The sequence below is a fragment of the Vicugna pacos genome, chromosome 23, assembly GCF_048564905.1.
Source record: "Vicugna pacos chromosome 23, VicPac4, whole genome shotgun sequence".
NCBI classification, from domain to species: Eukaryota; Metazoa; Chordata; class Mammalia; order Artiodactyla; family Camelidae; genus Vicugna; species Vicugna pacos.
Genome location: NC_133009.1, coordinates 5,054,543 through 5,124,213, shown reverse-complemented (window position 1 = coordinate 5,124,213; position 69,671 = coordinate 5,054,543). Strand labels below are relative to the sequence as shown.

The 69,671-nt window shown below is 49.5% G+C and overlaps 2 protein-coding genes across 2 annotated transcripts; both read right to left on the bottom strand.

The window, feature by feature from the left end:
* Positions 1-13,320: 13,320 nt before the first annotated feature.
* Positions 13,321-32,806, bottom strand: PM20D1 (peptidase M20 domain containing 1). Its single transcript, XM_006215474.4, has 13 exons — positions 32,517-32,806; positions 30,556-30,642; positions 28,705-28,937; positions 28,167-28,253; positions 27,006-27,139; positions 26,594-26,713; positions 25,711-25,786; positions 25,270-25,331; positions 24,949-25,027; positions 22,927-22,998; positions 17,023-17,191; positions 14,863-14,962; positions 13,321-13,667 (listed from the first exon to the last, which is right to left on the bottom strand). The coding sequence occupies exons 1-13, from the start codon at positions 32,677-32,679 to the stop codon at positions 13,544-13,546; spliced, it is 1,506 nt and encodes a 501-aa protein (XP_006215536.1). The 5' UTR covers positions 32,680-32,806; the 3' UTR covers positions 13,321-13,543.
* A 6,378-nt stretch (positions 32,807-39,184) lies between these two features.
* On the bottom strand, positions 39,185-60,360 carry SLC26A9 (solute carrier family 26 member 9). Its single transcript, XM_006215473.4, has 20 exons — positions 60,114-60,360; positions 57,299-57,438; positions 57,081-57,191; positions 56,269-56,444; positions 54,415-54,579; positions 53,699-53,851; positions 53,282-53,364; positions 52,371-52,518; positions 51,972-52,085; positions 51,701-51,778; positions 51,065-51,160; positions 49,274-49,380; positions 48,473-48,542; positions 48,259-48,351; positions 48,007-48,120; positions 47,092-47,373; positions 45,968-46,022; positions 44,489-44,634; positions 42,919-42,990; positions 39,185-41,469 (listed from the first exon to the last, which is right to left on the bottom strand). The coding sequence occupies exons 1-20, from the start codon at positions 60,236-60,238 to the stop codon at positions 41,422-41,424; spliced, it is 2,376 nt and encodes a 791-aa protein (XP_006215535.1). The 5' UTR covers positions 60,239-60,360; the 3' UTR covers positions 39,185-41,421.
* Positions 60,361-69,671: the final 9,311 nt, after the last annotated feature.

Sequence of the window (69,671 nt, the reverse complement as noted above, 5' to 3'; positions counted from 1 at the left end):
CTGTCCTGTGGTTCTTTCAAATACCCTCACTAGAGATCCAGAAGCAAACCTCTGAGCAGGAGAGAGTTCACTGCCCTTGTGCCAGAAAAGTTTCTGAGTCCGCGAAAACTTGACCCTCCCTCCTTCTCCAGTCTTCCTGGCAGGTCACCTAACCTGGAAGGGGGCTCGAAGGGAGAGAAGCCAGTCCCTCACCCCACTCCTTCCTGTAAAGAGACTTCAGAAGGGCCTAAGGCCCTGGGATGAAAGAAGCAAAAGTGACCCAGGATGCCCTGAGGAGTGGACGAAAAAAAGACCGTTTTAGTATCCCCAAACCCGGGGCGGGTGGGTGGGGGGGTAGTAACTGGGTGTCCTCCCGCCTCTCTCCGATCAGATTCAGCAAATGCGCTGCGCGCCAGGTCTCCCGCCCTCCGCCACCCACCCCCTCAACAGGACTGACCTGCCCCTCGCTTGGGAGGAAGGGGGGCGCCTGGCGAGTGGCAGCAGGGACCCGTGGTCTCGGGGGGTGCAAGGTTCCCCCTCTTCTCATCACTTCTCCTCCTCGGCAGTCCTCCTCGGCCCCCGGCGTGCACCCCACACCCCCAGGCAAGGCGAGCGTCCAGCCGCGACACCCGGCTGGCTACATTTCGCCTCTGCGTTACTGCGAGGCCGCCGCACCGCTTCCACGAGGGGGAGGTGGCCGGGGAGGGCAGAATATACCGCCCCGGGCTCGGGCGGGGGGCACCCAGTCGGGGGACCGCGGGGCCGAGCTCACTCGCCCCAATCGCTTCTTGCCCGCGGACTTGGGCCCGACTGGTTGGCTGCTAGTGGCAAACGTGATCTGGGGCAGACTGGGTGGCACCCCCACTCCATCAAAAATAGATTCTAGATGGACAACAGCATTAGCCAATCGGGTCGAGGCGGGGGCGGGCTCAGCCTCGGCCCGGCCCCTTTCCTTCGCTTCGTGCCCCGGAGGCGGGGCGCCGGGGAAACGCAGTGCGAGGAGTGACGGGAACGCGGAGCTCACTGTCGGTGCCGCGAGCTCGCGGGTCCCAGCGCCCATCCGCCGGCGGCCGGAGGTTCCCGCTTCCCTGCCCTCCAGGCGCTGTGCCATCTCCCTCAGGTCGGCTCCGCCGCGTCGGGCCCATTCCCTCGTCCTTCAGAGGCGTGTGCGCCTGTGCGCGTCTACTCCTGCGTCTTGAATGTTTCCTTGAGCCTCTGGCCGTCAGCAAGCCCGGGCAGCCTCTCTGGGGAGCCAGCCAGCTCTGACCACCTCCCGGGGCTCAAGCAGCCACCGTCGCGCTCTTTCCCCGCGCTCGGTACCCGGAGAGAACCGTCCTTACCTTGTTCCTGGATACAGCTCCTGTCCTGCTGGCTTGTCACCTCGCGCTTCCGCCGGATTCCGCGTTCCTCCAAGCGCATGGCTCAGCCTGATAGAACTGGCCTTAATAAAGTCCCGGCCTAGAAAGGGGTGGAGATGGGCGGGCGGGAGGGAAAAGAGGTCAGACTCACCGCTGGGGTTCCACGCGCACCACCTGAGGCAGGGGCGGAGGGGAGCCTGGCTTCCTCTGACCCACCGATCCTGGTGGCAGCATGGGAAGAGCTGTCTCCATCCCAGGCTAAACGAAGTCCAACTTTCCCTGACGCACCTTAGGGGATCAAAGAGGGGTGTTCCCATTTCGCCTTTGCCACTTCCTCCCTGGGGTATCTCCACCTCTCCAATGCAAACTCGGTACCAGTTCTTTTGGGGGATGTTTTTATGCAGGGGGTGTGACCTCCTCCATAAAGGAACCGCCACCCCTAGGTTTTCCCCTCTTGTCAGTGGAACCTGTGACCAGTGGTTCCTTCCTGTCATTTTCCTCCCGAAAGTGGCTCAGGGGGCATTCGAGCATGACTCCAGACCCCTGGATGGGGTTTGGAGTAGCAGTGTGCCTCGGAAGAGAACACAGTACTGGTATGAAGCTTTTGGCTGTCCCTGCCTCTTGCACACACACACACACACGCACACACGCACACACACACATCAGCATACACAACCACAGGAGCAGGTAATTCCCTTGAGCAAGGATGACAAACATACAACCTAGCCTCCTACCTCCCACTCTAGTAATCAGAATTATTCCAGTTTGGCTGCTGGGACATTTGCCTGCAGTCTTACAGCACCCACTAGAGGAAATGTTAGTGTCAAAATTGGGGTTCTAATTTTGGCTACCAACACTGAGTCTCTCTGCCTGGAGACAGAAGTAACTGCTAAACTAGGAAATCTTGGGCTTCGTCCAAAAAGATCCATTTTTTAACGGGTGATGTAGGGTCGGGTGGGAAATTAAGACTGATCTATCTGGAGACTTCGGTTAGGGGCTGGAAACAGTTCCTGCCCTGCTTCATTCAACAGTCATCCGTGCTTCCTTTTCATCTTGCCACAACTCAGCCACCTGTATGTAAAATCTTAATCTACCTTCTATTCTCTTCCCACCTTCTCCTTTTTTAAAACTCTTTGAAAGCATTTCTCCTCTCCTGTGAGTTTCTTTTTTTTAAAAAATTGAAGCAGATGAGATCTATGGGAAAGTGCACAAATCCTAAGAGTGCAGGTCAGCAAATTATGACACAGTAAATATACCTGTATAACCACTATCCAGATCAAGAATCAGATCATTACCAGTACCCCAGAAGCCCTCCTGATGTCTCTTCCCAGTCACTACCCCACACACCTTCCCAAATTAACCTCTGTCTAATCCAATATGTTAGTTTTACCTGCTTTTGAACTTTATATAAATGAAACCATTCAGTAGGTCTTATTTTGTGCCTGGCTTCTCTCACTCACTATTATGTTTGTGAAACTGATGCATAACGATGTGGTGGCAGTAGCTCATTCATTTTCATTGCTGCATGGTATGCCATTGCAAATATTGATGAAAAATTAATCAATAGTCGATATAAGAAAGAAACAGACAATTTTATTCATGCCATCCTGAGGATTATAACCTGGGGGTCAGTCTTTCAGAAAGCTCTGTGGACTGTTCCACCCATTGCAGGTCAAAGCACAGTTATATATGTTTTTGAGACAAAGGGTTATACATCAAATGATGTATTGACAGTTTGTACAATCCAGAGTTGCAGTACAAAGCAAGTTGTGGGTCCTTGTAACCCCTTACAAGATCAAGAAGGACTGTTACCTCCTACGGAGGTCTGGTTAAGGCAGATGCACCATACACACCAAAGGGAAAGGAGGCCCAAAAGGCAGAGAAAAATTGTATGTTTAAATTTTTCTTGTCTTGCCATGAAATATGAATTATATTTCATCACCATTAAATGCATATACCACAATCTATTTTTCAATTATTCTGTTGATGGACGTTTGGCTTGTTCCCAGTTTGAAGTTATTCTGAATAATGCTTCTGTAACAGTTTGATTTGTGTCCTTTGGTACACTTAAGTTTATATTTCTGTTGGATATATACCTAGGAACAGACTTACTAGGTCATAGAATAGACCTATGTTTAGTGTCAGTAAATGCTACTAAATGATTTCCAAAGTGCTCGAAAGTGTTGGTTTACACTCCTTCTGGGAGTGTCTTCGCATTCCAGTTACTCCACATCCTCATCAGCACTTTATAGTGTCAATCTAAAAAGATTTAAAAATTTTAGCCATTCTGATGGGTGTGTAATGGTATCTCATTGTGGTTTAAACTTGCGTTTCCCTGATAACCAATGAGGTTAAGCACCTTTTCATACATTTATTTGCTATTTGGATATCTGTTCAAGTACTTTGTCCATTTCTTTTGTCCATTTTCTACTAGGCTTTCTGTCTTATTGCTTTATAGGCGTTCTTTATACATTTCAGATATGAGTTCTTCACTGGCTATAGGTACTGAAAATATTTCTGTGAGTATTAAGCACAGAAGACGTCAGTTTTGGGAGCTTCTGAAGCCTCAAGGCCACTATATTGAGAAGACTATAAGCTCTATGTCTATTTTGTGTGTTCCCAGCTCCTAGCACTTAGTAGGTAGTAAATAAGTATGTTGACTGGATGATGGATGAGATGGATGAGACCCATCCAGGTAGTTTGCCCTGTATTGTGCTGATCCCTAGGGCCAAACACTGAAAGGGGCTGCGGGGAGCTGATTTCCTTCTAGCCCTGCCCGCTGTGACCCTGGCAAGGGGAAGACACCCAGTCTTCCCCTACTGAAAAAGCAGAAATAGCTACAGTCTGTGAAGAGAGAAGGGGGATGTAGGAAGCAGAGGTCACAGATGAAAAGACAGGAACTAGCAGCAGGTAGCAAGCCAGCCAGATGCTTCAGAAAGAGAGACTCAGTTGGGGGTGGAGGGGGTGGTGGTGTCAAGGAGACAGTGAGGGTCTCTGGCATGACAGCAGATCTTTATGTAGGTCATGTAGGAGCTCCTCTGGCTTCAAGATATGCTTACTCTTAAAGCTTGTCAGCCCAGAAAGTTCTTCTACTCTTTGCTTCTCCAAAGGATATGCCCTGAGACTTTGGTTGCAGAGTCTCACCCCTACTTCCCCATTAAAAAAATCTCTTTTTTTCAGATATGGCTTTAACTTCCTCATGGCCTGTAATGTCCATCATGAAGATGGAAGACCACTGCCAGTCTCTTCGTCTCCAGGAAGCCTTTCTCCAGGCCTGCTGAGTTCCCTTCTGTCTTCTGTCACTGTCTTTCTCTCCAGCATCCTCTCCTTCTCCTCTTTCAGCTATAACTGATACCAGTTCAGGTCAGACGTCTCTGACCCACGCCCATTACTATAGGAGAGAGATTTCCCCCTTGCAACACGGTCACAAACTCACTGCATCCCCACCCAAGGTCCTCCAGAAGACAGTGAGGCTAGCAGCAGCTCCAGGATTTTCTATACAGGATAAGCTTAGGGTAGCAGTCTAGTTGGAGAGGGCGATGATTTGTCATGAAATGGCATTTGTATAGCAAGCACAGTGTTTCACTTAGCATATGAGATTTTTGGTGGGGGTGGAGAATTCTGGAGAAGGAGGAGGTGTTGATCACTGCCAGGGGCCAGTGGAGGAGCCTATGAGAGAAGGACCTCTGTGAGCAGCCTTCTTCAGTCTTGCTTGGTGCTTTTCCTACCATGTGGTTCATTTAGCCGCTATCCTGGGGTCCTTCGGGTCCCATGACTTTCCTTCATGGATAGTTGCTGTCTACCAAAGGCTTCTCCACGGATGACCTGGATACTTATCCTGCAACATCATAAAATTCCAGAACCCTGTAAATCCTGGATCCCCCAACGAGCATGGCATAGTCACAAGACTAGCCTGACACGGCTGGAAACTTTTCTGTGTTTTGTTTCTGCCAGGGAAAGGGTGCCTCCTCCCATTTTTCCCCTTGCTATAACCCCTCCCTTGCTGTCTCCCTCGCAGAGGTCAACTTCTTTCCTGCTGCGCAGAGCTAAGGTGATATCCCCTTCCGGCTTCATTCAGTTCTAGGAGGATGTAGTGATGGGGGTGGGATGGGGAAGTATGGCCATCTGTGCTCACAGCTAGTTGCTTTCACCATCCCCTTTGCTTCTCTCTAATTGAGCTCCCTTTTCCCAAAGCCCCCTGGAGACTCTCCCTGGGTTCCTCTAGGCTGAATGGTTCCAGGTATTTTGGAACTGCAGTTCTGAAATCACTGGGTATAACTGGAAAGACGTAGCAGCAAGCAAAATAGTCTGGTGAGCTATAACTGGGGAGATGAAGTAATCTTTGAGAGGCAGGGCTGCAGAGTGGAATGTGCCAAGGCTTTGTAATCACATGGGTTTGAATCCATGCTCAGTCACATATTAGGTATGTGACCTTGAGCAAACTCCTTTATGTCTCTGGGCCATATCTAAAAAATGGAGACACTATTCTTTTATAGAGATGCTGTGAGAATTGGTGACATCATGGCATTTGGAACATTTCCCGCACATAGTAGGAACAGTATGATCTCACCAAAGAGGAAGGAAGAGCCACAAATAATAATAGGCATCTGGAAGGGGCAGCTCAGGCTCTTTCTGGGAATCACGCTGAAGTCTAGACTTCACAGAGTTAAAGGGTTAAAGATGGCCAGTCTCTGTCACACGGATGTGGGTGGGGCGATAGTCCAGGGAGGTATCACTCCTGCAGTAAGTCATCAGCCAAAGATGAGTAAGCTTTACCTTTCCAGGGACAGGATGCAAGAAGATCGCATTTTGCAAACCAGATTATCTGGTTTCAAATTGCCCTCAATGTTTATTGCCCTTTGATTATCCGCTAGCCCAGGGTTTCCTAAATAGGCCTCGTCATAGGAATCACCTGTGGGCACTTCTTTTAAAATATAGATTTCCAGGCCTCTCTCCTGGAAATTCTGTTTCCAGAGATCTGGTGTCAGGCCAGGAAATCACCCTTTTAATTAGTGCCCCAGATGACTCCTATGATATGACCTGTTTGGGGAACATTGCCCCAGTCTGATGGTTCTCAATCATGGCTGCATATTAGAGACTTTCTGGAGGGCTTTAATAACAATATGCCTTTGTCATAGGAGGAAACACTGAATGCTAGGAAGGCTCTGAAAGTCTTCAAAGACATGGAGATGCTTCAACTGAGTCTTCCTGTGTGGATTTATACATTAACTCATTTAATCCGAATAATTACTCTGTGAAGTAGGCTTTTGCAGTATACTAGGTCAAAATCAAGTCAGTGGATTGGAGGAAAGTAGGTATGTTTAAAAGTTATTGAGGTCAGTCATTAGGGAAATGCAAAGCCACAATAGCATACCACTTCACACAAACTAGGTTGGCCATAAAAAATAAAGAGCAAAAAACAGAAAACCTAACAAGTATTGGTGAGGGTGTGGAAAAATTGGAACCCTTGTGCATTTGCCGGTGGGAATGTAAAATGATGTAGCTACTGTGGAAATACTTCAGCGTTTCCTTAAAAAGTTTAACGTAGAATTAGCATATCACCCAGCAATTCCACTCTGAATTATAGGCCTGAAAGCACTGAAAACAAAGGAGAAAAGCATTCTAGTTAGAGAAAACAGAGTGAAATGGTAGGCAGGCAAGGGAGAATGTGGCGTTTTCAGGGAACAGCAGGGTGTTGTTCAACAAGTGGCCTCATGCACGTAGAGAAATGGAGGGTGAAAGATGAAAGGGGAGCTTTGACGATATAAGTTATACAACTTGAGACTCATTTCACATGGACCTATTGTTTTATGTGTTGGTTTTGTTTTCCCACCCAGACTACAAATTCCTTGAACGTGGAGACGTTATATTTTTACATTTATATTAATTTTTTAATGCCTTACGTTTTAAGATTTCTGTGGTGTTTGGTAATGCATGCTACTTTTTAAAAAGACTATTTTTTAAAAGAGCAGTTTTAGGTTTATAATAAAATTGAGAGAAAGGTACAGAGATTTCCTATATATCCCTTGCCCATGCATAGCTTCCCCCATTATCAACATCGCTTACCAGAGTGGTACATTTTTCACCAAGGATAAACCAATTTGACACATCACAATAACCCAAGTCCATAGTTCACCTTAGGGTTCACTCTTTGTGTTGTATATCCTATGGGTTTGGACAAATGTATAATGATATCGCTCTACTATTATAATACCATACGGAGTATTTTCACTGCCCTAAAAATCCTCTGTGCTGTTCGTGTTCATAACTTTCTTCCTCCCCAACTACTGATCTTTTTATTGTCTCCAGAGTTTTGCCTTTTCCATAATGTCATAGAGTTAGAATCATACACTACATAGCTTTCTCAGATTGGCTTCTTTCACTTAGTAATATGAATTTAAAATTCCTCCATGTCTTTTTCATGTCTTGATAGCCATTTTATTATTTCTATTTACTTAAATTTTTTTTCATAGTTTCTTTTCAGTGCTAAATAGTATTCCATTGTCTGGATTTACCACAGCTGTTTATCCATTCACCTACTGAAAGATATCTTGCTTGCTTCCAAGCTTTGACAATTATGAATAAAGCTGTTATAAATGAACATGTGCAGCTTTTTGTGTAGATGTAATTTCCAGCTCCTTTGGGTAAATACTAAGGGACAGGATGGTTGGATCGTATGATGAGTATGTTTAGTTTTGTGTGAAACCACCAAACTGTCTTCCAAAGTGATTGTACCACTTTGTATTTCCATCAGCATTGAAAGACAGTTCCTGTTGCTTCGCATCCCCACCACCATTTGATGTTATCAGTGTTCTGACTGTAATTGGTGTGTAGCGGTATCTCATTGCTTTAGTTTGCATTTCCCTGAAAACATATGATGTGGAACATCTTTTTGTATGCTTATTTGCCATCTATATATTTTTGATGACTAAAGGTCTTTGGTCCATTTTTAAATTGGATTGTTTAGACTTGTATTGTTCAGTTTTAAGAGTTCTTTGTATGTTTTGGATGAAAATCTCTTATCAGACATGTCTTTAACATCCTAATTTAAACTTACAAACTTGGTTCTTCTTCCTCGATCGGACCCTTAGATATTGAGTATCATTTATGGTGCTCTGTTGGTGACTCCTGAATATGACTTTTCTTCTGAGCTCCAGACTTGGATGGATCAGCACTTCCCACTTGTCACATCCTGGAGCTCATCATCTCCCGGATATCTCCTCCTCCTCCAAATTCCCATGTCAGCGAATGTAGTCACTCTCCCATTGGCTCAGATCAGCTAGCTGGAAGTCCGTCTTGTCTCCTTCCTCTACTTTTCCATCTCCCTACCATCCATCAGTCACCATGTGCCATCCATTGACTCCCCCTCCTGAAGACTTTTTTTTTGGATTTTATTTTTTGAGGTAAAATTCACATAACATAAAATTAGCCATTTAAAAGCATACAATCCATTAGCATTTAGTGTATTTACAGTGTTGTGTAACTATTACTTCTTAGTTATGAAACATTTCATCACCCCTAAAGGAAATCTCTTAACCATTAAGCAGTCACTCCCCATTCCCCATACGCCCCCCACCCCAGCCCCAGCTCCTGGCAACCATTAGTCTGCTTCTGTCTCTATGGATTTCCCTATTCTGGACATTTCATAAAAATGGAACCATGCAATATGTGAATTTTTGTGTCTGGCTTCTTTCACTCAGCATAATGATTTCAAGTTTCATCCAAGTTGCAGGATGTGTCATTTCTTTTTATGGCTAACAGTCTATAAAATGGATACAATGTATTTATTTTGTTTATCTATTCATCTATTGATGGACCTTTGGGTTGTTTCCATGTTTTGGCTATTGTGACTAGTGCTGCTCTGAGCTTTTGTATACACACATTTGTTTGAATACCTGTTTTCAATTTGAGTATATACTTAGGAGTGGAATTGCTGGGGAATAATGGTTATTCTATGTTTAACTTTTTGAGGAAACAACCAACTGTTTTCCAGAGCAGCTGCACCATTTAACACTCCCACCAGCAAATGTACAAGGCTTCTAATTGCCCCACAACTGCCTCACTAACACTTGTTTTTTTCCTTTTTTTTTTTTGATTATGGCTAACCTAGTGAATATGAAGTGGTGTCCCATTGTGGTTTTGATTTGCATTTCTCTAATGACTAACCTAAATAACTTTTTAATACGCCTACTTTTCTCCAATCCACTGACTCGATTTTTCAACTGTCACATTGCAGTAGACTACTTCATAGGGTAATTAGGATTAAATGATTATCCATTCACACAAATATATATAGACAGATGTAATTATTTAGAACAGTGCCTAGCATATAGTAATCACTGAGTAAGTGTTAGAAAGAAGGAATAAAAGGGAGAAGAGAAGGATGAGAGGATGGAAGGAAGGAAAAAATAACCTGTTAACTGTTCTTCCCTTTCCCATTGTCCTTAAGTCAAGTTCCAGAATTCCTCCCTTGACTTACACGGCCCAAACAGGCCTCCTTTCAGTTTCCTGAAGACATCGTGCTCTCATTTTCACACTTGATTTTGTCTGGTGCAACATCCCCACCCATCCTCCCGGCCCCGCCCCAACTTTTTTACTTTGTTAACTCTTATTCTCAGCTTACTCATAACCTCTTCACCACAGAAGCCTTCCTGATTTCCCCCGACCAGGCACCATGGAGTGTTTAAAATAAGACATTATCTGTTAGACATGGGCAAGAGAATGCCTTGCCCTGGGCTTCATGTTTTAGAAGGTACCATAGATGAAAACCACAAAAGACCTAAATCTATTAAAAACATAGGGGTGTTTCTGTCCTGTGGGGTTCAGCATTCGGTGCTGGCACGCATACCTGGTCAGATTAACACTTGTTTCTGAGACTCAGGCTCCGGAGAAACACTTCTCAATATAAATTGCCCTATGTCTTCAGAAAAGAAAAAAAAATTGCATCTGAAATGCCCTGAAGGTTTGTGGGGTGTGTCACTGTGGACCTGGGAGACAGACATAACTTTGGAGTGAAGGGTGGAACTGAGCTGTCAAAGTGCTTAGCTAAGTGAAAAGAAAATTGACGTGTCAGATCCTTCCTCTCAGATAGTATGACTGCAGTGGATTCCTGCATGACACGTCATTTCCCAGCAGTGCTGGGCAACCATTTTCTTGCTCCTCTTTGAGTTTCAATTTCTGGTTCTGGAGGCACTCGTGAATGTATAGGATGTGCTGCACTGCACATGGTGGCTGAGGAACGTTTTGTAGTATTAAATAAGTCATAACATTCTTACCTTTGTAGCTCTGGATGTAACATACATGAAACACGATACCTACCCGTTTTATTGATAGCCACATGGACACTGAACACAAATGTTGCAAATAGTTTCATTTTTATCAATATATTTAATTAGGTTTAAATTTTCAAAAAAAAATGAATGAAGTGTCCAGCTCTTCAATGGGAACTTTTTGTCTCTTTCTATTATTTCCTCTGGAAGAAAAGAATATTGGATCTTGAAGTTTTCAGAAACCCAGGTTCAAAATCAAGGGACTTCAGCCCACATTTACTACTTTCCCTTCCCACTCTCCTTGCTTATGAATAAATTGTCTTCCTTCCAGTCTTAGGGAGTGAGGTCTGAGTTAAAAGCTTGAGCTAAGTCCTTGATGGGGGTGTGCGGTGTCCTTGTGATTCCCTGCTGTAGCTCCTTCAAGGTGGATTTGAGGAGTGGTATGATGGATGTAGGTAAGGGTGGAGGAAAGTCACAGATTCATTGTCCCATCCTGCCCAGAATCTTAGGGCTCATGTTGTTCTGGCCTGACCAGTACTTTCAGCTGCTCTTTCCAGAAGCCTTCAGAGGCCATAGGCTGGTATGTCTGTATTCTTAGAGCCAGGATTTGGAGCAATTCCCTCTCAAGGCCTTCCTTCCCCCTCAGAAGACTATCCTTTCTGATGCTACAAGAGAGTGGTGAGGCCAGAGGGAGAGAGGGTCCCCTGCTCATCCTTCTCCCAGTCATCCCACAGATCTTTAGAGACCTGGCTGTCCCCAGAGTCAAGAAGGGAAAAGAGCTGAACCCAGAAGCTGGGGTGGGGGTGGTAAGGAATGTTGGCAGATAGAGGGAGAGGGGTGAATAGGGAGAGGTCAGGTAGGGGAACCCAGAGAGCTTGAGCTAAGTACCAAACCCAACAGCAAAACAGCCCTTGTCCTTGAGATCTCCCTGGATCAGAGTGAACGAGCCACACACCACGGGCTCCTGGGGCAGGCAGTGTGCTGTAACTGACAAAGCACAGGACTTGGGAATGTTTGAGCTGCGTTTGACTTCTAAGGCTGCCCCTTAAGAACGGTGTGATCTTGGGCAAAAGACTTCTCTGAGCTTCAGTATCTTCTTTAGGACTATTAGCACGGGCTTTGGCTTCTGCCCCGATACCTGCACGACCTTGGGCAAATTGCTTAAACTCTGAGCCTCAGCTGTCTCAACGGTAAAAACTGGGGGAGTGACACTTTTGGTGTTGGCAGCACTAAATAAGATAATCAATCGACGGGAAGGAGATTTCCTCAGTACCGTAGGATCATGGAAGAACAATGAGCTTGGGGTCAGGTGACATGGGTTTGAATCTGCCCCCTGTTAGATGTATAACCTCTCTGAGAACCAACTCCTCCTTGGTAAGAAGAAGGGCTCCTTCTTAGCGGGGCTCTGATGAGATAAGGTGTATGAAAGCACTTTGCACAGCTCTGTACGAATGTGAAGAATCCTTTTTGTTCTTCAGCTCACCCTCTAACAAAGGCTGAATAAGTACTGAATTGGCCAAAAAGGGAGGGTGAGGGAAGGAATGTGAAATCTTAGGGGGAGTAGCAAAAACCCTCAAATAATCCCTGCACTGTGTTTCTAACTTTCCATTAGGCCCAAGCTCCTAAAAAACAGCTCACATCCCCAGGCAGGTAGATGGGATGGGGCAGGGGGCTGTGAAGAGGGAAAAGGAGCCCACTGCTGTCAAACCCCAGGAAGGCATGGAAGGTCCTTGCCTGGAGAAAAAAAAAGGGAGTTTTTCAAGTCCCAGCTCCCTCTGTGTCTCCCTCCATGACCTCAACTCCCTTGTGATCCACAAAGCACAGCTCCCAGCCTTGAGCCAAGAAATGCTGCCTTTCAATGCCCCCCACCTGACAGCTACTGAGCAGATTCAAATATGCTCAGGCTTGGATTCCAGAGAAAAAAGGCAGGAGTTCCATAGCCCCCAAAGGGAGGGCAGTTCGATCCCCTCTCCTGCCTGATCAGCCAGGGCAGAGCCCCTCAAGCCAGTCCCCCACCCCATGCCCTCCAATTCCCTGGACATGATGCCAGGGCCAGAGCCCTGCTGGTCCTGCACTCCACCGAGAGGCTGGGTCATGAGTGCCCTTCTCTTGGGAGCCCAGCCTGCAGGATGTGCCAGGGAAATGTTTCCACAGATTAGTGCCTCCTGGGGCGGGACAGCAGCAGCAGGTGGCAGGAGTAGGACAGGGGAGGGAGCAAAGCCCCAGGAACGCTTGGGAGGAGCCCAAGGACAGAGGCTTCCTTCTCAGAACCAGGAGGTCTGGGGTTCCTCCAAAGCCCTGTGCCTCTGTTTCACCCCTCAGTGACCAGTTGATGTTGCATAGATCATTTTATTTGACCAACTGTTTGGGTAATTATGGTAGCCGAGTTTGACTAAGTCCTGCTCCAGGGGTAGAACAAATTAGAGGGTAGGGGGAAGGATGTAGGGGCAGGAGAGAAGAGATGAAAAGTCAGCTAAATAACCCAAGGAGAGTGGGGGCAGAAAAGGGAAAGGAAGTTACAGTAAGAAGAAATATATAATTGATGAAGACAGCCTAACAAGTATGTCCTAAATTAAACACTTGTGAAAGGTAAAACCTGGTTGATATTTTAAAAATCTGCATTTAAGTCAGCCCTTAACAAGGGGCAGTTAAATCACCAGTGTAAGACAGACAAGTCAGGTACCTTCTAAGATCGGGCCAAGAGGGCAGTAAATGCCAGTCAGTGGATGGCTGTAGTCCTTGGGTGGAAAGGAGAAACCAGATTCCTGCTGGCCCTCCCCTTCCCCCTGGCCTTGTTCTTGGGTGAGTCTGAGGAGTGAGCAAGGCAGGTGGGCGAGATTATTATAATGACCCAAGGTTTCATCAACACTGGCTTTCCGCCTTGGGTTAGTCCTGGCCCCAGCCTCAGGCATCCCTGACCCAGCTGGCTCCCCAACCTCATAGTTCGTGCAGGTGAGGAGCTGGCATCCGGTCTGTGTCAGCATTCTGGATCAGCTCAAAGATGAATTTCACCTGGGTCTCATAGGCTTGGACTGAGATCTTCTCATTGATTCCGTGGATGCTGAGGGAAAGAGATGCGGGGGGCAGAGTCCACTGCTGTAGTACAAGTGTTATTACAGAGCACCCCCTCACCCTACATCCCCGGAGGCAGCCATTTGTAAGAAGTGAGGGCTCATATGACATGTTGGTCATCACTCCAGGGTCCCTGACCATGGCAAAGAACCGTGCGGGGAGATAGTAAACTGGGGAGTTCAGAATTCTCTCCTGCTCTGGAATCCATTCGATAATTTCTCCTTTGAGAGGAAATGATCTCTGTAATTCTCTCTTTTAGGCCAGAGTCCCAGCTAGACTTATCTCTAAGCCAGCAACCCCGCCCTCACATTACTAGGGACACAAATGGAAAGGGAGGGCAGCTCCCCAGGGTACCCACGGGGTTCCCTATTTCACTGGGAACTTCACCACCAGACCCGATGCCCACAACCTGCCTCCCCAACACAGTTCCAACACCTGACCAAACCTCAAAGATGAGAGAACATAAAGAAGAGTTATCCCCTTGCTACTCCCACCTCCATTAAAAAATGAACCAAAGAACACCCCCCCATGAAATCTGTACTTTAGCTTATATTCAAATATTTTTGTTCTGTTGGCAACTGACTTATGATGAGGAAATCAGGGCTGGATATGCTAAGGAGCAGAGGGCTAAATGAACCCCCCCACACACACACACCCCGGGACTAACAAGTTGCTGAAGAACCCACAAAGCAGTAATTCACACGCAGTAGTTGAAACTGGTGAACATGTCTTCGGTTCCTACAGTGGGTGTTTCTTTTGAGGATTCAAAGCACGAGCCCACCTTTGACCTCGTCCATGTTTGCATTTCACTGAGTGGTAACTGAGAACTCTAGAGTCTCTCCTTTTTGGGGAGAAAATGAGGTCCAGAGGGGAAGCACTCTCTCAAAAGGAGGCAGAGCTGGGATTAGCACCCAAGGGTCCCAATTCTTACAGGCTCTCTCCAATCATCTGATTATCCCCATCCCTGAAAAATAGTCACCAATTCCCACAAACTCTGGGGAGTGACAAGACTCTGGTACTGAGGGAATTTGGCCAGTTGGGTTCTACAATGTCTTAATTTTAGTTTGTGCAACCCCAGGTTTCCCCCATTCTGTGGACTGTCAGGAGAATGGGGTGGGAAACAGATAGGTCAGTGTATCTCCCCTCTCCCCACCAAGCTGTCCAAACCTGTTGCACTCACACACCTGCGGAAGCCCTGAGGCTGCAGGTAGATGGGGTTGAACCGGTAGATGCCAGTGGTGAGGTTCGTAAAGTGTCTGCTGTCTGTGTTGCCGATGCAAATACCTAGAAAGAGAGAATCAAGAGGAATGGGGCTTTATGAGAGCAGCCAAGCCAAGACAGTGGTGGCAGGTGGGCTATCTGGAAAATCAGGACCCCTGAGTCACCCCCAAAAATATCTGGCCCCTCTTTGGGAGCCTGCAGCTATGAATTTTTATCCTCAGGCTACTAATTCTCAAAACCTTTCTAAGATACCATTTTAGCCAGGACCATGGGATCTCCTCTCAAGGGCATTAGTGAGACACCTCTTGAATGGTCCAAAGCTAAATACCCTTCTCCATGATGACCAGGGAGGCCAATAGGTTCATTTCATACCCATTGCCAGGTTATCCTAGAAATCTAGACATCCAGAAATCTAAGTATCACTTCTTTATTGCCTGAGCTTTCTTGTGTATCACCCAGGCCAGAAATAAACACTCTCGGGGGTAAATTTCCTGTTATTCTTGTCCTCTGAAGGAGGACTCTGTTTTCTGAGAGTCAGACTTCAGGTCTGGAAAGCCCCAGGACACTCCTGGTGTCCTGCGCTCTTCGTGTCATGGCACTCCCCAGCTGGGGCTGGGACTTGTCCCTAGTATAGGAGGGGACTTTGAAAAAAGGCGCCCTGGAGCATGAGTTAAGGATGATACGTGTTTTGTTCTATTTTCCACTCCTGATTTCAAATGGGTAATCAGCCCCTTCACAATTCCTTGCTTTGGGGATTTCTACCAGTTGATGCCTGCCTATCTTTGTTCTGTGAAAAATCAAACTCTGTTGATGGGATTATGGCAGGTGCCCCATAAGGCAGAGGGGAGGGGAGGGAGCCTTTGAGGGCCCAGAAAGGAGAATCAGGGAGTGTGAAAGCCAGGGTTCCTAGATGGTGGGGACCCAGTTCCTGTTCTGTGGCAGGAGTCCAAGGAGGTGGCAAACCTCAGAGGGTATGTTCAGGGAGGATGTTGGGTCTAAAGTCAAAGATCCCACTCCCCAGACGGGCCAGGAAATCAGAGGAAATCTGCAACCTGCAGCGACCCTGTGGCTGAAACAACGGATGTCTCCGAGGTAACCCTGAGGACCCATGACCTCAGGCTAAGGGACCCTGATGCCATGTTGCCGCATAAGACCCTGAGGCCTGATTCAAAGTAGGGGTGGTGAGGGTGCTTGGAGTAATGTCTGAGGTTGAATTTCTGAGGAGTGAGTCAGATTTAAGTTGATTTTTAAAAAGTCCGCTTTTTTCACACCTGAAGAGTTTATGGATGCAGAATTTCACTGCACTCTCCTTAAAAGCCCATACCTAGCATGGGGGCAGGTCCTAAGAATTGGCTTGGAAAATGAGGGAATCCATGACTAAACCCAGAAAAAAGGCAAGTGGACACAGGGCCTCACATTAGAGCATCTCTTCCTCACATCACAGACCAGAGATTCTCAAACTGTGGTCAGCCATCATCTGGTGTCAGAATCCCCTGGGGCATTTGTTAAAACGGCAGATTCCAGGGTCCTCTGCAGAGCTGGCTAACCCGAATCTTTAGGAGTGGGTCCAGGTAATCTGCATTTTAATAAGTTCCCTAGGCGATCCTCTTCTACTCTGGAAACTGAGAAGCTCTGTCTATGCGGTCTGTAGATCTGGAAGGTATGTTGCAAGACTGGGGAAGGGGCCGAGAGGCACTGCTGCCGGGAGAGGTCAGGGGGTTCATGCAAATGATACAGTCAGGAGGACTTTCTGGGCTGCAGATTCCGAGCTCTGTTGCTGAGCTGTTATTCTAGAGTGGATCAGAACCCACCTGGGGGGGAACCTGGGCCCCTCTGTGTCTCCTCTGGAGGAGGGGGAGGCTAGGCTGAATCCTCTCAGAGTGACTGGCCTAGGTTAAACAAGGACCCAGGCTTGGCTGACCTAATTGATTGTTTCTGCTCCTTTCCTGTTTGCGTTCTCACTTCCACTTGGAGGGGAAAATACAGTTCCAGTCCCATCAGGAGAGGAAGCAGCCAGCTGTTTCCAGGCTGAACAGCTGGGGTGGGGGTGGGGCAGTGAACACTGGATAGGAAACAGTCCCAGCCCCCACCGCCCCCCCAGCCACCCCTGATGAAGTCATTACCTGGGACAACAATGTTGACTTCCGGGAAGACAGAGTGTACGGTCTGGCGGAGCAGCTGGTAGCCCAGGGCCTGATCGTCAGAGGGGCTGACCGGCAGGGGGTCAAAGGCACCCAGCACCTGGAACTGGACCCGGTCATCAGCCACAATGTCCTTGGCTAGTTTTAGGACCTGGAGGGAGGAAACAAAGAGAGTTCAATTTCTTATCCATCTGCCATCCAAGTGCCCGGTGAACTGACACAGTCCTGCTTTCTCTCCAGCAAGGCAGAGCCCTGCGGTTTACAGAGGGGACTCATTTTAGCACTGGGACCTCAATTTCAGCTGACTGGTGGTAGGAGCTAGAAGAGCTGGGTCTTTCTGGAAATCTCCAGCAGGGGAGATTTAGGTTAAGTGTTTGCGAGCCTTGCCTTACAGCCACGAAGCAGGCGGGGGATTGGACAATCAGGAAACTGTGTCCTTCCCCTTGGGTTGTGAGCTATGGGCCGGATGAAACTAGAGAAGAGACAGCACAGTAGAAACCATCTCGAGGCAGGAGGAAAAGATGTGATGACCTCACTTCAACCTGGGAAAGCCTCAGACAGGTGGTGAAAGGGTCACACACTTTTCTTTCTTTCCCCTCTCTGGGCATCCCTGCTTCCTGTTTGTAACCAACTGCACCGGAGCCAGGAAGATGAGCTCAACAGACAAAAAGTCAGGAGTTGGGGGACTGGTATTCAAGTTCTCTCTCTTTGCCTCCTTTCCTCAGGAAGGAACCTGAGGAAGCTTCTAGAAAATTTGGTCTGAAATGACTAGGGCAGGACTCAGCAAAAGTCCTGGTCCTAGGCAGGATGTAGACCAGACCCTGAGGATCAGATCACACAGAGCCATGTGGGAATGGACCAGGGGGCTGGTTTAGGGTGGCCCCCCGAAACCCACCTAGCTACCCAGAGAGAGCCCCAGCACTGGTCTCAACCCATCTGATTGGCAGTTGCTTTAGAATTGTCTCTGGCAAAAGGAGCACGTATAGCTCAGTGGTAGGTGGGGTGTGTCGAGTTCAACCCCCAGTACCTCCATTAAAAAAAATTAAATAAATAAATAAACCTAATCACTCCCCCAAAAGCAAAGAAAGAAAGAAAGAGAAGAGAAGAGAAGAGAAGAAGAAAAGAAAAGAAAAGAAAAAGCTGTCTCTGCTGTACAAGGGTGAGTGTCTCATGGCTGGAGGGCATTGTCTCATGCGCACCCCTTTTGGGTCGGTGTCCCCTAGCAGCATGCTACGAGCCGAGTCTGGAAAGGAAACGAAGGTTTCTACTTCTGGCTTAGAAATCACCATTTTTTCTGCCATTGGATTGGGGGAGAGGTCAACTCACTCACCAGTGCTTATTTTCACTCTAGTCCGTATCTCCAAAACACTCTAATACAAGAACATAAAGTCTTGATGTATACTTGACCCACCGGGAGGTTCCCAAAGTCATCCTCTATAAGGTGGGTTGGGACTGTGCCCGCTGCCCCCCGCCAGGATGGCACACTGACTGGACCTCCTTCAGTGAGAATCGTAAGAGTCCAGGTTTCCCACAAGGTGCTCGGCTAGGTCCTGACTCAAAGTCAGGGGCTGTGCCCACCTCATTCCTCTATTTCCAGTGCCAAGAACATAAAAGGCATGCAGTGAACCTTGGGTATACAAAATTGAAAGATGTGAACCAATAAAAATAACAGTGGGGACTGTCTCATTAAGTAACTTGCCCGAGGTTTATAACAGTCAGTGTTGTGGGCTGCGTGCCCGAGCCTGGTCTGTCTAACATCACAAGGACGACGCTTTACTGCTTCCACAGTACAGACAGGCTGGGGTGGAGTGGAGAAGAGACAGAAAGAGGGTGGTCTTCATTCAAGACGGAATCCTTAGTGGTATGAACTTTGAGCCAGAATTTGAAGTATATGAAACTGATGGAGAAGAGGCAAGGGGTAGCCTGAGCATGGAGAGAAGCACGCACAGAAATTGAGCAGAAGCACCGAACTTTGTCGCTCAGACGGCCACTTGCAGTTGTGTGACTTCGGGCAAGCTCCGTAAGCTCTATGTCTTGGCTTGCTCATCTGTTAGCACAGGATACTAGTAGCACCTGCCTGGTAAGGCGGTTGTTACCATTACCAGGATATATGCCATGTGCTTAGCTGGTTCCTGGCACACAGTACACACACACTCCAATATATTTTAGCTGTTATTTGCCTTTTTAGAATAGAGGGACCACCCTGGGTGATAACCAGAGACAGAAGGATAGGACCAAGGGGAGGGACTCATCAGTGGTAAGAGGACCTCAAAGGTTACTTTAGAGCAGACTGATCCTTCATTTCTTTGAGCTCCCAGTCCTTACAGCCTATTCCCACACTGTGCTGACTTCTGTTTTGAGCAAACTCTTTTTTCCCAAATCCCTCTCAAGTGAATGATAGATTCGTCTAAGGAAAGGAATGAATGCTTAAAAACTGGTAAGGTGTTTAGAGTTAGCAAGAGCAGCTTCGTCCTGCTGTAAGGCTGCTCATTAGAGCATCCATGACAGGTTGTCATTAGCTTGTGCTTGAATAATTCCAGTGGCAGAAAGGTCACCATCATGTGTTTTTAATCTATTTCACATTTGAACAACTCTGTTATGAACTTCTTCCTAATAATGAACTGAGATAAGGCTTCCTGTAGCATCTAACTTCCCTCCATCTCTCTCTCTTTTTTCTTTTTTGATATTCTATGTAGACCACAGATACAGGTACTGGACACATCAGCCGCATTTCACCTCTGTTGAGATGAGAGGCCTGAGTTCTTGCTGCCTGGGTGCTGTTCCCAGGCCGTTGCTCCTTCTTGGGTCTCAGGGTAAGTACGCCTCAGAGAGGGCTGACTACTATATTTAAAGCTGCTCACCGCCCCACTCCCTCCTCCACAACCACTTTGTGACACTTCAACCTACAATCGTCTTTATGGTACCCACTTCTTAAAAAACCACCTGGTTCATTCATTTGATTACTTGCTTACTGCTGCCTCTTCTCCATTAGTATGTAAGCCCCAGTGGGATGGGGATCTTGGCTGTCTTGTTCAGCATTTTCCCAAGTGCTTGGAAGGATGGCTAGCCCATAGTAGCCACTCAGTAAACCCTTGGCAAATGAATAAATGGAGGAAGAAAGGAATTTTCTGTAAAACACTTCAAACAGGTGGACATCCATCCTCTGAGAAGCTCATTACCATCCAAGGTGCCATACTCGAACATATTTAAGTGGGTGCTCCTTGAAGCATTTTCCAGTGGCCTTATTTCTACTACCTGAGGCCCACTGAGAATAAGCTTTCCTTTTACTTGGTGGTCTGTTACATGTCTGAAGGCTCTTGTTCCTATAAGATGGCTGCCAGAGACCTATCTGGCATCTGTCTTTGGGACAGACCACTTAAAGATGGAGTGAAAGGGTTCTTGGAGCCATTTAAGTTCGCACTGGATCCAGCCCAAGGCTCTGCACCTTCGGCCCTCAGACCAGCAGGGAGTGTCCCTGACGCATGGAATCGGAGCACGAGGAGTGAAGTGACCAGGACAAAGCTGTGTGCTTTTGGGACGATGGGGTCTTTCCGTTCCTCACTGGGGCAGGTGAGCAGGATGGGCCTAGGGATTCCAGGGAACTCATCAGATAGGTGGGGAAGGAAGGCCACGGTGGCAGGGGACTGGAGGGGAGGGAAGAGTGCCAGAACCTGGGGAGATGAAAGCCCCAGCTGGGGGCAAACGGCCCTTGGAAAGGGCATGGAGTTGGAATGAGGCTGGAAAAAAACTGGTGGAAAGAAACTCAGTGAGGGGAATTCAGTGATTTCCTGGCCCCATGAGCCCCTGGGGAGAGGACAAAGGTTGGCACTGGATGAAAAGCAGCAGAGCCCAGGGCTCACATTGTCCCAGCTCCCCCTCAATGCTGGGTGATGCTGGGCAGGCTGTCAACCTGTCCCCCCAATTCCTGCGGCCAGGGGTGTGCCTCCCACCCTCTGTGAGGACACACAAAATCCTCCACCGGGAAGGCTCTAGGGAGAAAGGACAACAGAAGTCTAAGCGTGGTGGACCCTGGATGATTTGTGCCAGGGACTCCGGAAACACCACGTGCCCCTCACCCTGCTTAATTCTGGAACATATTACTTATCTGACAGTTGTTACGTTGCTTCTTTTGATCACTTTTTTTTTTTTAATGGAGGTACTCGGGATTGAACCTGGGACCCCGTGCATGCTAAGCATGCACTCCACTACTGAGCTGTACCCTCCCTTTTTTTTGGATCATTTTTTAAAAAAAATTTTCTGGGGGGTGTAGGTACTTAGGTTGGCTTACTTATTTTTAGAGCATACCTTATGTATGCTGAGCATGCACTCCACCACTCGAGCTATACCCTGCCCCCCTAGGTTTACCTTTTGAATTCTTTTTAGCTCAACCTGGTGTTTCAGTGACCTGGCCTTTCTTACCAGTGTCATATATTCTGTGTATTTCCTGTCATTCCTTATCTTTCAGCTCAAATGTCACAACCTTAGGGAAGCCTTGCCTGACCTCCAGACAAAGTCTGTTTCCTTGTTATGTTCGGTTTATAGCCCCCATTCCTTTTCATCACAGCACTCATCATGGTTTGCAATTATACACTCATTTTTATAATTTTTAGATTGATGTTTATAGCAGACCAACGCAAGGCTCTGTCCGCAACCCTTTTCTTTCCAAAATGTACACATCCTTCCCATAGGATTTTATTGGCTCTAGAGGCTTCAATTAATAATACTCCAGCCTCTCTTTCTAGTTCATTCTCTCTCTACACATGAGGTGTTTATAATTGCTTATTAATATATTATCAGCTTCTCAAATTTCTAAACCATGATATTTCTTGGTGAACTTGCTCTTGTTCCCGAATTCCTAATCTTGGTTAAAGGCAGCAGCACTTGGCCAACTACCTAGGTTTAAAATCTTGGAGCTGCCCTGCCTTTCACTCCCCCACATCCATTACACGCCACATCCTACTGAACCCATCTCTCACACCCGTGGCCCATGTCCTCTTCACCCCATGACTTTGCAACAGCTTCTTAGCTGTCTCTTCTCACTCCAGGGCTTTCTCAGCATTGCCACTAGCACTGTCTCCCTAAAAGAGAATCTGAGTTCAACACAGTCCTGTGATATACAAGACCCCTGATGGTTCCCTTTTGTCCACAGACGAGAGCCCAAACTCCACGGTGTGGTGCACAAAGCCTGGATCCCCAAACTACAGCTCCGTCTTCATCTCCCATCACTTCTCCCCATTTAACTTACTCTTTAGACTTTATTTTAGCCTTTCTCTGAATGTCTTACTTCTAGCACAGCCCTGCTTGTCCTTTAAGCCCCAGTTCAAATTTCTAGTGATCAGAAAAGACTTTCTAGATCCTCAGAGGCAGCATCCGTCCCCTTCTCTGCACTGGCCCTGTGGGAATTTGTTTGTTCTTAATTGTTACAAGTGCAGTATAGTTTGGGGGCTAAGAGACAGACGCTGGAGCCAGCGCTAGGTGTGTAATCCTGGGCATGTTACTCCCCTGCTCTATGGATCGGTGCCTCCGTTTTCCCTCTTAAATGAGGAGAATACATTTCCTACCTCATAGCGTGGGTAGGGGTGAAATGAGTGTGTGAACATGTTAGAACAGGGCCAGACACATAGCAAGCCCACTGTGTTTGCTACAAGTTCTTTCCTTTGCTGTTTGTCATTTACTGTTGCTATCCTTCGTCTCCCACTCCTAGACTCCAAGTTCCCCCAAGCCACAGATTGCCCATCCTAGTCAAGCACCTGGCGCATAGGAAGCCTTCGAAAAAGGCTGAACAAATCAGAGACTGGGCCAGCCCTGGGACTGCAGCCAAACCCCAGTCCTGGGAGCCATGCCTCACTGACGCCGACCCAGTTGTTGGGAACAGGGGGTACTTACCTCCTGGACTGTCTGTGCGGGGTCGATTCGTAAGTTGACTATGGCCTGGGCCACCGGGGGGATGACATTCACCTAGAGAGAGAACCACAAACTGGCCTGAGCCGACCTCAAGAACCCCACACCTGATCCCTGCCCAGGAAATGCCAACTACCACCAGCAGGGGGGAGAGGAAGCTGATTTGACTTAAAAATCCAGGGCCTCATTTTCTCAGTCAGCCCCTGTCTTCTCTGCACCCTTGACATGTGGTTATGTTCGAAGCTAGAGGTATGTCTTCGTGCCAGGCCAGAGCTTCATCCTTCTTGGCCCTGGAAGTGGTCACAGAGAGCTGCTCAGAGCAAGGCTGCTTCCTCTGTGACTGCCCAGACATCTCTGTTTTGGCCACTGGCAGTCTCCCGTGCATGCTCTTTCTTGGGGCGCCCGGGACCTTTCTGCAGCGGTCCACATTAGTGCTCACTCAGGACAGCACACCCAGAGCCTCTCCAGGCCTCGCCATGGCGTGTGGGATCCCCGATGGGGGTGATCACGATGATGGTGGTTGTGGTCTCGCACATCCAACTGCAAAATTTGACTCTGTTCTCCATCTGGCCAGGAAGACCCCGGGACCAGCTGGAGAAGAGAGTTAAGCTACAGAGGGACTTTTCCCTCAGAGACCAGATTCCCCAACCGCATGTCTTTCTTTTAACTGGCATGATGCAAAAAAATGCCTGGCTAGGGATGGGAGAACTGGGCTGTTACAAATTTAGCCATGTGATTTTAAATAATTATGACCTCTTTGTGCCTCTGTCTCTCAACTGGCAATTGGAGCAATAATCCTCTAAGAGCTGTTAGGAGGATCAAATGGAGCCACAAATGTGAAAAGGAGTCTGGACAGATAGAAACACCATTCAAATGCAAGGACACAGTACTACTGTTTTGGTGAACACTCAAGGCAGCTGGTGAAGACAGCTCGGGTCTGCCTGACACACTGGACACTCTAGTCAGTTATGCCAGCAATTAATTCTGAGGCACCATTCACTTCTACTCAACCTGGGCTCCAGATGACCAGAGCGCCACAAGGCCACATTGTATTCTAGGTGAGTGGTGCTCCCTGAAGCCGTGCTGGTGGTACTGGAAGAGCTTGGAATGATCTACCTCCTTTCAAGATTTTGAAGGGCCTCGGTGCAGGCAAACTAGTGTGGCTGTGCACGTTCCTTTAAAGAGAGAAGCCCCTTAGTGGCCAGTCCAGCTCGAAGTACACCAGTCTGCTGAAAAGTAATTCTTAGAAAAAAATGTATCGAAGTATTGGTTCACCTGGAACTTCTTTCTATAAAAGTAAACCTCATATAGAATTTATGTTTGCTAAGGCCCCACAATATTTAGTGTATTTTGGGGAAAGACAATGTGTACATGTATATGTGTGTGTGTGTATATATACATATATTTTTTTCCTTTCAGCATTTTGTTTTTAGACAATGTATATATTTTAAGTGTTGTATGTATCACAAATGTTATAGATTTTTAAAATGGCAGGTAAGTTTCTCTCATTCAACTTAAGGTAACAGGGGAAAATAGATGAACCATTCCTTAAATTTGTTAGGTGAATAAATCTTTCAAAATACAAGGAAGAATAATAAAAAGGCAGTGGAGAGGCTGTGAATCTTTAGCTTACATGATCGAAATGCTAGGTAGATATGTTACTGTTGAATGAGTACTGGTCACCAGAGTTAACTCTCAAACAACGCCTCTTCACATCCGTGTGATGTTTGTGTCTTTGAAGGGGGCAGGCGCAAAGAGCCTGAGGGGGGCCCCTGAAACACATGGAACTGGGTCAGGGATTTCAGAGAGTTTGTAGACATTAGCTAGAACCCTGCTCTGGAGACTTATCCATCTGATGACACAGGACAGTTCAGCACTGGGCCTTCCAATTATTATTCAAATTGTAACCAGAGGAAGAAGGAGGAGCCAGGAAATAAAGGGAAGGAGGGGTGTGTGGGTGGTGGGGGGTGGGGAGGAAGGTGTGTAAGAGGAGCCAGGTGGTGTTACCTTGACCCCCGCGTTGAACATGGTGAGTGCTGTGGTGGTCCTAACCAGCGCATTGGTTATGTAATTTCTCTCCATCCACCTAAAGCGAAAGGACTAAGTCAGGCATTGTCCAATGGAAAGAAAGAATGGACTGTAGGTCTACCCACTTTCCTGAACCTCAGAGACCTTTAAGACTAGGAGGCATGTCCTCTATACAAATTAGATGTAGGGTCTGGTGGCTGAGGAGATGGTTGGTCAGGCGGAGCTAAGCCAAGGGAAGGGAACCGGGAAGTGCGTAGATTTGGCGGGGGAGATGTAAAGGATGGGACAATAGAACTTTACCTGCTTACAAGGGGCCGAAATAGCCACAGGTTGCTCAAAATTATATTGGCGGGGAAGGGAAACTGAAAGGGAAAGAAGCAGGTTTTCAGCAGAATTTCAGAGGGGTCAGCAAAGCAGGGTCACTCTTCCTGGGCCCGGGTCTCTCCTGACTTTAGATCTGCCTTAAGGGCCCTTGGCAGTGGCCTCAAGGATGACTGGGAAAACCAGCTCTCCCCAGGGCTCCCAGCGTATTAGGTTTCAGGTTCTTGGCCTGAGCATCATCAGCCCCAAGGAACAAGCCAGGTGCTTGCATCTTGGCTCAGCCACTGGCTGGGAACAGATGAGAAAGGGCAGAGCACTGGTCAGCAGTTGGGACATTTCATTACTCTAAAGGCAACTTCTCTGCCACTCTTCCTTCCTCTTCCACAGCCAAGCAGGAACGTGTGAGACCCCTTCTCACACCTCATTTGCCAGTTGCTGCAAAGCCATCTTCATCGGCCCGTCTCCAAACATGTTGGGCATCGGTGTCTGCTCCAGTCTGGAAGAGAAATGCAGTTCTCAAGACTTAACCGAACTCAGTCGAGACCATCGGCCTGAAGAGGAGGAGGGAGACAGGACATTTCAACAGACCTGGCCAGGAGGTCTCCCATTCACCGCCCCATCACCTCCACCAGTCCAACCATTCCAAGATCTCAAAGCATAAGTAGGACCACCTCTACCCCACCAGCAGGGGCTGTTCCTGTCTACCGAGTCCACAGGGCATCGCCCACTCTCAGAGCACCTACCACACGGTAGCAAAATTGTCAGTCTCTTTTGCTAACTATTGAGTTCCCGGAGGAAAGGGACTGTCTGGTTTTTCCACCACTGTATGCCCATCACTGGGCACAAAGTCTTGAACATGGTAGACTTAAATATTTAACTGAATGAATAGGATTCCTCTCGCTCTGCAAGAAAACTGGCCAGAGATGAGGTCTGTTGTCACAGACCCTGCTGTCCTCGCCCACAGCCAGCAGCCTTTACTGGTCTTGGTCCTCTTGCCAGGGCAAGGGGAGCATTTAGATGGTCCTTTTCCAGCTTGTGAGCTCTAACTTCAGGCCTGGACTTTGGCCTGTTCCAGCTTCTATCTAACCAAGCTTTCGTCTGCTGGCTTTTGCTTGTCACATGCATAGATCTTCTTGTGACCTTTGGCCCTTGCCTGGATACTGGTAGCTCTGCCCTCCCGGCAGCCCCCAAGGCGGTTTCTCAGCCTCGGGACAGGAAGCTTAGCCTCCTCAAACTCAAAGTGGGCAAGTGCCAGGTCTTCCAGCCTGAGTCTGACAGGCGAGCAGGGCCCGGAGTCGCCTACCGGCTGACAGCGGCGGAGAGGATGCCAATGCTTGTCTCCTTGGGAGGAGCTGAAGAGTGGCCTGGAGTCATGTTCACTTGCAGCAGGAGGTTCATCGCACCCTTCTCAGAGACGGAAATCCTGTAGGACAGGACCAGAAAGGGCCCCCCTGACCTCCACCCTGAACCAGCCCGTCAGCCCACAGGCCCATCTGTGCAGTGGTCTGGTGGGCCAGAATCTCAGCTTCACGCTGCTTAAAAAACTTACACTAGAGGAGGAAGGGAAAGGGGAGCCCAGACCTGGCCCAGGGCGACTAAAGCCAAGAGGAGTAAAATAAAGAGCTGTCTCAGCGTGACTTACAGATAACAGGCTGAGGTCACCTCTCGTGGGGTGAGAACACCTTCCAAGGTCGGGGATGGGATACTGTACTCACATGGCAAAGGGCTTCTTGAGATTGGGAATGAAACCATCCAAGATGAAGCTCCCCTCATCCACGATGAAGGCCAGCTGGACGCCCCTTGCCTGCAGCAGGGCTGAGATCTTCTGAGCCCCGTTTACCCCTGACACCTGCAGGCATTGAACCCAGAGCCACTGTCCTTTTCAGCCAGCCCTCCAGAGATGACTCATTTAGCTTAGCTAGGGGCTCCAGAACCTCCCGCCCAGACTCCTTCCTGGGGAGCAGGGCCCTCAATAATCCTGCCTCACACAATCCTGCAATGTCAGGTTCAGAAGGGCCCAACCGCCCTCACTTCACAAATGAAGAACCTGCGATCCTGAGTGTGAAGTGATTGGCCCAGGGTCAAAGTAAGTGGCACCGCTGGAAAGAAAACACATTCACTGATCTCTCTTTGGGTCTTTTTCCATCACACCAATGTTTCTCAAGGTGTAGTTGGACTTTGTTAAAAATTCAGATCTGTGACTATCACTAAGTGAAAGAAGCCAGTCTGAAAAGACTACATACTATATGATTCCAACTATATAGCATTTTAAAAAAAGACGAAACTATGGGGTCATTAAAAAGATCAGTGGTTGCCAGGGTCTGGGGGAAAGAGAGGGATGAATAGGCAGAACATAGAGGCTTTTTAGGGCAGTAAAAATACTCTGATACCATAATGCTACCATATACGTCATTAGACATCTGTCCAAACCCAAAGAACATACAACACCAAGAACGTACCCTAATGTGTACAATAGCTCTGGGTGATTATGATGTGGCAATGCAGATTCACCTGTTGTAACAAATGTACACTCTGGTGGGGGATGTTGATATTAGGGGAGACTATGTATGTGTGTGGGTTGGAGGAATAAGGGAAATGCCGTCTCATTTTTGCTATGAACCTAAAACTGCTCTTAAAAGGAATAGTCGTAAAAGAAAAAAAAACCAAATTCAGATCTATGGCACAGGGCCCAGGGATCTGCATTTTGGTCAAAGTCCTTAGATATTTCTGGCAACAGATACACAGAGAAGTTGGCAAACCACCACGCCGTATCCTGGAGACTGTGCCGCTGGGGAGCTACTAACCAGGCTAGGATGAAGTGCGCTCCCTCCCCTAGTAGGGGACCAAGAGGTAGGTACAGGGTGAGGGGGCTCTACCTCTTCATCATGGCCCAGAGCAATGAAGAAAGGTCTTCGGGGTATGTAGTTTCTGATCAGCAGAAGCTCCAACGCCTGCATGATTGCCTGGCGGACAGGACAATAGAAGAGGAGAAAGGCTTTTTTTTTATCTAAGTGGGAGCACCGAGGCATCAGAGACATTCAGCTGCCTGTAACAGGGCTGATGGGATCAGGACGTAATAGACTCTCTTTAGAGAGAACAAATTCAAATGGTCCCCGGGAATGGGATGTAGGGAAGCAGAGCTCCACATAAAACCTTTTGTGCCTGGAGAAAAGCATAAACTTATCAGCATCAGAGCAGAAAGGGTGCCTGGGGGTTATCTCTTCTAATCCCTATTTCACAGCTGAGAACTCAGGGCCCAGAAAAGGGAAGTGACAAACTGATGGCTGGAACCCAGGTCTCCCAGAGCCAAGGCTCTTTCTCCCATAACCTCCTGCCTCCCAGGGGTCAGCCAAGCTCCCCCATCCTGAGTTGATCTTCAGGGCCCCACGGCAGAGGGAACATAGCATTTCAGACCATAAGAGAGTTTTTGTTGTCCAGTGTGCCTCGACCATAGATGAAGCCATCACGCTCCAACCCAGAGAACGGGGGCACGTCCCAGCCTTCATCAGGGGCAGGCACCACGTCAATGTGAGCGAGGAGCATGTAGGGCTGCAAGCTGGGGTCCGAGCCTTGGACTGTGAACAGGTGGCTGTACTCTCCCACAACTTCGTGCTGGATAAAGCTGGTCTGGAACACAGTAGGAAAGACTAGAAGCAAATGAGAGAAAGCCAGATTCAACAGTTGCCTTTGGTTTTCCTACCATCTGGTGCTCCCTGTCCTTATTTTTTTTTTCTTTAAAACATGCAGTCTCCTTTAGGAAGCCTTCTGGGACAAAGCCAGTCTGATTTCTGATTTGCCCAGACCATCCCTAAAATACCTCCTCCACATAGTTTGATGTGCTATTACTATGCCCATCAAGACACACCATTATGACAGTTAAAACCTCAAGATCTGGCTCGGTCTGGCCTATAATGTTGTCACAAATACGTGTCTGTAACAGAACAGGCTATGCAGACTAGGACTATGTTAGGTTTTTTGGTTGGGGAGGTAATTAAGTTTATTTATTTCATTAGTTTTTTAATGGAGGTAATGGGACTTGAACCCAGGACCTTGTGCATGCTAAGCATACACTCTACCACTTGAGCTATACCCTCCCCCTTGAGTTTTTGGTTTTTTTGTTAAGTTTTAAATATAGTAGCCACAGTATCCAAATCACTTGGAACCAAACATGACACATAAATATCTCAGAGATATCATATATATATATATATATATATATATAAAAATCAGGGATTTTTTTCTCTTTTACAAAACAGTTCTCCTACTGTTTGCATTCTGTGTAGGTAAAAGATTGTTCTGTCTAGCACATGGCCACACTTTTGTTTGCAGGTGTGGGTGTTCCCAGGGTCAACTGTTCAGGTTACAGACAGATCTTAGCACAGGTGGCCTTCAATACATGGGAGAAAGAACTTTGACCTCCCTCTGTGCATACCTGGAAATAAACAAATAAAAAAAAAAGAAGAAGAATATGCTTTTATCTTGTCAGCCAGATTATCTAGTTTACCGTTACTGTACATTTCTTTCCTGATTTTTATCTCCTATTTAGTGAAGACTTCCAGCCTGGCTGCTGGGGATTGATCCTGGGCTCACCTGCTCCAGAATGTTAGCGAGGGGGCTACTTGCTGTGTCTACGCCAGCCTCTCACCCCTGCTGACTTTAGAGGGGCTATTTTTCATTTGATTTAGGAAGGTGGCTTTACTATTCTCCAAGAGCTTTTTATATGGGGAAGGGGAGCTCCAAGTCTCCTTTTTACCCCAACCCATCCTTCTTTAGCTCATGGACAGTAGGGTGATGGGAGAGGACTGATGTGACAGTTCAGAGTTGTTGATGCCTAGAAGCTCAGAAATGTGCTAGTAATGAATCTGGAGTGGGGTCTGGGTGGGTAAGTGTGTGTGTATATGTTGTAGGTGTGCATGGAGGTAGGAGTGGGAGGAGCATGAGGCATAGTTCTGGAAACTTGCAAAGGAAGAAGGAATTCCTAGTCTGAATCTTTTGATTATATCATATTTACTCACTGACACATATTGAGGGCAAAGATTGGGAGAGTTCAAACTACAACCCAGCAGCTGTGTTCTTCAAAGGGCAAATCTATAGTCCCCACTCTGTGTCTACTCCCACTCCTGGACTTTCCCTTTATCCCTCCCCACCATGTACAAACTTTTGTCAAGAGAGGCTCATGGAAATTAGGTTGCCCTTTTATCATCTTGTAAAAGAACTGTCTTCAACGCTACCTTTCCTACCCCCTTTCCCCAGTCTGTGGCTGACCTTTACGAATGTATCTTCCAAATTCAGTCAGGGCTGTCGTGTTGAGCTCCTTGGAGCTGAAGGACACTGTTGGAATCTGGATGGCACCTGTCAGAGTCAGAGACGGAAGATAACAGATGATAACAACCATTGGTTTTTCCACAGCCCTTTGTACATGAAAAGTTCTGTTGCATGTATTATTTTATTGCAGAGGGAAAAACAATTCTTTGAGGTAGGCACTGCCGTTTTCCCTGATTCAGAGGTGAGGAAACAAGCTGAGACAGGTTAGGTGAGCTGCTCAAGGTTGTCCGGAAACAAGCAGTAGAACTAGGGTTTAAACCCACACCCTTCGGATTCATTTAGGCTAATATGGTTCTTAAAGGAAGGTAAAGCCCAAGATGGGGTCGGGGGGGGGGGCACTGGACAGGAGTAGATTTTGCACCCTGACCCAAAGTCCGAAGCTTCTATGAATTACTTCTAAGGCCTCCCTCTGCTCTGAAGCCACCATTTCTTTGATGAACCCAAGCAGCCCACTGTTCTTGGTCCCTACACCAATGATGCTTCATGTGCTTTTCTGTACAGAGAGCAGCCTTATTCCCCGTGGCCTGGCTCATCCAGTGTCTCACTGATCTCTCAGCCAAGTCCAGCTTTGGGGTCACATGATGCCTGAGAAGGTGTGAATTTAAAAGTTCCCAAACAAGCTCCTCAGCCATAAATAATTTCATTCACTCTACACAGATGTCTTGGTTCCTGGATTGCCACCAAGCTCATCCCTTGGTGAAGGCTTGATTATTTGAGTAGATGGCTATCTAAAAACAGTGGGAACAAACGCTCCTGGGGGAGCTTGACGTCAGGGGAGGGCCTCTGACTTCTGTACTCAGTTTTGCTAAGGATCAACATCATAGCTCACCACACAGATGGGGGAAGCCGAGGTTCAAAAAGACAAAATCAGCTGTCTATATGAGACTGAGTTCAGACTCAAGATCTAAACTCAGGTGTTTTGCCCCCTCTAAGCCACGTTGCTATAAGGCCCCTATTTTAAGTTCTTACCTAGCTTTTGCTTTCTCTCTTGCAAAGAGACTCTGGTGAGTGGCTACCCAATGCCTTTCAGAGAACAATTTATACTATGATGCTTTGGGAAAGCCCTGCTCTGCTTCCCAGGCTGATCACTCCAGCACAAGCCCAGTTTATATTTAACAACAAGGGTTAGCTTTTGGTCCCTGAATCTATCTGCCTGAACATTTTTCTATAGGCAGTTTCTTTTTATCCATTACTTAATGGAAGGGAAAAGACTGGCGCTAAGACCAAAGGTGAATAAGGATCTCATTATACTACTGGATCTAGAACTCAACAAAAACTTTTCCCTTTTCTCTTGGAAAATGCAGATTGAGAGGGTAAATAAGTTTTTAACCTTGGTTTTAGGTCTGGGGAGGAGATGTCCTTCAATTAGGAGAGGGAATTAGGGACATCCCACACACCTGTAACACCCCCACACCTCTTTTCAGAGCCATCTAGAACCCAGAGGATCCTACAGGCACTAGATGTTCCCATCCCGTGGACACCCCTTGACGGGGAAGATCATTTAACTGACCTAAACTTTCATTTCCCTCATTTGTAGAAAAGATTAAGATTATTCAGTATTGGCTTAAGAGATTTAACAACTGCAAACTATCAAAGGTTAAATAGCTGTTGTAATGCTCCAGGCAAGTAGGGTGGGGTAGGACGGGTGATAGTCACACCAACACGGGCGAAGTTGAAGCTTCCAGGCTAGGCAGGGAACACCGGAGTCGTAGGAAGCCAGGTTTAGAAGAGTGAGGTCCCCAAGGCAGGCAGGAGGTGCCAGGAATGGGGCTAGGGCTCCTCCAGGGGGTTACGGAAGTCGAACAGTGGACCTCTGAGGCTGGAGATGGGAGTCACGGGTTAGCTCGAGGAGACAGGGAACTACATCTGAGAATAAGTGGGCGAAGGGAACCCAGGTTCACCTTTCAGCGCCTCCCTCATCGTGACACGCTCCTTTTGGCTGAAATGAGAAGTGATTCGCGGCGTCCTCTCATGCTCCTTGCCCCGCAGGCCCTTCGACCTGGAGACGGCGGCGATACCTAGCAGCAGCACAGCCGCTAGCAGGCAAACGTACGGCCGAGGCATGCTTCTCTCAAGTCCCCGCTGCCAGTCGGCGGCTGGAGTTTGGACCTAACCGCCCAGCCAGCCCGCATTCCTCTCCCTGTCACAGATAGAACTCTTTCGACTTCCTTAGCCCCGCCCCATCCCCAGAGCTGGCCAGTCATTGCCTGCCTGGGGATGCGGAGCAACCAATCCACGGGAAGGCCCCGCCCCAGGCCCGCAGGGCCTTTTGTGGGTTGTGGTGTCTTGCCGCTACCGAGCAAAGGTGAGGTTGGGCTCCGGGCAATTCGCAGGTTTTGCCTGCACTTGTGTTTTGCTTTGAGATACCCATAAATCTCTTTCTGTATGTCAGCAGATCAAATTAGGGGCGGGGAGGGAAAGGCAAAATAAATGAACAGAGTTTATCAGACCTTCATCAACGTCTCACTTCTGAAGCTTAGGGCTTGCCTACCATTTCCCCAGATTCCACTGGGGAAGCTCTCCCGGCCCCTGGCTCGATTTCATTTGAAATTGAAACAGTACTGCTCAATCTGTAGACATTGTTTTGAAGAATTAGATCAGAGGGTTTGCCTCTGTTTGGGAATTCGCTGAAAGTGGTTTTTTTTTTTTTTCCCTCTTTTCAAAATTTTATTTTAGGGGCATAAATAAATTTTATTTATTTGTTTTAATGGAGGTATTAGAGATTGAATCCAACCTTTTACATGCTGGATAAGCACTCTACCCCTGAGCTGTACCCTCACACCTGACAGTGTTTTTTATATCAGTGTTAACACTACATTTTTGCAACTCTAGACAAATAAATTAAGACTGAAAATGTTTTTAGAAAGATTATGTATTTGTAATTTCAGTTTATCCAACAAATGGAAATTTGACAACTATCCAGAGTAGAGGATCACTTAAAAAAAATCTCTTAGGATAGAAATTTAAAATTGGATTTCTTGGAGCCAGAAGAAACCTATCCTTCCAGATCCCTTGATGCAATTTAATATAGTACCACATTAACATTTTAGAATTCTCTAGAGAAATTCATAATTGCTATACAGCCAGTAGGGCCGTGTACTAGTCATGACCAAAGCTGCAAATTCACACTTCTGGTGTTTGCCACAGCTCAGAGAAGGAGTGGTTTGCTCCGACTTTTTCATTTCTCCTACTTAAAAAAATAAATAAGCAAGCCCTTCCCCTGCAATCATGTAGTTATTTTTCAATAGCAGTTTAAAAACAATATTACAAAACACTTCACACACTTAGAAAGATGTAAAGAATAACATAATAAACATTTCTGTATTCACTACCCAGTTTAACACCTAGAACATTAAAAATAGTTGAAATGATTTTTAAAAGTGGATGCGGATAAGATTTTTAATACAAAGTAGTTTAATTCCTACCAAACTTAAACAAATTTTTTAAATTGTAAAATTAATAGACTATTTATACCCATGTGAATTATTTGGAAAACACAGGAAAGTATAAAGAAAAAAATCATGTGCCATCCCAATATCCAGAGATATTCACTCATAATATTTTGTATCTAATCTTTTTTCTGCGCATACAAATACTCACATATGAAGTATCAGTTTGAAAATGAAACAGATGCATACTATATACAAAGTCCCATATTCTGTTTCTTTCTTTGAGCATTATCATATTTCTCTGTTCTTATTCTTTAAATTCTCTTATTGTGTAATATTTGATACTTAGTGAATACATATGCAATGAGTATGTGAAGAAAATAATAACGTGAACAACTGTGACCACCCCCTCCCCACCCCCGACAAATGATCAATAACAGTGAAGTGTTATGTGTCCTAGTGCCCCCGCGCCTCGGTTCCTTGCCCAAGTAACTACTATCTGAAGCTATGTGAGTCTATGTGTGTGCTTTAAATAGTTCTACCACATATATATGATGCTAAATGTGTATCTATATGAGAGCTGAGTTTGGTTTCGCTTGCTTTTATCAAAATGGCAGCATGCTGTACATAGTCTTGTGCAATTTGTGGTTTTCACTCCACACTGTGTCTGTGGGATTTGTTCATCCTGTTATATCTAACTGTAGTCTAGTCACATTCACTGTGATTGATATTGCATTCTGTGATCATATATAAGCATTTATTGCACATGTCTCCTGGGCCACCCATGGAAGAGATTCTCTGGTTATATATACATCTTTCTTCTTGAATCTCAGGCCTTTCTTCTGGAATAATTTTTCTTGTTCCCAGTGTTCATCTTTTTGAAGCTACTTTATTGAATGTAGTGAACTGTCTTCCTTCTGGCTCTTTTTAAGGACTTCTCTTTGTTTTTAGTATTCTTCAGTTTCACTACAAGGTGTCTAGATGTCAAATTTTTTTTTTTAAGAAGTCCAATGCGCTATCCATTGCACAACGGAGCCAAATTTCTTTTTTTTTTTAAGTTTACATTTCAGTGGTTTTAGAATGTTCACAGAGCTGTGTAACCATTACCACAGTCAATTTTAGAACATTTTCATCAAAAAGAAATCCTGTACCCTTCAGCCATCATCCCCTAATTCTTTCCATCTTCCTCCACTTAGACCTAAGCAACCACTAATCTACTTTCTGTCTCTATATATTTGCCAGTCCTAGACATTTTATAAAAGTAAAACCATATAATTTCTGGTCTTTTGTGACTGCCTTCTTTCACTTATAATTTCCAAGGTTCATCTACGTTATAGTATGTATCAGTACTTCATTACTTTTTATGCCTGAATAATATTCCATTGTGTGGATATACTGCATTTCATTTGTTCATCCTTTCATACATTGGTGGACATTTGGATTTTCATCTTTTGGCTGTTATGAATAATGCTGGTATAAACCATCATGTGCAAGATTTTGTGTGGACCTATATTTTAATTTCTCTGAGGTATGTACCTAGGAATGGAATTGTTGGGTCATATGGTAACTCTATGTTCAGTCATTTGATATAATTCTGTACTGTTCTCCAAAGTGGCTGCACCATTTTGCATTCCCAGCAGCAATGTCTGAGGATTCTGAATTTGCCACATCCTTGTCAATACTTACCTGACTTTGATTCTAACAATTCTGGCAGGTGTGAAATGGTATCTCATTGTGGTTTTGATTTGCATTTCCCATGTGACAAAAGATGCTGAGGATCTTTACACGTGCTTCTTGGCCATTTGTGTACCTTTCTTGTCTAGTTGGATGTTTTGTCCATTTTTAAATTGGGTTATTTGTCTTTTTATTAGTGAGTTATAAGTGTTCTTTATATAGTCTAGGTACAAGTTCCTATTACCAGACGTATGATTTGCAAATATTTTATCCCATTCTGTGGGTTGACTTTTTACTTTCTTATGGTCCCCTTTGAAGCACAAAAGTTTTTAACTGTGATGAGTTCAATTTACCTATTTTTTCTTCTCTTGTGCAGGCATTGGTGTCATATCTAAGAATGTTTTGCCAAATCCAAGGTCATGAAAATTTATTCTATGTTTTCTTCTAATATATTTTATCTATATTCTTCAAATAGCTATTTCTTGAACAAATATTTCTTCGTTTGCTGTTTGCCCTTAGGATCATTTCTAGAGGCTTACATTTTTAAGAAAATAGTCGACAGTTTCACTGGAGAGCTGGCCAGTGTAACACCTCATAATGTCATACCAGACATTGAATGCCCTACATCCATATGTGATAAAAGTCTTAAAATGATAAAATATACATTCCAATGCTAAAGCAAGAATTATGATTTTTCCCTACTTTTTTGAGGAGGGAGGTAATTAGGTTTGTTTGTTTGTTTGTTTGTTTGTTTATGATGGAGGAACTGGGGATTGAACCCAGGACTCTGTGAATGCTAAGCACAGACTCTACCACTGAGCTATATCTTCCCCTCCAGAATCATGTTTAATGAGAAAAAAGTAGAAATATTAGCGTTAAAATCAGGGACAAGAAAAGAATGCCTACTATCACTATTGCTTAATATTATTTTGCAGGTATTTGTCAAGACAAGTAAACAAGAGAATGAGATTAAGGTACACAAAATTGGAAAGGAAGTACAATTATATTTATGTGCAGACATAGGATGTGTATCCGGCAAACCTGAAATAATAAACTGCCAAACTACTACAAAACTATTAGTGCTGTAAAAGAATTCAGCAGGTAATCTGGGTATAAAATTAATATACAGAAAGCAATAACCTTAATCTATGCAAAAAACAACCAGTTAGAAGATACAGGAAAAAATTCCATTTATAACGGGAAAGATGATAAAGAAGAAAAAAATAACTAGGAATAGACATGAGAAATGTGTAAGATCTATCTGAGAAAATACTTTTTAGATTATTAAAAGGAGATTTAAATGGAAAGGGATACCGTATCTTTGAATAAGAAAACTGTATCATAAAAATGTTATAGGTGGGGACTAACCCTATCAGATATTTAAAAATACTACAAATCCTCCATAATTATCTATAATCTATCTATCTATCTATCTATCTATCTATCTATCTATCTATCTATCTATCTATCTACCTGTCTATCTATGGCTACATCACTGGTATATGGTATAGACTCAGTTCTTATCTTCAGTGGTTTAAAATGCATCATTGTATTTATGTTGGTGCCCAAATTATCCTATATTTGGCTAGTAGAATTTGCTTGAATCTGATTCCTGTGTCCTTGTGATATGCCTCCATAATTTAAAAAAAAATTCCTTGTTTTCTGGCATAAAAAGTTGTTTCTGACTCATTTTGTGCCTGTTCTACCCTGGCCCTGGAACCAGCCATTTCTCAGAGGGGCCTTGGTTCCGCTTAGTAAGGAATTGCATTAGACACCATGTTTAGGAATACACAGTCTTAAATTACCCCATTCCACTGTAGAATGGGGGATGATCAATCATCTTATAGAATTAAAAAAATTGATCAATAATTGACATACAACATTATGTTAGTTTGCAGTGTACAACACAATGGTTTGATATTTGTATATATTGTAAAAATGATCACCACAATACGTGCAGTTAACATTTTATAGCTGTTTTGACATTACTCCCCTAAAGACTTAAAACAGCCACAGCCATCTTGTAGTCTTACAATTAAAGGTAAAAATGGGATTTAAAGATGAGAAGTTAAGGAAATGCATCTGATTTAGATGCCGCCATGTGCCATGCCAAACTCTCCTGTGAAGCCTCTTTTGGGGTGACAGTTTGGGCAGTCTTACCAGCTGGCTCCTCCCTGGAGACAAGCATACCTCTTCCTTCCTGCCCCAAGAGACCTCCTTGATGCCCCTTGGGGACTGCTCTGTGCTCACATCGGTGCAACCTATAATTGTTGGAGCGTTAATACCCAAGGGATCACCCTTGACCAATAGAAGATGGAAATGATGGGTAAATATTTCTCTAGGACAGTTTGGAGATGCACTTCACCGGGCTCCTGGGAAGGCCCAGGAGGGTGGAGCCCCAGCTGCCCTCCGCAGTGGCAACCTCAGTAACTCATGTTTTGGTTGGTTTTCCCTCCCTGCCTGTTTCATTCTTTCTGCCTTTCACTCCTGCTCCCTGGGGTTACCTCCCAAATACCCATAGGCAAGCTCATGTCTCATGTTCTGTTTCCTGGGGAGAAGGGGTTCAAGCTAAGATAGCATCAATTTTATATATGTATGTATATATATACACACACATATATATACACACATATATAAAATTCAAAACGGAGGGATGTTAATTGCTAATTTACTCAGATCTTACAGGATAGTCAAAGAGCAGGCTAAAGCAAGATTAGTTTATTTTCATAGATGTCATTTTGGAACTGACTTTTCTCAGTTCTCTGCAGTGTATCCTCCTCCTGCTCCACCTGTTTCTGTCTTTCCTAGCTTTCCTGACCTCTTTGTCTCCACGCATCTATCCCTCTGATCTTCCTTCCGTCTCTGCTTTGTCTTATCTCTAGTCCTCCATCTCATTCCACTTCATCCTATTTGTCTCCTTCATGCCTTTGTTCTTTTTCTGTGATTCCTCTTATTTCCTCCCGTTTCATATAGTCGGCAAACAAAATTGAGAATCTACCTAGCTCGTCGGACACCTGAGTCCTTTGGCTTTACGCTCCTTGCATGGTCTCATAAACAGAGGAGGGAAATGGGGGATTAGATTGTGTGCTCCCCCAAACCAAGGGTGCTGAAAGCTTTGCTGAGTATGGGTGGGAATGGCCCTTGACAGACATCCCATGAATGTTGAAGGATTAGCATGAGAAATGTATACACAAGAGATGGTGGAAATTCAGCTTCCCTGATGGCCACAGACATCACAGAGCTGGCTCTGGGAATTGGTCCTGAGTATGAGGATGCTTTAGTCCAGTCTTCTGGATCCAATCTCTGCTCTTCGGCTGGATCGTGAAGGGTTATTCATTCCCAGGAATGGAAAACCAGAACCTGGAGAGGAGCTGGGAGACTCATGGAGAAGTTGCTGCCCCATGGACAGGGCAAAGCAAGGCCGTGTTTTCCTGGACGTGACTGGATTTGCCTCTCTATAAAACCACCCAAACACATGCATTTGTTCACATTTCAAAACCACTTTATTAGCAAAATGAACAAAAGGAGAATGACGTTTAAATTAAATAAATTACACAAACATCTCAAGAGTCCCGGTCTCCCCCGGAACCACATCATCACAGGTCAGTATCACTAAGAACATTTAAAAGTATTGAAATTCTGGATTGTTTCACTGCCTTGCCTTCCTTTCCTGCCTTGGTCAGGTCCAGTGAGTGGTCTGTGTGAATCTGTGTTCTTTCCAAAGTATTCCAACAGTGACGTTTTCTTCACGGTCTTCATCCACCCCAGTGTTTCTAAGCTTACCTACACTGTGGGCTCTGTGAATACTTACACCCTTGAACTTACTGCAGGATCTCTCCTTGAGCCCCATTTCCAGGCCACCAGGAGTCAGAAATCCCTTTTAGGTCTGGAGCTGGCCTGGGTGTTAACGGTCACTTCCTCAAGTCCTCAGGGGTTCTGGACATTTGGTTCAAAGGGCACCTCTGACTTGGGATGTCCCAAGGCTCTGTGATCTTCCCCCATCTCTTGGGCCTGAGCTGGACTTTGCAGGAGGTGGAGCAGGGGACGGTGAATTTTCATTGGCTAAGGTTCTTGTCCTCTTGAAATTTGGCACTTCGGGTGCTGGGCACAGTGAACCCCAGATAACATTGTCTTCGGCCTTCCAAGTTTTGAGTTCAATTGGCAGCCAGATGGCATAATGAATTCTCAGAGAAGCAATGCTTGTAAGCCAAGAATCTGTTGGCTTTTCGACAGCACCCCCTCCTTTAACTCTAAGAAGACTTGCTTGCTGACCGCTTCACTCAACATACGCAGACCACACAATGCAGGTCAGGCTGAAGTTGGGAATTCGGACGTTTTTCCAGGCTGGGCCAGCCCAGCCTGTGGGGCAGGGGTCATTACACTGAAAGAGCTTGGGAGAAGCGGCGGGGAGAGGCCAAAAGGTTTTCTGTGCATGTCCATGGAAAATTTCCCAAACACTCGCACGTAGGACCTGTTTATTTTCAAGTCAACAGTGGGGTGCCTCTACCTTCTTATATATATGGAGAACGTAATCCCTCTTCTCATCTTCCCTAGGAGGAGATGACCTCAGTTCTCAAGTTTGTGAAGGGCGGCCTGTGGAGGAAGACTCAGTTTGAATCAGCCCTGCTCCATGTCCTGTTCTCCGCTGGGGTGTGACCTTGGGGTGGGGAGGGGCAGCCTCCCTCACCTGGCTGAACGATTCAGGCCCCAAGCTGATAAGGGAGAGTTAAAATCGTTGGCTCTTTGCCAAACGAAGAGAACAAGGCAGATTTCCCAAGTCGGGGAGGCATTTCTGAGGTGAGGGGGACTGTCAGGGCCCAGGTCCCACCAGTTTGCCCTGGGTTGACACTAGCACCCCTTCCCTCTCTGTGTCTCCAGTACAAAGAGGGATTCCCGAAAGCTTTTGTGCCGAAGAACTGGTATCTGTTGCTAGGTTGCCAGAGGATTCTGCCAGCTACCCCGCTGTCCCTTTTGGGTCCCCACCCAGTCTCAAGTGGAAGGGAACAGCCCCTGAGGGCAGGGGGCATGGTCATGCTTCAGGAGGCTGGGGCAGCTACTTGGTGGGCTGCCCCTGGGAAGGTAGCTCTGGTGGCCACTCCCCAGGCCAGAGTCTGATGTGCTAAATAGCAGTGGAGGTTCTTACAGCCTTGAGATGAAGAGGAAGGGGACATAGTCACCAAGACAGAGATCCCTGCTTTGTGGGAGAACATGGTCCTAGGGGTGCAGAGCCACCAAGGACAGACTTGGGGCAGCTGGAGGGGGCAAGTCACAGAGTCCTAAGCTAGTTCATCCCTGTGTCCTGTGACAGCTTGACATCATCTGACACCAAGCCACGCTGGCCCCACGATACTTTTGAAGCTTGCACCCTGTGTCCGCACATGGTTTCCCGTCTGTTCCTGGCTCACTCTCAAAGGCCGACAGTCAGGAGTCCCATCAGCTGCCACGGACAGGGTGCGGGTGGGTGTGGGGGAGTGAGCAGGAGGCTTGCTCGTTGCTGGCTGGGGCCCTGAGGATCAGCAGAAGGGTGAAGAGGTGGCTCTCCCTGCTGCAGAGATAGGCTTGCTCTAGAGATGTCAGGAGGGAGGTGGGGGGATGGGAGAGGATGAGGAGGAGGATGGAGAGGTACTGGAGTCCTGGTGGAGGCGTTTTCCTCTACCCGCCACTCCCTGTGATCCCAGGCTCATCCTTCATAGGGGCCCCAGGTGCCAGGCGCTCTGGAGGCAGCACGGAACCGGCTGTGCCCTCACAGGGCGGTCAGAGTCTCTGCGTGAAACATGCTCCCGAACATCTCCTGCAGGGCCACAGGGAGGAAAGGGGAGGGGGAGAGAGCATTAGACCCAGTGTGTTCAGAGTGGTTGCGATCACCAGGTGGCTGAGTCCTGGGCCAGAAAGAGGCACCATGGGGAAATGTGTATGAGTGTGTGTGTGTGTGTGTGTGTGTGTGTGTATACGAACCGGGGAGAAGCAAGGTCAGCCCAAGAGATGAACTGGTACAGAGGGAACAAGAGAAGATGCTTCATATCTAATTCTGAATCACCCTAGGAGTGCTGTGTGACCTGCACAGGTCGCTCCCTCCTTTTAAGCTTCACTTCATTAGGTAAAATGAGGGTTGAGATCAGACAAGCTCTGAAGTCCTCTCTTGCTCTGATAAGCTATTTCGGTCCTATCCAGGTTTTTTGGAAGGTGCTGGAGATTCCACGGGGGGACAGAAATCAGTGCTGAGTGTTTGTGGTCCTGGCTCTACTTTCTAATGCCTCTCGCATGCCACCCGTACTTGCAGAGACATGTTCAGAGGACCCTGGAATTCATGCTCAAAAAGAATGGCAAGAGGCACAAAGTGGGGTGTTATTTCTAATAGACTCAAAGCCAGCTCTCTCTAAACCTGGTCATCCGATTTCTCTGAATTCAGGACATCGAGTGAGGCTACTTTTCATGTCAAGATCACAGGATTCTATGTGAAGTTAACACTTCACATCTGCATAGCTATCAGTTCTTTTTTTTTTTAAGCTTTATCTTTTCTTTTCTTTCTTTCTTTTTTTTTTTTTTTTGGTTATTTCTTTTTGGTGGGGAGAGGTAATTAGGTTTATGTTTTCTTAATGGAGGGACTGGGGATTGAACCCAGGACATCGTGCATGCTTATCACGTGCTCTACCACTGAGCTATACCCTCCGTGGCTCTGTTCTTAGTTCTTAAGGCCTGTCCACTTGCAGTAATATTTGTATCCCTTGAACTTGCACCCCTAGAATTCATCTGACCCTACCGGAATTTAAGTTTGCTACGGGCAGGAAGCTTTGTTTTGTTTACTGCTGTGTGCCCACCCTGGAAGTGTCAGGCAAGTAGTGGGCACTCTGTAAATACCAGTTGAATTAATGAAAGAACAAAAGAATCCCCCACTAATCTTGTTAGGTAGACAGGACAGGTACTACCCATATTTCCCTTATTTGACAAAGATGAAAACTGGGCTGTGATTTACGTGACTTGCTCAAGGTCACGTGGCTGCTGCGTTGGAAAGTTAAGAATAGGTATTAGCTCTCTAGGACTTGGTCCAGTGACTCTCCCTTCCCCCACGATGCCTTGCAGGGAGTGAGAAGAATTAAGATCTGCTATTAAAAGAACGATAAGAAACGTTGTTGCCTTCAAGGTGACTGCTCTGGCTTGGAGGTGAGAGAGCCCAGCCAACACTTTGGGTTTGAGAGGGTCTCCTTCCTTCCCATCCTGACCCCCCACCCCGCTAGCTTACCTGCTCTAAGTCCCAGTAGCTGGGGACGTCATCCTTTGAATCATACAATGACAGCTCAGGGTCCACTGGAGGCTGGAAGGGGGAAACCAGTGCAGAATGAGCTCCAGTAACGGAATGACAGATTGGCATCAAGGGCAGGCTGGGGGCGGAGAGGGGGCACTGTGTGTTCTGACTCATAACTCGCCCTCCTGCCCCTTCCCTCCCTCGCCTCCCTCATTTGCCTCACAAAATTCAGCACAGCTGTGGTTTTTGTCCTCACACCAGACAGGGGTGCATCAGGGTCTGCCTCCTCCGTGGGCATTTCAGAGGCAGGGAAGGTTTACCGAGCTTACAAGGGCGATTGGCTAGCTGCCTGACCTGGGGGCTCCATTTCCCTTCTCTGGGAATTTCTTTCCTCATCTGTAAAAGTAGGATCATCAAACTCACTTTGCTGGCTTTTTACCTCATCATGCTGTTGAAAACTGTGTGTATATAATTCATATATATATGTGAAAATATTCTGTAATATGTAAATATATAATACATACAATATACAGTTTAAAGAATATATAGACAGTATTAACTGGACATTATTTATGCAATGCCCGATGATGAAGATTCTTCCAGATCCTCCCTTTGCTCTGGTGACAGGGTGCATGAGGCCAGAAAGGCGGTGGCTCCCCGTTTCCCTCTGTGTGCTGTGGGCGGGCGCCAGGCCCCGTGTCTCCCTGGGCAGGCATTCAGTGCTTAGAACAGATGGCTTCACCTTGCTCGGTCTTTTAAAGCAAAGAGCAAATGGTTGCTCTAGGGCCAGAAAAGCCTTTCTTACGACCCACAGAGGGCAGGAGAGGCTTTTTATCATGAGCTGCGGCACAGAGTCTTGGGAGGCCAAGGGCAGCATGATCTGGGAGGGGAGCCTGGGTGGTGGGATTGGCTGGGGAGCCCTGGGCAGGGACCCCAGTGGGATGGGCTTTCTCTGCCTCCCCAGCCTTCTGGAGTGTTATTTGTAGACATTGTGATTTGTAGCTCATTTGCATACCACTTACTGAGATAGTAAATAAAATGTCAAGGAGCTGACACAAAACTCTGATCCATACTCTTCATCCATCACTAGCCTGAAATCTCCAAGCTCTGCTAAATTAAAATGGGCAGGCTTACTCCCCTCCCTTCCCCAAAACCTCTTCGAGAAAGAGTGAAGGAGCAGGAGGGGGAGAAATGCCAGGACACCAGGCATAACCTACTATGCTCTGGGTATTTGTGTGATCTGGAAATTATCTCATAATGAAGGATTTTACAATAGATTCCATAATCAGGGATTTTACAATAGACAAAGCTCTTTCAAGTGACATAAAAGATATAATTATCAGTTAATCCTAAAACAAAAACAAAAGAACACTTCCGTGAGGTAGCTGTGTTACTTTTGGGTACCCATTCCACAGATAAAAAAAACTGAGATTCAGGGAAGTTAAATGACAGAATTGGTTTTGGAACCCAAACTGTTTCCTATGTTCTGTCTAATTGTTCCCCCTACACCCCGTCCTGCTATTTCAGTGCCCTGGGGCCTAGGGTTCCCCAGGTTCAGGCATCTTACCCCTTGGAAGTCATGTCCTGGGGCCACTTTGCTGGTCTTTGCCTGGGCAAAGAGGACCGCGTCGTGTATGCTGGGAAAGACGTGGTTGCGCTCTAGACACCCATCTTCAAAGACACCTCCGTGGCTAATGTCATTGTACACCTGGGCTGGAAGGAGGAAATATCACCTTCAAAGGTCACACCACGGTGGACTGGAGTTGGGCGTGGGGGAGATGGTGAGAGGGAAGGAGATAAGAGCCCTGACGGTTGTGCTCTTGCTACGTCCTAGGGCCTTGGCATTGGCTTTGCAGTATCAGTTCTGGACAGCAGAGGGCAATGTGAGCTTGAGGATGCTGAACCTTCAACCCAGGGCAAGAAGGAAGCAGTTTGACTCAGGGAGTCCGAACTTTGTGGTGATTGCAGAGGGAAAGGCTAAAACGACAGCCAATTCTGCCCCTTGAGAGGCCGTCTTTCCTCTTGTTTACCCAGAACTGTCCCGCAGTGTCCAATGTGTGGCACAGAGCCTTTACTCCCACCAAATCCTGGAGATGATTTCCTGAGGAGGGTTCAGTGAGGGTGGGCAGCATCTTCTGACTCTAACTCCGGAGCACACGCAGAACAGGTCACCGCCAGCACAGACTCTCCCTGAGGGCAGCCCGCATGGAGCCCGGGCCGTGCTCAGTCAGTGCTGAAGCTGGGTAGGTGGGCCTGCAGGAAGGGGCTGGCCCTCTGCGGGCAGCGGGTGTGTGTGTGCTTGCGCCTTCCCACTCCCTTGTGTGTTTGTGTGTCCATGTCCCTGCACTCCACACGCACGCTAACGAGGTGACAGTCCGCTGCGATGCGGACACCTCCTTGGGGCTGTGTATGGGTGCCTCTTGGAGATGGTGTGCGTATAAAAATGTCTATCTGCCTCTTCCTGTGATAGTTATAGTATGTGTGTGCTTTACGCTTATTCTTGGACTTTTGGATTCGAAGATTCCCAAATTCAACCTCATTTTACATAGGTGGCAATTGATCCCTGGACAGATAAAGTGACTTGACCAAGGATACATGGCAAATTAGTGATGGGGCAAGTGAAAATCCTAATTGTGGGGGCAGGGTATAGCTCAGTGGTAGAGCACATGCTTAGCATGGATGAGGTCCTGGGTTCAATCCCCCAGAGCCTCCATTAAAAATAAATAAATAAGCTTAATTTCCTCTCCCTCGCCACACAGACACACAGACACACACACACAGACACACACACACACAGAGACACACACCCTAGTTGTCCATTCTTAACTCCACGATCTCCAACGCTGTTGTTGAGACCCCTAGGATGTCTATGTAACCTGGCCGCAGTCTCCCCTGACTTGTGTCTGAAGCTCTCATGAGCAGGCAGTAGTTTGGGGGAGCACTTGGATGCTCTTATTTCCAGCCCCCTCCCTGTCCGGCGTCCCACCAACCTGTGCTCACCCCATCTCCTCCCCAGCCCTCCAGTCCCCTCAGCTTGTCCTCTTACCGTGAATGTTCACCAAGAAGACCTTCACACCGATCTTCCCGAAGGTGGCGCTCAGCTAGGGCAGTCGGGGAGGGTGTTGGGGTAGGAGACAAAAGGAAAGGAATGTTCTGAGTGGGTTTCAAAAGTGATTCACAAAATGCACTTCCGAGGGGAAGCAAACAAACAAGCAGCCCCGAGAGCCCTGGATAAAAATAGCCGCAGAGCGCACCACTTGTCCCTGGAGTGCTGGCCCGCTGCTCCGCTGCGCGGGGGGGCAGACATGCCCTTTGCCAACGAGGCGGCCACTTGAAGTCCCCATGGCCCCTTCTTATGGGGCCAGGCCTTTTCTTTGAGTGGCTTAGAATCCCAGACTCCACCTCTTTCTGGACTTTGTGGCTTTAGGCAGAAGCTTCAGGGGAGGACTGAGGCCCAGAGAGGCTAGTGCTTCGCCCACCTGGACACCAGGTCCAGGCCGGCAAAGCAGACTGAGCCCACGGCTGGCTTGGAGCCTTCTGTGCACCTGGCTGATGGTGACATCAGCCTGTGTGCTCTCTGTACCCCTCGGTTCCCCTGGTTGCCTCTCTCTGGGCCATCTCTGAGGTTTGCTGATTCCTTGCCATTGGAGGTGGCTGCTGAGAAGTTATCAGATGTGTTCATTTATTTAAGGTGTCCCATAAGCTGCCTGTTTGGCCTAAGGATGCGGGGCCCTGATAATTATTTCTTGTTCTTTCCTTGGTTGGCCGGTACCAGCTGATGCTAGAGTGTCTGGGTGAGTGTGTGAAGGAGCAGCAGACAATGAACCAGGGCCAAGCTGAACTCTACTCAGAGGACCCTGGGGTGGCCTGAGAGGGAACTTGCGATGGCCTCTGCTGGAAAGATGCTAGGACAGGGTGGCCCAGCAGGGCTGGAGCTCTGGTACCTCTCCCAGGCCCTCACTGTCATGGGCTGCAAGGCTGGCTCTGCCAAGAGCATCCTGTCCTGGTGGCCTCTTGAGGAAAGGGATCTTAGGAGCTGTTAGCCTCCTTGGCGAGCTTTCTTGCTCAGCTGGTTGAAATGAGGCCTCCCAAGAAAGGGGGTGTGGGACAGTAGGGGTGCAGGTGCCCAGGTGCGGGTGGGCTGGCACTCCCTCTGCCCGAGGGCCTCACCTTGGCCAGGGCTTTGATGCCCATCAAGTCCACAAAGCTGACCCCACTCATGTCGAGGATGAGGGTGTGGAAGGTGACAAAGGGTGGGACGCTGGCCAGCATGTCACTGGGCTCACTGGGGATCTCAGCAGGGGCTGGTGGCTCACAGCTGGCAGCTGTGGCGCTGTCAGGGCTGAAGGTGATGTAGGACACGCTGGCACCATTAGCAGGCGTCTGGTTGTTGTTGGGGTCCGTGGGGGAGGGGTTCTCAAAGTCCTGCTGAAGCTCCTGCAGGGAGACAGTCTGGAGGGTGGGAGTAGGGGGCAGAGTCAGGGACCATCAGAATCAACCAGACTTGGCCGTAGCTGAGGCCGGGGCAAAGAGCGGGAAGGAAGAGGTGTGTCACTGAACTTGGTGATGGTGAACACAAGCCCCGAAAACCCCGTAGGACCAGCGTCTCCCGGAGCCCCTGCACATTTGGTTTCTCACACCCAGGCCAAGTTGGAAGACTCTTCCAGGAGAGGCACTGAAGCCTCAGCCAGTCTGCTCTGAGAGAAGGCCCCTTGGGAATGACTGAGCTCCTTTCTGCATTTATCCACATCTGCCGCCTTCTCTCCAGAACTCCCACAACAACATCTGCTTTGCTAGCTCCAGGCTGGCTGGTTGGGTACCCCAGAAAATCACTGCTGCTCCCCATCTGAAGCTGTTCATAAGTCCATGGGCATATCCTATCTTAGCCAGAAAATGAGGGGCCATGGGGGTCCAGCAGTTACCCCAGGGGCTGGCAGCCTCTCCCCCAAGGAGGGGATACCCACCAGGCAATGGCCACAGAGACCTGATGTCTTTGCCTTGAAGCATGCTGGGAGGTGGGACACCAGGTGACAAGACCAGAGAGGGCCGGGCAGAGGGCATGGGCTCTTCCTAGACTCAGCTCACCTTGGTTTTCATAAACAGAGACTTCCTCTGTTGCTTGGGCATGATTTTCCCCTCCTCCTGCTTCCTGAGGCATTTTTGCTTGGCCAGCAGCACCTTCTGGGGGTCCACACCCGTCTGTAGGGAGAGAGCCCAGAGCAGCCTTGACCTCCACCCTCTTTGGAGGTGGCCTGCTCTTGGCTCCCAGCTTCCTCTCTTGCATCTTCTGGGCACAGTCTGTCCAGCCCCTCTGGTCACCAGAGGACTGAGCCTTACCTTGGCAATGACCTTCTGCCTGAAGATTTCCGAGTTGGCAAAATAGAGCGGGGAGCAGTAAGTGACGATCTTAACCCCCTGGACTTCCTGGGCCTGTAATAGGGACACTCAGCTCAGGGAGCAGCAAGGTCTTTATTGGCTTTCTTTAAAAGCCCTCGTTTATTGGAGGGGTGGGTAGGGCAAAAGAGAAGGGTCATAAGCTTGGATTACGCACCTTAATATAGGTCTTGGGGTTCACATAAATGTCAGTGTCTGTGATTTGGGCCAAAGCATAGCCATTTCGACTAGATGAAGAAGGAAAAGAAAAATACAAGAGAATGCTATTAGTGGATGGGCCGGGAGTGATGCTGGGGCAGGGGCTTGGGGACTGGGCAGAGGCAGGGCAGAGGGTCCCTTCCTCACCCTGAACTGGTGTTTGTCTTCCTGCACTGGAGACACATGCCTGGTGGCCTGTGGCTGGGCTATTATTAGAGGGATGACAGACAGCTCCTTGACATAGCTCCCAGACTGGGGCTTGCGGGGGAGAAGGGGTGGGTTACACAAGGTGACAAGCTTAAGTGGCCCTGAAGTCATCACATCCTGGTTCTGAGTTCTCAAGAAGAGAAGACAGGGTTTCCCTAACATTCAGCATCCTTCCTGCCCTGGCCTGGACCCCCTTGTCGGTTCTACTTAATGTTTTTATAAGAAGGGCACAGCTGTCCTCTGGCCTGGTATTCCCCTGGGGTGGGGTCCCATTTAGTCTGGGAGCTGGCAGTGCCCTTGGAAGGACACTAAGTCTCACCCAGGTCGTCCCCTACTTTCTCTGGGCGCCCAGCCCTCTGAAACCATGATGCCTTCTTCTGAGTTTTCAGGATATGGGGAGTCACACAGCCCAGCCTGTGAGAGTCCTGGCTGGACTCGGCTCTCCCTCCAGTGCCAGGCCCAGAAGGCGGCAGGGCGCAGAGGGCTGGGCCTGGCCTCAGCATGGGAGCCCGGGGGCCCCACTGCAGCCTTGCTGGGAGGGGCTGTTACTTACAACTGGGTCTGGAAGACCACAACCAGGACGGAGAAGGCGACGCCCACCGCCACGCCATACGGCAGGCTCAGGAAGAAGGCAGAGAGGAAGCTCACCACCCAGATGCACTGCGGGGAGACAGATGTCAGAGCAGGCCTGGGGAGAAAACTGCCCCTTTGGGGAAGTCTTCCTGCATCAGCCAAGGCCATTCTCTGCCCGCACAACCTCAGGCCCTCCCTTCCCTTTTCATGGCATTTTTGCACTGTTTTATGTATTTGCGCTTTGAATACACTTGCCCAGTTCCCTTAGACTGAGTGTGATAGCAACCCCGGGACACACAGGGAGGCAGCACGGCGTGGTGACGAGAGTGTGCGTCTTGGGTCAGATACGTCTGGGTTCCAAGTTTCCTTCTCCTGCTTACTGGCTACGTGAGCCTTAGTTGCCAAATCCACAAAGGGGGAGTAATAACACCAGCTTCGCGAAAGGATTAAGGAGTCAAGGAAGACAAGCTCTTAGCCTAGTGATGGGCACCCAGTGAGCGATCAACACACGTGAGTTCCCTTCACCCAGCTGTGCGTCTGACGCGTGCTCAGCTGTGCTTCCTGACCTGGCAGCCTGGGGCCTGGCTGAGGGTGGGGAGGGGCAGGACTGGCTGCAGTTTTGACTGTTCTCTCCTATGGTACTTCACAGTCCCCCAGGTTCCTCTAAAGGAAACAAATCTGCCCTCTCTGCTGCAGAGAACTGTGACGCTCAGAGGGGACCCCAATGTGCTATGTAAATGTCAGGGATTATTGTTGTAGTGCGGGGTCGTTGGGATGTGGTAAAAGCAGATTTAGGGGCTGGGAATGGGGACATCATTCCCCCCCCATCCTCATTCACTGGAGGACCCCAGATGGACCAGTCACTCCTCTGGATTTAAGAATGTCCTTCCCCTACCATGCAGGCGAGCCTCCTTCCCTAGGAGACAGTATAGCCCAGAGGTTTGCCATCTAAGACTTGGGGTTCCAGTCCTGACTCTACCACTTATGACTTCTGTGGCCTTTGATGAGTTACTTAACCTCTCTGAGCCTTGGTTTCATAATCTTGAAAGGAGGTTAGTAAATCCCCTTCCATAGCTTGTGGCGGGGCATAAGTGGGGATAATGCAGTGGCGTCAATACAAGGTAGCCTCATTTCTACTGTCTAGTGGAAGATGTGCTGGGAATGTGAGTAATCAAAACAGTAAGTCATGTCTGCTGAGTGTTTTATGGTCACACGGTTTCCCACTATGATCTCGTTTAATCCTCAGAGCCAGCATGTGATGCAGCCGCGGCTATCACCGCCACTACAGAGGAGGAGACAGAACTCCAGAGAAGTCTGGTAACCTAACCTGCTCAAGATCCTGGTCTGCTGGCTTTAGGTTCTAGGCTTTTTTGTTATTTTAAAGTGATTTCATTTTGCTTTCTTTGGAACTGTAAATCATAAAAATAATAATAGCTAAGTTTTATCGAACCAGAGTTACAGTTCAGATGGTATGTTCTTTCCTTATCTTATCTTATATCATAAGCATCCTTGGTGGGTAAAGAATATAAAATACCCATTTCGCAGATGAGGAAGTCGAGATTCAGAAGTTAAGGGACTTGCTAATTGGCCATGGTTGAGTTAGGATTGGAAAATAAGATGTCTCACTCTGAAACTTGAGCTCTTAACACCTGGCGATGCTAATTAGGGGGCAGCCAACCGGAGGGACCATTGATAGAAGAGCTGACAGGGCTGTGGGTTTGGAGAAGGTGGCAACGGCACGATGGGTACCCAGAGGTCGCCCAATACCTACACAGTCGAGCTTGCTCTTCCTCCACAGGTAGTAGGGGTCGGCGAGTTGCTTGAGGGAGTTTTTGAGGTTGACAGCTATCAGGGCTCCTAGCACAGACTGGGGAAGCAGAACATTGCTCCCTGTTACCCGGGGTGTCCCCTTCCTCCGGCCCATCCTGCAAATGCCTGACCCTGCGGCCTGGCAGGACAGAGCTGCAGTTCTAGAACGCCTCCGCTGGCAGACGCCCCAGATCTTTGCAGTGGATCTTAGGGCTGGGGAGTGCAGATGCTACAGACACAGGGCCCATCTTTGCCCTTCCCCTCCTCCCTCATCCCCAAGCGGCCCTGTGCCGAGAGCCCTCCTGGCCAGGCACCCACAGGCACTTGTCAACACTGACTGGGGCATGGACTCTGAGGTCTGAAGGCTGCAGTTTGAGACCAGCCCGGCACCTGTGAGCTGTATCACCATGGGCAGGTCACCTAGATTCTCTCAGCCTCAGTTTCCCTCACCTGTAAAATGGGGAGAATTGACTACTTCACAGGTTGTAATTAGGACAAAGTGTGACACATTGTAATCTGTAAGGTGCCACACAGCTCTTAGGGATTTTGGTCTTACTGGAGCCTCTCGCTGGCCTCTGCTCTCGGGCTGTGCTCTTACCTTGGGGAGAGGGTACAGATAGGTCCCCAGGACCAGCATGGTGATCATCACCACCAGGGACACGCACAGGCTTGAGATCTATTCAGAGAAAGGGTTGGGAGTAGGGCATAGGTGTGAAATTCTCCCTCTTGATTTATTTCCAGTAGATGCCTTTGGTGGGGTGGAGACTAAGGAGGGGAGAGGAAGGTCGGAGATGCAGCTAGCCTTTTCTCTGGGGCAATTGCTCTGGTCACCTCCCACTCCTCCCCTACTCCATTGGTCCAGCGCTCACCTGAGACTTCCCTCCAGCGCCGTCCACAGCCAGAGTGACGGAGAGGGCACAGCAAATGACATGGATTTTAAAGAAGGAGCCGAAGAAGTTGCTGCAGCCCAGGGCGATCATCTCCTGTGGGCACAGGGGCGGGATTGGAAGCTAGGGTGGATGGGGGATGGGATGCAGGGTACAGGCCAAAACAAACTCAAGCTTGATCTAGAACTCAAGAGCGCCCCTACTGCTATAAAGCCATGTACTCCCAATCAAGTAGAAGTCAGCCTCTTGGCATTAGAGTCTTCCCTCCCCACAGGCAGGCAGCCTTCCTCACCTCAACCCAGAGCCCCAAGCTGTCTCTTGCCAGGACTCCATGGGTTCTGGGCCATCCTGCTCAGCCCTGCCAGGGGTGGCCGGACCTACCTGGTTAGAATCCACGTCATAGCCGTGCCTGCTGGCCAGGGTCCGGCCCACAGCCAGGTTGATGACATAGCCCACGATGGCCACGGAGAAGGCTGTGCCAATCATGTCCTTCCACTGCGAAACCGCAGGCGACACGGGAGTGGGGAACCTGCCAAGGAGCCAGAAAGGAGGCAGGGCCCAAGAGTGTGAGGAGAGGGAGGGCTCCGAGTCCTTCATCAACCCACAGGAACCAGCCGGGCCCCACTTTGTGCCATGGCCTTTACAGGAATGACCCTTTCCAGTCTGAATCCCCAGGACCACACTGCAGGGCAGCTCCATCACTCCCATTGACAAAGCAAAAACCAGAGGCTTAGAGAACATAACTTGTCCGAGATCACAGAGCTAGTAAGTGTTAGGGCCTCGTCTGTTCACATCCAGAGTCCGGACTCTTTAGGCTCACCCGTCCCCAGATCCATAGCCCCCAGTGCTGTGAAGCCTTTTCTCCATCACCCTGTCCAACTCTGCAGCATCACCACTGCCCGTCCCCGCCCAGGGCCCAGCGTGGTACCTGGCACAAGAGTAGATGCTTAATGAATTATGTTGATCCTAATAGCTTCCCTTCCACGTGGTAAAAAAGCCAATGCATTAGAGCAAGGCGAAGAACCAGAGAAGGACTGATCAGAGAGGCTTTGCTTTAACAGCATCCACTGAATGAGACTTGGAGGTTATGTGTGGCAGTTAAGACTTCCTGCTCTTGAAACAGCCAGCATTAGCTGGTTGTGTGACTCTTCTCCATAATAAGTAGCAGGAATAATTCAGAGCTGGTCAGTGTCATAGAGTTTATAAGTTACCTTCATAGAGTTCATCTCATCTCAGCCCCTGAGCCTAGGTGGGGAGTGTGATGTGGGTGGGCCCCGGCTTCCCTGACTCACCCCTGTTGGATCTCTCCCACAATCTGCATCTGATACTTGCTGGGCATCTTGCAGCCTCCGGAAATAGCTGTTGCCACCACCACCTGCAAACCCCAAAGTGGAGAATGAGGATTGGCTCTAAGTTGGGGCCAGGGCAGGGATCTCTCTCAAGCCTCCTTTTCCTCTGAGGACCTCTATTCCCATGGCCCTGTCTTCTTAAGGAGGAGCAACGCGAGGAGCAGGACGAGTGGGAACCAGGGCTATATAGGAGGGGTGGGGTGGATTCACCCCTACTTCCTGTCACACTGGCTGACAGTGAGCAGGCTGACAGTAGGGGTGAGTGGAGGGGCTCCCTGGGCTCTGGCTGGAGCTGGATTCCTTTTTTCACAGCCTTTCCTGCCTGGGCCCCGACACCTCAGTCCCAGGCGGGGTCCTTACCACAATCAGCTCTGTAGGGATGGGGAAGTGGATCTTGTGCCTGTAGCGGGCATTCAGCTCCTTCACCAGCACCAGGAAAACACCGCTGATGAGGGCGAAGATGAGCGAGGCGACGTTGGTGTGGGGGAGGTTTTTGCAAATGTCTATGAAGGTCTGGGGAGAGAGCATCACACCCATGGGCTCCCACCCCTTCCTCCCGTACCACCCCTCACCCAGCTTCTGGCTCAGTGAAGGGACGTCGTCAGCGCTCGGGGAGGCACACCAAAGCAAAATCCACACCCTGCTCATGCACCCCGTCCCACCTTCCACCACCGTCTCCCAAAGGGCACGTGTGGAGCTCATACTGGGAGGGCAGTGCTGATCCCATCCTGTTTCTCTAGAAAGAGTTCAAGCTAAAGGAGAGGGATGGAGATTAGACATAAGGAAGGACTTCCCAGGCAGGAAGGGTTTGAGGCACTGGAACGGGGAACTGATGGAGACCGTACCTCTCCTTTTCTGCAGGGATTAACCACAGAGAACCTCAAGGTCATGTGTTTGATGTGTTTGACCCTCCCTCCCAAAGTGGGAACCCCTCAGAATCCTCTCTGAACAGCTGGTCACCCAGCCTGTCCTTGAGAACATCTGATAGAGAGGTGCTCACAACTTAAGACAGTCAGCTCCGCTTATGTGCCCGCTCAAGCCCCTCTCCGTTCTCGGGGGTGTGTTCCTAGACTCACAAGGACGATGGCCCCTGGGCCCGTGTAGGGGGGGATGGTCAGTCCAAAGATGTACTTGAGCACGGAGATCAGGATCTGCAGGCCGGCGGCCGTCATGAAGCCCCGGATGAAGGACTCGGAGAGGTAGATGGCCACAAAGCCAAACTGCACGAAGCCCAGGCCCATCTGAGAGGAGAGGAGGGTGGGAGGAGACCAGGAAAGGTCGGCAGTTCCCGCACCTGCCTGACCCACACCAGGGCGGAGGTCTGTGCAGCCCTGGATGGCAGTAGTTCTAGAGAAATGCACCCTTGGTGACCTTGTCTTTTACTGCCAGCAGACCTTTAGTCCCTCAGGGCCCGGGCCTCTTGCACTTCACCTTCGTTGGCTCCAGTTGCCTCGTCTGTAAAATGAACCTGGTACTCACCAGTGTTTCCTCTTTCAGTAGGCGGCACACCCATCCACCCAGTGGGCCAACTAAAAATTTGGGAGTCATCCTCCCTCACCTCTCATGTCCGATTGATCACCAAGCTCTGTTCATCTGGCTCTTGGCAAAATGTTCCTCAAGTCCACCCTGCACCTCCATGGCCACCACCCTGGTCTCAGCCCTTATCACTCTTGCCTGGACCTCGCATCATCTCCCAACAGGTCCTCTGCCTTGATTCGAACCCACCTCCCACCCATCGTCTTCCCCATGGTCCGAATGATCCAACTGGACCCAAAGCTACTGCTTAGGGGACCTCAGACTTCATTGTCTGACCCCCCCTACCTTTCTGGCCCCTTCTCTGGCCCATTTCCCAAAGGCCCCCTGCCCTCTGGCCACACCAAACTCCTTGTCTTGCCATTCCCTGGTCAGTTCACACTCTCTCAGGCCTCAGTGCTTTGGGGTGCTGTTCTCTCTGCCTGGACTGTCCTTCTGTGCCCTGTTCATTTGGTTATTGGTCAACTTCTAGTCATCCTTTAATTAATTAAAAAAATTTTAACTTATTAAATTTTTGGTGGGGGTGGAAATTAGGTTTATTTATTTATTTTAGTGGAGGTACTGGGGATTGAACCCAGGACCTTGTGCATGCTAAGCACACACTGTACCACTGAGCTGTACCCTCCCTTCTCTAGTCATCCTTTTAGGCTGAGGTCATATGCCACCTCCTCTCTTTGAGGAGAGGCCTTCCCTAACTTTCCCTTTGGTGTTCCCACTGCTGTTGGTACTTAGCTCCATTATGTTACTTATCTCACTGCCGACACATTTATTTATGTTGATTTGGCTACTTCCTTTACTGGGCTGTGAGCTCCTTGAGAACTGGGTCTCTTTCTTTCTTATCTTCTATCCCCAGAGCCTAGCCTAGTTCCTGGCACAGTGAAACAACCGAAAAAACATTAATCAAATGAATCAATGAACGAAAGGTGCCCTCGGAGGTTGCTTCCTGCTCTGATATTCTGTCCAGCTGTGTGTGCCTTCGTAAAACCTGGCAGTCCTTTGCATGTGGTGGAAAGGCAATTTACATCGTGCAGGTGATGCTGTGGCTTGGAGCGGAGGAGGCTGGAGCGGGATGAGGGATGTTAGAGAAACTGGAGGACTGTGCTGGCAGACAGCCAGGCACTGGAAAGGGTAGTGGAAAGGGGCCCCGAGTCCTTTGGACAGCCATTAGCTCAGGACAGTTTTCTTAGAGCAGATGCTGGTCTTATGCACCTGCTGGAGGCAGATGAGGAGATACTCTGACTTCTCAAGGTTTTTTGTGGCCTCAGAATGGGAAAGAGGAAGGAAGCAGAGCCCTAAATGGCAGCTTCAATGTCAAAACTGGGACTCTGAGGCAGGGCCAGGGTGGGCTGATGCCTTCCTGAGGTGGGGCCCTGGCAGACGGAGGCCGTCCCCCTCACCTGGATGATGGCAGTCAGGCAGGCTAGTGTCGCTGACACGTGAAGCCTCTCCGCCTCCATGGCTGCCGTGTCCACGTAGCTCTCGTTGGTGGTATAGTTGAAGACCCGGAATTTCGACTCTGGGGCCAGCTGCAGACAGATGTTACCCACCAGCATGCTGATAACGGCAAAGGTACCTGTGGTGCCCCACCCAGCCAGCAAAAGTCAGAGGTTTGGACCACACCCATGGAAACCAGAGAGGGGCTCCCAGTCCCTACGGGGGTGGAGTCCCATGCCTGCAAGGCTCCTCTCCTGCATGACAACCGCTCACATCTAACCAGGATCTACACTCTTCAAGGTGCTTTCACCCCAACTGTTAATATTATTTTCTTGGACACATGAGGATATGGATTGGGAAATACAAGCAGAGCCTGAGCCAGAAAACAGACCTTTTTCTCCATCTCACTTAGTGCCGGAGGACTCCAAATGTCCCTGAAGTGGCCTGCTGGGACCCCTCTGGGGGTTAGACAGTAATTTCTCATCTCTGTTGAGCTCTTTATGGCATATGGTGTATCTTGTTCCACCCAGTCTTCCCCACAATTCCAGGGAGGGAGACTGAACAGCTAATGCTAAGTGAGCTCCCAGAAGCTAAGAGGCTTCTTCAAGGTCACAGAAGACCTGGGACTGACACTCACAGTGACAGTCCCTCCAGGACCACCCAGCACCAACTAGAGGACAATGCAGATGGGAAATCACCCAAATCCTCTTTGCCACCCACCCATCCCTCCTTGTGGTCCAGGACACCCTGCCTGCTGAGAGGGGAGAGGACTTACCTGGCACCATCTGGCGTATGCCCCCCAGGAAGAAATAGGTCAGGAGGGGGAAGAAGGAGGAGTAGAGGCCGTTGACTGCAGGAAGGTTGGCCAGCAGAGCAAATGCCATGCCTGAACAGGACAGAGAGGTTGAAGGCCCAGGGGCATGGTCAGGTTATGGAGGTCGCAGAGGGTAGGGGCGGGGAGAGGAATAAGCTGGGCTGAGGGGATCCCCTCACCTTGTGGGACCTGGATGGATCCACCGCTGAGGCCTCCAAGAAGGTCCGGGACGAGGTAGTCTTTGATCTTGTACTTGGGGAGCCAAGAGAGCACGGGGAACAGCCCAGACAGCGTGGTTTTGATCTTGGCTGAGGAACACCTAGAAGGGATGAAGGCAGGTTTCCAGTCAGTACTGCACAGCCTGGACACTCCAAGTCGGGGAGAGATTATAACATCCTGTTCCTGGTCATCCATTCATCCCCTCCCTCATTCATTCCAAACTCTTTCAACAGTCAGTGAGCAGGCGCACTGTGGGGTGTGCAGGGATGCTGAGAAGTAAAGGCAGGGACTTTCTCTTGAGAGCCATCCCCACTTCCTGGGCATCAGCTGGAGGTCTTCTGAGCGCTGGCTGCTCACCTGGGGAGTCTACAAGGTTTGGCTAAAGGTATGGATTGTGGGGTGGCCTAGCCTTCCGAGATGTCAAGTCCAGCCCCCATCTCAGATGGCCTTTCTCTGGTCGGATGGGACACAGGCGCCGGGCAGCCTCGTCTGGGCTCCTGCAGCATTGTGTGTACCTTGTGCTGTAATTTCTTGCTTTCCATCTATCTCTCCCACTACGCAGTAAAGCCCACCATGGAGAGAAGTCTGTTCGCCTTTGTATACCTCGTGCATTAACTGGGGTGCTTAGTAGATATCTGTTGATATGGATGAATGAATAAGTGAAAGAATGGGCCTGAATTGAAACTCAGTTTGAGTGGGGGCAGTTTCTTGGAACTGCCCCTCAAAGGAAGGTTCCGTTGTCCCTGCAGGGTGCACCTCTGCTGACCCACCATCCTTCGTGTGCAATGACTCCAAGGCTGGAGTTCTTTCCCCCGTTAATTCTTCAGGAGAGGGAAGAATGGGGAGCTGTTCGTTGGTCAACACAGGGTGGGGACAGTTGATTTCTCTGCTGTTTGCTGAACACCTTGAGGTCTTTTCATAGCAGCTCCGGAGCGGTAGGAACAAGGGCCTTCAATCTGAAGGGTGACAACTGGTGGATTGATGACTGAAAGAGGGTGGGAGGCGCTTGCTTTCCTTCTCCCAGATGAGGGAACTCAAATACTCAGGGCCCATCAGGTGACTCACTGGCCTGCTCTGATTAGGCCTCCTTGCCTGCCCAGCACCAATTGCTGCCCTCTGCTATTGCTCAACCGTAGTTTCTCTGACACCGGGTCCTCTGGATGTCACCCAAAGCTGAAACTGACACAGATAATGCTTCCTACCCTGCAAAGTCTGCATAGATTTTTCTGTCCCAACCAACACTTCGTGAAACAGCATCACCGTCAACGTCTGACTCCTTGGTCTCCCCTGGGGCGGGGAGCTGCCTCTCCCAACCCTGGGATGGTGGATGGGGAGCTGGACTTGGACTAGTTTAAAGCATCGTCCTAAGAGAGAACCTGCCCTGCAGAAACTGTCAGGTTTGTTCATGTCAGGGAACTGGACTCGTGAGTGGAGAGCTGGCTTGGGGAAGAGAAACAGCCCACGGGAGGGCTTGTACATGCCCAGCCTTACTTGCAAGCCTGTCATATTTGGTGCAAAACATTCTGAAGCCTAAGAGAAGAGCTGGAAACAGATGCCAAACACCTAGACAGAGGTTCCAGAAGCCAAGCGGGAAATGGACAGAGGGATTCGCTTTCTAGACATTCATTCATTCATTAAACAAATACCTATCAGAGCACCTTCTGTGTGTCAGGCACCGTTCAAGGCTCTCCTGCCAGCCTTGTGGGAACTGTTAATTTCCTTTATGATTTTCATCGTCCTCACCTTTCAGGACAACAGCCGATACCCTCATCCCTCCAGCACAGAAACAACCCAAACTTAAACTCTTTAGACACAAAGGCCGGCAGAGCCCACCTGTCCAAGCGGCACAGCTGTGGAAATGGTGCCAGGACACCGGCACTCATGGCCTTGACTGCAACCGGGCAGAGAAGGAGCCTCCCAGGAGAGGGAGGGTTGGACGAGGGCTTTCAGCGAAGACTCAAGTGGGTGATTCCCCCAGCCTGAACCAGTTCCACCTGCATCTCCACCTCAGCTATTGCCATTGACCTGAATCCAGGTAACTGAATCAGCGCTTTCCCCAGGGGAGTGAGGATGGGTAAGCCAGACCACAGTGAGGCCTGAGGGAGGTCAGCCAGACGTCTGGGAAGGGGGAAGGTGAAGCTTATAACCTCAGGCAGCTGGACTGTGGGTTTAGGTCACCTGGCAGAGCCCCCTTTTTATAGGCATGGTTTCACAACGCCCCAGCCCAGTTCCAGGGATCTGAAAGGGGAACGAGCCCGGGGGCTGGTGAGACCACCTGTTGGTAGGTGCACTTTAGGAGAGCCCAGGAATGCAGGGGCTGCCTCTGGGTATTGTCTGGACTGGGGAATGGAAGGAGCATCCCGGAGGGAAAGAGGACAAAGTGCACGGGGTGGTGGAGGCTTCAGATTTTTCTTGATATGGAAGAGACAGGACACAGAAGAAGAGGCGGGAGGTAGCAAGCTCTTCTCCAGCTCCCTTAAGAACCCAGGAGAGACTCAACTGGTCTGAGAATATGGCAAGACCTCACCCAGGGGGGTGGGGATGCCTTACAACCCTTCTGAGCTGTGGATGGTCCCTGCTCCCACTCCCCGTCCTCCTTGGGGGTCTCAGTAGAGATGAGATGTAGGATCTCAAATGCAGGGTTCAGAACCTCACTTCCCCAAGGCTTCCCCAAGTCCTGTCTTAGGGACGCTGACGCAGGAGCCATGCCCCTGGTGCAGGAGGATTTTAGTGGGAAAGAGAGGAAAGAAGAGTCTGGGCTCCGGGCCATGTTACCTGAAGGCATTGCGAAGTTTCTCTCCCAGTGGGTATGTCCGGTCCTTCTTCTCAAACTCATCATCGAAGAGGGTGAGGGAGTATGCAGCTCTGTCTACCACGTAGCGGGGCCTGGGCTGGCTCATGTCTGGGGCATTTACAAGCTTTGGGAGAAGCAGAGCAGGGGAGAGTGAGGGGCATCCCTTTCCAGCGCCGGCCTGGGCCTTCTCTCCCGTCCTAGCTCAACAGAGTTTTATTATGTCTTCCCCGCCCCCAGCGAGCAAGGTGCCTCCCTTCCTTCTTTCAGGTCTTTCCGCCAGACTCACTTCTCCTGGTGGCCTTCCTTCCCAGGCACCGATGATGCATATACTTGCCCTGGCTGTTTTGCTTGGCACCCAACATGTGGCTGGCACTCCACACCCGTGACATCGCTGTCACCCCCGCTGAACACCAGGCAAAAAGGAGGTGGGCGTCACAGCTGGGATTCAGCAGGGTCATCCCCTTCCCCACCCCCAGCGTCAGCCCCTGGTGCCCCCCACTGTCCCCTCAGGCTCCCCAGACCTCAGTTTCCGTGGCAGAAAGGCTCATCCCATTCAACCAGTCAGCTTGGAAGAAACAGAGAAAACAACCTGCCTGGTAGGGGCTTAGCTGAGGTGACCTCAGGAGGACCTCAGCTAAGCTAAAGGAGCTACTTAGAACTTCACCAACAGGTTTCCCCAGGGGGACGATAGTCTGTCTGGGGAAATCAGGATGGTCCACACCAGGCTGGCTCTCCCACGGCTTCCTGTGTCTAACCTTTCCTCCACCCTTGTGTACTGGCATCTCTCTCCTCCTCGCTTTTTGCGCAACCTTGCTGACATTCCCGGAGCTGAGCAGGATAGAGCTAAGGGCTAGGGCCCCTGAGGCCCAGAGGAGCTCCCTGCAGGGATCTTTCCCTCCTCCCTCCTCCCGCTGCTGGTCCCTCTCCTGTCTCCCTCCCCCCAGAGCTGGCAGAAGCCCTCCTGGAGGACCTCAGAGGAAGACGGAGGGAGAGGAAGAGATGGGGCAGGCTTAGAGAGAGATTGACATCTGGGAGGTGGGGAGTTTGGGATGGCTGTGGCCAGTTTGGCAGAAGACTTGAGATGAGAAGGATATAGCTCAGTGGTAGAGTATGTGCTTAGCAGGCACAAGGTCCTGGGTTCAATCCCCAGTACCTCCACTAAATAAATAAATAGATAAAAACCTAATTACCCACCCCCCAAAAGGTGAGAAACCACACAGGGGGATCAGGATGCCCCCAGCCTTCCTAGCGGGGAACGTGGGTGAGTGAGAGGTTATCAGAGGGGAGCAGGCTGGCTGATACCTTTTGTGGATGAAAACACAGCAGTAAAGGCCCAGAAACCTGGGGTCTAGTCCTGGCTTCACTGATGAAGTGGAAGGGGCAGTATTAACCTTGCTGAACCTCAGATTCCTCGTCAGCAAAACTGAGGTAACATATCATCTCCTAGGCTTGTTCTGAGGATCCAATGAGTAAATGGACAAGAGAGGGTTATGTAACATGTAAGCAGTGATGCAAATGCGAGTTGTTATTGTGAATAAGACTGTGTCCAGGTGGATGAAGGTTGTTCTGGTGCAATCCACTCGTGTGGTCACAGGACCCTGGGGTCCCCCAGGACCTGTAAGGGTGGGCTGGGTGCCCGGCAACCCCCACCCCCTCACAGATACCCAACTGGCAGGGAAGCGGGGGAAGGAGCCTGCCCACAGCGCCTGTGCCCAGCCCCTTGCCTGGAACTCAGTATGCAGCCAACAAATGCTTGTTGAGTGAATCAACGGATGCTGCTTTGGAGAAGACATGGCAGAAATGTAAGTAAGAGTAAGAGCAGTGGCATTTGAGATATTTCAGTGGGAGAAGTGAGAAATTGACCTGCATGAGGAAAACAGCACAAGTTTTGGAGCCAGAAGGACCTGGGTTCAAAGATTCAGTTTCTTCACCTGTAAATGGGGATAATAACAGTCCCAGGCGGTTGCCGTGAGGATGAAATGAGATCGTACGTGTGCAGTGGCTGCTTTTCCAAGGGCACTCAGTAAATGGTAACGGCGATGATTACTATGATTAAGACGGGAGGGTGCCTCTTTCCTCTTGGGAGAGATTATTCAGAGGCTCCCAGCCCTTTGCCTCCAGTGAGGCAGGGGGACCTTGCTTCTCCTTCTCCTCCCTACCCTCCCCAGGGTCTGGAAGGGTCCAGTTTTCCAGTGGTTTGCCTGGCAGGCCCTTTGGGAAGCAATGAGTTGGGGGCCTGACCTTCCAGAGGGATCCAGAGCTCCAGCCCCACTTCAGAGGAAGACCTGTAGTTTGGGGAGTCAGTGCCCAGCCCCCCAACAGGCTGCTGGTAAAGGAATAGCCAAAAATGTCAAGGGGGCTCAACCAGAAGAGGGAAGGGGGCTGATGGGAGATCTTGTTTCCATGCCAAGCAGCAGATGGTGGTACCCAAAGCCCCTTCCCAGGCTGCTTTCAAAGGTGCTAGTGGTGGTACGTTTGTGGGGAGGGGGTTGCTAACATCTGGTCCTACTGACACTAACCCGACTCCCCCACCCTATCCCCCCCGACCCCGCACACTTGTTCCTGCCCTTCCCCTCCTGCCAGCCTCCACATTGTTGTTCATCAAATCCCATTGCTAATTCCTTCCAGTGTCTCTCCTGTCCCCACCCTCCCAGGTCTTATCGCACACCTGGACTGTTGCGTTAGCCTTGGACCATGCCCCCCCTGCTCAGAAACCCTCAGCTTCCTCATTTCCAGGAGGATCAAGCCCACCCAGACTCCTTATTTTGTGGCATGTTTGTCCTTTTCCCACCCGGCCCTGTTTTGCTGGACTCAGGAGATGTATCGGCTGGATCTGCCCGCTCCATCCAGGCTGTCTACTCAGCACCCTCAGGCAAGCTTCCTCAGTTTTTCCTCTGGAGTTCTGTCCACACTTTCCTCCTTCCCCGAGATGCCCTGGCTCATTCTGCCTTTCTAGCCCTGCCCATCCTTAAGACCTGTTTAGGTTCCTCCTCCTCCCTCTCCTCCCTCTTCCCACGCTCCTCTTCCTCTTCTGTGAAACCTTTCAAGACCATCCTGGCCTCCTTGGATCTCCTTTATTGGGCCCTCTCCAGCCTGTACTCCACTGTTGGCTTTGACCGCTGCTGGTTGTCACTTGCAGGGAAGGGAGGCAGGAAAGGGGGTGATGGTGCTAGAAATTCTTCTGAGGGCACAGGTGGATGTTGCAGGAACGTTTCTCCCTCTGGGGTCGGGCCTTACACAGGTGAGGGTTAGATGCTAGGGGACCTCCTGCTTACACAGGCTGACGGAGGAGGGAAGCGCCCTTGCTTTACTGGAATGCAAAATCTGTCCCTTTCTTCACGCCCTCAGCTCACTTCATTCCAGAAATAGGATATTGAAAGGGAGAAGGCTTCGGGAGCTTTCCCAGTTCTGAGTGTACATGACACATAAAAACAGGAATCCAGCAGCAGACGCAGAAGGATTTGTCCAGAAGGGAACCTGAGGACGAGGCGGGTCCAACTCTCTCATGTTGAGGAAACTGACTCTTAGGGGCGGGATGGGAATTCGAACAAGGCCTTCGACTCCCGCTCAAGTGCTTCTGTTGAAAAGGCCCCAGACCTGCCAGAGACGCCCCTGATCCTGCTCTCTGGGGTTGCCCCTGAGTTGCATCGGACCACCCTGGTGGCCTTGCATCCCAGCAGTGATACAGGACTTCTGGGTTCCGCTTCTCCTCTCGAGGGCTCTGCTGTGGGTCCTGACACCTCTCCTGGCTTGGCTTTCCTGGGACCGGGACAGAGTGATGAATCGGCAGTCGCACGAGCTGCCCCAGCTCCAGGTGAGGAGGTGCCCTGGTCATACTTCCTAATTCCAAGAACAGGAGCTGAGGCCGGGTGGGGCTTAGGAGGGGAGCTTACTTCATCCGCAGCCAGTCCTTCAGGCCAAGGAGGAGAGGGGGATGGGAGAGGTGGAAGAGGGTGAGCTGGCCTCCTGGTGGGAGGCACCGCCTCTCCTAGATGGCTCCCAGGGTTCTCAGAGAGTTCAGGGGCTCCCAGGGACCCCCAGAGAGGGCTCCTACAATGCTAGGTTGGAGTGGGAAGGTGAAAGAGGGAGCAAGAAAGGGAGAGAGGTATAGGGAACGTGAAGACTTGATCCCTAGTTAAACAAACACACAGCCCTGCCAAGTGATGTCAGCATCGCTGAAAAAAGTCGGGCGCTGTATTACCTTAAGTGTGTATCACCGAGCCCGGCCTCCCATCCACCGCCTCCCATCCCCCACCGGTGCCATGTGACAATATTGAGGGACAAAAGTGTGCCCCTGCCCCCTCCCCCACTGTGGAGGAAAGGAGGAGGGTCCTGAGTTGCTGGAGAGACCTAGATGGGGTCTGTGGGGCTTAAGGGTGAAGAGGGAAAAGCAGAGGTCAGAAGAGGTGGTTGTATGGACAACTCCCCCGGCTTGGCAGGTCACATCTGGGGCCAGGGGATTTAGGGGTCTTGGAGAGATAATGAGCTGGGGATGGGGACGAAGGGGAAATGGACTCTGCAGGGAGGGCACAGGCCAGAGCAGACCCGCCTCTTGGGCTTCAGGATCCTCATCAGAATCTTAATTTCCTCCAAAGTGAGCTCACAGCAAAGAAAGCCCACTGGAATCTCCTCCCAGTCATATTTCCGGCTAGGTCTCTCTCCATCACCCATGAGAATACTGTGGGGAGGGGTGGGCTCAGGCATAGTGCCCAGGTTAATGCATAGGAAGGTTTGGCATGGTGCCTGCCCACTGTACACGTGCAACAGATTCGGACTGTGTGGTTCTTATTACTCTACCCTGGAGGGCTCTCTTCCTCGCTTCTCTGCAACCTCAGGAAGGTCACTCTGCCTTTCTCTCTCTTCCTTTTCCCATCTGCTCCTACATGTGTCCCACCCGCCCTTCCCCACTCCCGTGTTCCTCCAAAATTTCTCAGGACTGGTGAGAGAAACACAGAAAATCTTTTGAGGAGTGGGCAGGACATCCGGGGAGCAGGGAGGCGAGGAGCCCGTCTGTGGGGCTTCGGTAGGTCTGGAGGTGACCCTGTCATTGTGGCCCAGGCTGACTTGGTCCTCAGTCCTGCCAGGTGAATGTGTGTGTGGGGGGGTTTCTTTGATGTGCACATGTGCCAGGCACGGGAGCAACCCCAGCTTGGCCAACCCACCCTGGCTTTCTTATCACTGGTCCCTACCTGGGCAATCACTGTGTTCTGGGAAGAAGAAAGGTCACTTTGAGGTTTCCCCTCTGCCCTAGCTGCTGGTTCCTCCTTGCCTCATCCAGGGTGGGAGCCGGAGGGAAAGGGCCTCCTCTGAGTGACAGAGTGGGTGGGGTGGGAACTGGGGACGGGGTAGGAGGGGTTGGGTCCCAGCTGGTGACCACGTCCCAGGCAGGAAGAAGTGAGGCTGTAGAGGCTTGTGAGTTTCCAAGGCATTTTATCAATACTCCTTTTATTTCGACTGTCCCCATGTTTCCGGGGCAAAATTTCCCACCTCTCTTCACCCCAGCCTCATTTCCTCATTAGTAACGGGAGGGGGAGCATGAGATACCCTCGCTGCCTTCCTGCTCTCTGGCTGCTCTAGGGGCTGGTATCCCCTGGAGAAGAGCCTCAAATCCCCACTCCTTATCTCTAGGTGGCCTTTCCCAGTCCTCTTTGCTTTCCCTGCTGGGGACGGCTGCAAAACGCCATCAAAAGAGGCTAGACTTTGAAAAGCCCTTTCTAGCAATGAGACCTGACCAAGGTCATGGGTCCCTGAAACGGACGCTAAAGGTTAGACTCCTAGAGGTCTGCAAGGAGACTAGGGTTAGTCTCATTTGGAAGCAGTTGGGTGTCCAAGGAGACCCGTGAAGGGCCCCCTGCTCTGGTTCAAGGAATCCAGAGCTTGCTCAGTGCCCAGCTGGTCCTTCATTCCCTCAGGGAGCTCACTGGGACCAGACTTGAGTTGTTTGATTCAGTCCAGCAGTACTTACTAAATACCTGCTATGCGCCAATTCCTGGGAAGTCTCTGGACAACAAGAGAGAAAGAACAGTCCACCTGTGCCCTCATACAATGAGCATTCAGGACATCGGCCAGGCTCTGGGGGGCGCCCCAGGAGCCTGGTGGGGGAGGAGCCGTGGGCTGGTCTCAGTGCTGCCCAAGGAGGGTCTTGTGGGTTCTGAATGCCAGGGCCAAGGGAGGGATGTGGGAGGACCACGAGGCTCCGGGAGAGGGGTGTCTGTGTGAGTGAAGCCATCCAGGAGGATAGCCCTCCGTTCGTCTGCCCTGCTTAGTTAGGATGCTGTGCCCCTCCAAGGGACATGGCCTTAAATCCGGTCTTCCAACCTGCGCTCAGACCCAGTGGAGTCAAGTGTGAGTGGGGCAGTTTATGCTAGAATGATAGAAGATTTGCTTGGCCTAGGCTGGAGACCCTGTGAGCTGATTTTGAGGAATGTGGGCATTGCCTGAGGGTGATTTGGGACCCCTCAGAGCTGCAGGATGAGGGCGTAGGAGGCTGGGAGCCAGTGGAGCTGGCCCAGACGCGCCTGTGCTAGAGCATCCACTAGGAGTCAGGTCGCTGGGTCCTGCTCCTGCCTGCCTGCTGGACCTGGTCTCTTGCTCTCCCTCTCCTAACGCTCACTTTCCCCTCCTTCCACCTCCTCCACCCTCTCAGGACTAATGGGGACGCATGGGATCCCGTGCAGCCCACACAGGTGCCCCCAGCTGGTGGAGAAGTGAATGAGTGAGAGAGGACACCTGGAGGGCAGAAGAGGGGGAGACAGCCACACAGACGGGTGAGCCAAGCATTAAGAGATTTTTGCTTCCAAGACTTGAAAAGAAAGGGAGAGGTGCAGCCAGCAGCTTCAAAGGCTGGCGCTTCAAGGAAGGTCCAATATTTTTTCGTTCTTTCCTCTGCAAGGGAAAGAAGCCATTGCAAGGGAGCTAGCTGTTCCTCCTCACCCCATCCCGGGGTCTGGCAGACCTTCAGCCCCCTGCCCTGCGGCTGAGGTCCTTACAGGGAAGTGAGGACCCCATGGGCTTCTCAGAGGTGGAGGGCTGGGGGCGGTTCACAGACTCAGGGGCCAGAGCCTCCTTGCCACTTGTGCTCAGGGTGGCAAACAGCCATCCCCTTGATCGGCTGGTTTCTGTCATCCCACCTCTCGCTGCCCTCTTCCAGGGATGACCCCAGCCCAGGGTGGGGGGTGGGGAGTGGGGGGTGGGCTGGGTGGGGCTTACCGGTGGGTGAGCAGAGCCGGCTGGGCAGGGCTGCAGGTGTGTCTGGGGAGCGGGCAGCCGAAAGGTGTTCCAGAGGTGTGCGAAAGGGCTCTGCTCAAATAATCCAGGGAGGCGTTTATAAATAACTTTACCTCAGGGCCACGGGGTGAGCCCTGGCCTCCGATTGGCTCGGAGGGGAAGTGGTTTCGAACACTACACCATAGCTAAGCCCGAGGAGATAGGAAAAGGAGATAAGGAAGAAAGGTCCCAAATGAACAGCCCTTTTTTTGTTTTACCTGAGGAGCAGGGCTGTTTGATGGGAGCCTGGCACTTCCTAAATCCACCCCGAAGACAATAGGTCACATTCAGCGGGGCCCCGGCCCCACAGGCTCCCCCAGGGCGGCCAGCCGAGGCGAGGAGGGGACAAGGCAGACCCCTCTCCAGGCCTGCTGTCCTGCTGCTCTGGGGCTGGGGTCAAGCCAAGCAGCCTCTTGGACAATGGGACCCATTGAGGCCCCCCGAGGGGTGGGGTCCTGGGGCTGCTTGCTTTGAAGGTTGGAGAGCTAGGGTGTTGAGGGGGACAGGAGGACTCTGAACACCCCTGAGGAAGGGGGCAAGCCATGTCTAGGAAGCCCTGAGGGCCCTTGGGAGGTTTGGGGCTGTAACGGAGACCTTGAGTCATCTGTAAGCTCTGTGCCTTGATCTGTGCAGTGGGGAAGTGTTCCTCGCCCTCCTGACTTCTCAGGCAGGGCCAGGGGCCAGATAGGGGTTTGCAGTATGGTAAAGGAGCTCAAGAAACTGGACTTACAACAATTTATGTGTAAGGTGACCTGAAGGCTAGCAAACCTCTAACTCGTAAGCCTCTGTCATTTCCAGGAATGAATGTCCACCGGGGTCGTGGCTCAGCTCAGGCTGAGAGGGGGAGTCCCCAGCGGGTGCCAGGGGTCTCTTCCTTCACGACATCTGGGGCGGCACTGCCTTGATCCTAGATTGTCCTTCCATCTCTCCAGAAGACTGCAGAGGCACTGAGGTGGGACAGGAGTGATTCAGTAAGGCACCCTGGAGGTTAAGGAGAAAATCCTGCTGGGAAGGTGAAATGATCTAGCTTCAGCACATAATAGGGACTCAATAAATATTTGTTGTTTGAAGGAAAGAATGAATTGTTTGCAAGCCCAGCCCAAGGGAGAGTTTATAGATGCATTGCTTGTGGGGACTAGGGAAACACCCGAGGTCACTCAGAGTTGCTGGGGTGTAGCCAGGGGCCTGAACACGACTTAAGAAAGCTGGAAGGCAAGCCACCCAAGCGTGCTCTGTCACCTGTCGAAGGCAGGAGATGTGCGTGGACAATTCCTCCAGCAGCCCTCCCCCAGGCCCCTGCACTGGCTTAGCTGCCATGTTCCCATGGCTTCCTCTGCTTCACCATGGTAGCAATACACTGATCACAATGGATGGTAACCATGCGTTCAATTGTCAGTCTTTCTCCAAAGACTGTGAGCTCCATGGGGAGGGCAGGGCAGTGCCTGTTTTGTTCGCTTCTGTATCCCTACCACCTCGCCCAATGCCTGGCACTTAGTAAAAGCTCAATATAGATCTGAGGGATGCGTGAATGACCGTGGGTTGGACTCTTCAAACAAAGTAGAGCCAGAGGGCCAGAATTTGTCCATCCATCTCCAGCACTGTCCTGTGCATGGGTAGCCAGACCTGTTCTAAACTTTGGGCAGATGAGTTATCAGACTCTCTATAGCCAGGTGACAGTGGCCAAAATGACTAAGCCCTTTGCTGGGCTATCATGTCAGCCAGGGAAATTTTGGTTGTAATTTGGTTCCCTCAGTGCAGAGAATGCACTGCCCGATTGACTGGAGTATCTGGGGCTGCCTGCAGGTTACATTTCTCTCTTTTAAATGACCCATGGACATCCTGAGCTATTGACTGGTCTAGTGTGAGTTTTGATAATGTGAGTCAGTCTCCCCTGACCCCGCTGACTTCGGGTAGTGATGCTGGGCTTTCACATGGGTTATCTGGTTTAATTCTCATAACAACCACATGATGCAGGCGTGTTGCTCTCACTTTACAAGTGAGGAAACTGAAGCTGACTGGAGTGAAATAACTTGCCTAAGGTCTCAGAGACCTGGATGGATGAGGCAGGAACCTAGTTTGGATATTATGGCTTCAAATACCATGCCTCATCTATTATCACTTTAATCTTTGTACCTGCAAAGCTAAGGATGACGCCTTACGGAAGACCCCACTTTCAGCCTCCCCATGGGGTACACCTCCCAGGGCAACATGGGTAAAGGTGGCTGAGGCCTCCAGAGTACGTTCCGGGGCTGGGAACTCCTCCCTGACCCTTC

What these genes read in the sequence shown, in the direction of transcription:
- PM20D1 (XM_006215474.4), bottom strand. Translation starts at nt 32,679, where the DNA reads ATGCCTCGGCCGTACGTTTGCCTGCTAGCGGCTGTGCTGCTGCTAGGT. An exon ending in TGGAAGATACATTCGTAAAG is followed by an intron (nt 28,938 to 30,555) that starts GTCAGCCACAGA and finishes ATTTGCTTCTAG; the next exon opens with TCTTTCCTACTGTGTTCCAG. An exon ending in CTCAAGAAGCCCTTTGCCAT is followed by an intron (nt 26,714 to 27,005) that starts GTGAGTACAGTA and finishes CCTGTCCTACAG; the next exon opens with GATTTCCGTCTCTGAGAAGG.
- SLC26A9 (XM_006215473.4), bottom strand. Translation starts at nt 60,238, where the DNA reads ATGAGCCAGCCCAGGCCCCGCTACGTGGTAGACAGAGCTGCATACTCC. An exon ending in GTGGTCTTCCAGACCCAGTT is followed by an intron (nt 48,543 to 49,273) that starts GTAAGTAACAGC and finishes TTCTTCATCTAG; the next exon opens with TCGAAATGGCTATGCTTTGG. An exon ending in CTTCTTGGTGAACATTCACG is followed by an intron (nt 44,635 to 45,967) that starts GTAAGAGGACAA and finishes TCCTCCTTCCAG; the next exon opens with CCCAGGTGTACAATGACATT.